The following is a 72,089-nucleotide window of genomic DNA, read 5'->3' as shown; positions in this document are numbered from 1 at the left end:
CAGATGCCCATAGAGGACCACCTGGGTAATGGCAAATCATGCGGCACAATTAGCGTATATCACAGATTTGGAATTGTAAAATGTTAAATATTGTGATGGAGCTTCATCTTGTCTTTTCTACATACTGACGTAAATATTTAGGTGTTTAAATGTGTTGTGTCAAATAACAGAAAAAAATGCATTTGGATTTCATGTTGACATCTTCACAGATTTTTTTTTTTAGCTTAATATTCTGGACAGCTGCATGATATTTTTGGATATCCTTAATAACTAGTGTGGATTATGCTTAGTGTTAACCCTCTGGGGTCGACCTGAATACACGGCTACTCCATACTAACCAGGTCCAGTTGAGCTCGAACAAGATGGGTGCCTCTAGAAGAGCAAGGAGTCAGTGAATGGTTTGAGTATGACAATGAGCTGAATTGTCACCCATCTATATATATAGTATATATACATTTACTGTATATACATATATACTGTATAAACTGCATATTACTGTTCTGTATATATTATGCAGGAGATAGTGGAAGCTGCTGTCTGAATGTGTGAACAGGATGTGATATATTTATATCATATAAAGTCATATTTTTTAGTGGCTTGTGAGAAACGTGACCTCTGAACTCTGCATATCTCAGTGTGAATGTGCTGGTCTCTATGTAGAGGATGGAAGGACAGTCATTTAAGTACTGCATGCAATAACCAAGCCAGTTAATGATTACATATTTGTTTACAATACAACATACTTAGCCTTGGATGAATTTTACTGCACTGAAAACATTTCTGAGGAATAAATGGGGAACATTTACAGATGCTTTGATAATTATTATGGCTTAATTGGATCAAGGTTGACATTTTGAATAATATTTTTCATTCAGCCTAATTTAAAAAAGGTATTTTGCCAAGTTTCCATGCATATTTTTTTATCTATTCATTTTTTTTATAATTAAGAGTTGATATTATTTTGCTGGGAAAACAGTCAATTCCCACAAAAAAAAAAAAGCCACTTCGAAGGATATACTGAACCTACAATTAGTCTTAGCCCTAATTTCCTCATTTATTTTGTGCTTTGAAGCTCATTCTTGACCTCGGTAACAGTATGTGTGACAAAATAACCCCACTTACCTTTTTCTGAGCTCTCAACCACTTGCGTCTTAAAAAGGTCAAATGGAGTTGGTTCAGGGGTCATTTAGTGACCTGAGAATGGAACTACACAAGGTAACAAGTGGTCATACACTGAATGGGGGTGAGATTGAGACTGTAACCCCTGTGTGAGGGATGTTCTTGATGTGAATGGACTCCTTGACTCTTCCCCAATTGTCCACTGTCTCCTGGTGGATGACTTTGACCCCCTGCCAGTTGATGCTGTGACCTTGTCTGGCTGAAGCTGTCTTCCCTCTGAGGTTCATTCATTATCAAGGGTCCTCAAAGGCTGAAATCAAGTGCAGCCAAAACATTTTTATACTCATTAGATCATATATCATACTCATTAGACTTCTGTGCTTAATATAGCTTTTAGGAGCACCTCTACATTATATCTATCTAGCTATTATATTTTATGGGCTACCACAGTTGTTCAGTCAGAGGATTCAATCCTAGCTCTAATTTATCCTTAATATGTCTCCCTGAGGTGACACAGCCACAGCCCATTGATTTCATTGTGCTTGGTAACTTATAATTGCTATGAGGAAAATACCCAGCTCTCCGTCTCCTTAAACCTTTTGGATTTTAGCAGATAATCAATTGTATGAAATTCCCTGGTTAACACTGTACAGTGGAGCTGCTCTTGCTGCTGAGAGAGATGACATAACATAATCATGGTCTTCATTCCTTTGACTGGCTCCAAGTTCCACTCTTTACAGTTTCTGCTGCTTGTTTTGAAGCCTTTAAATGAACTGGATGGCCCAGACCTTTTAGGTCAGCTCATTTAAAACTCTTTAGTGATTCCACAGAAAGCTCAAGCTTTTGAGGCTGCATGACTGTGGAAGAGCCCTCACTAAAATCTCGTTTTATTTGTAAGCATTATTATGCCAGTAGCCATGGCTGTGAATGTATTCATGCTTGTGTTGCGCGTGTACGATGAGTTGTTTTGCAATTCTGGAGTATCAGTTGTATTTAGTTTATTATTTTTTTTACATCATTATGATTGCCCATGACTGTTTTTGACTTTGCTTTATTGAAAACATTGACTTTATTTGGACTTAGCCATCACAGCTATTCTTTTGTTTTCAGCTAGGTGACATAAATAATATGTGGTGTTTTTATGAGTTTCCATATGTTTTCATGCATATTTAATAATTCTAGCCTAATTTCAAACATCCTAGTCTCCCTAAAGAAATTCAGTCCTGAAGTTAATTGAGTCAACATTTAAATCACTTTATAATGGAGAAATACTCCTGACAGTTATTACTTCGGAGAGCAGCAAGAATGTCACAGACAGGACACATGCAACGCTCATACACACACACACACTATCATACAAAACTGTCAAGAGGCACCGCTTAACAAAATGTACTTCCAATGTGCATGCTAATCTCAACCACGCTCGCCCAAGGTAATCCTGCACCTAATATTCCAGACTGATATCAGAAAGTCGGTGGACACTTCGGTTAATTTAGTCACTACGGGCTCAATGTACTCAGCTCAAAAAACAAGATTTTGATTTTTCAGGAATGGTTTGGGTCCACTTGTCCCATTAGAGAGAAGGGTCACTGCAAATCAATACAAAGTTGATCACCTTTATCATATTATGAAACATTTCTATCCTGATGGGAGTGGTCTCGTCAAGGACGATAATGCCCCCGTCCATAGGTCACGAGGGGTCAGTGAATGATTAGATGAGTATGAAAATGATGTGGATCATATACTATGGCTTTCGCAGTTGCCAGATCTCACCCCAATTCAACACCTGTGGGTGATTTTGGAGCGATGTGTTAGACAGCGATGTGTTAGACAGCGCTGTTTGCCACCGTCATCATCTACACAGTGGTGTCCACTTTCCCATTCAACTGAATTAAATACCTAACCAATCTGTAAATAGATTTTCTTGTGTTTTGTTTTTCAATGCTCTTATTGCCGTTATTTTGGCGTTTAAGAGAACAATTATATGGCTTGTTTTCTGAACCGGTGCCCAAATGGGACATGGGAGCGAGACAAGACAAAATCAAAACAGTGTATGGATGGACCACGTATGGTCAGAGTGTGAAACTGAGGACAAAACTGTTGTTCAACCGCTGTTCCATAAGCTGTCAGCTGGTCTCAGTTCTTTTTCTGTTTGCATCTCTCCTTCTCTCTATTCTCACATATACAGTATCTTAATACAGCCAAAATCTCAATACAGCCTTTCTTATTAAATGTTTTTCTGTTTTTGAAATTGTGACCAGTCTGACTCTCTGTCACGCGAGCAGTAGCCCTGCTGTTCAGCCCAGCAGTGAATTCCTCTGCGCCAATCAACAAGTGATTCTACTCCCATGAATTTATAACATAGAGCATTTCATATGTTCCTGGATGAGCGGGGCACTGCTTCTTTTGCAACAATAAAGTTAAAAAGGACCATCGACCTGTGTTCTGATCTGCCACGAGGGGCTTCTGTCCTACCTTTGTGTGTCTGCTCGTCTGTCTCGCTCTCTGTTTAGAAACTTTTATTTACTTATTAATCGAAGGTGTTGGAACGGTGTTCTGGATTGCTCCGGCCAACTTCAACCCTTGCTTGTGACTCTCTTCTAAGAGGCCAAGTTTTGTCCAAAAAGTTGCTAGATTTGTCTCAAACTGCTTTTTTGAAGAAAAAAAAAAAAATCTAAATCGCTAACTTAGCAACAGTGTAGGCTGTAAACATCTCCCTAATAGAAACTGTTTTGAAAGAGCGATGGCCAATGGGGAAACTCCCAAGTCAGTCACGTGGCATTTGGCTGACCAGTGGTGCAATTATGATCAGTCAGTCAGTCAGTCAGTCAGTCACAGACATTCACAATTGTAGGGCTGGCCTCATTTTATAGAATAATATGTATTGACCTCCCTCTACATCTGCCAACAACCAATCAGTATTGGAGAGCATGGCAGGTGGCACATCTTCATAGCAAGTGTCAGGATACAGCAACAGTTAAATTACATGCCAAGTGTATTTCACACTTTGCAGTATTATAGTATTATTTTCACAGGTTTAAAGTTATTTTCAATTAGTTCTTAAGTTGTAGGATATGTGGTGAAGCTGCTGCCAGTACCTCAGGAAGTAGCTGGGGAGCCATCTGTAAGGTTTAAACATTGGAATGTGTTAATTAGCACATTAGGAATTGTCATCGTTTGTCTGTTGAATATTCATCTGTATCTACAGATCTGTTGAGCACTGGGAAAGTAGTATTATTTGCTCTGTTCAGGGTGAAGTAAGTCCTGCTTAGTGTTATATTTTGGAAAGATGAATTTGCCCATGGCATTGCTGCAGAGTTATTGTGGCAGGAATCCACTCCCTTAGACAATCCATCAGCTGCTGCCTCATCCAGTGGGAAAAGGGAGAAAGGTTGATATTAAAAGTTGTTTGTCTGTAATGTACTCAGTAATTTGTCATTCTGTGGGATCCTGAAGATGAACGCTTCCTGTACAAGAAATAACTGCAGATTGAAATAAAAAATAGGCAGTAAGAAATGCAGTACTGAGATGTGATGCTAATGAAGCTAAAAAGTATATTCAGTTGCTTGATTAACAGCCTTTTGGCGGCAGCGCTGGTAAATTTGAATTATGTCATGTCTCACCTAATTGAAACTTCACGGAACCTTTTGTTTGTTTCTTCTTTCCAAGGCAAATAACAAATATAAAAAATAAACTCATTATGTGGTCAATGCAATGCTCCACTGAACCTGGGGAAAAAAAAAAAAAAAAATCACAGGAAATTAATTTACACTCATCCAATATATCGAGCCACACTCCCATCCCTTGCAGATATGCCACTGGGGTGGTCAAGGTGCACTGGCTCAAGATCATTATCAGGCTGCACCTCCACTGCGGGGGACCTTGTTTTTTTTTTTTTTTTCCCAAATGTTGGCAATGTTATGTAGCACACTGTGTTACACTGTGGTGTCACACGCTCTGTCAGGTACAACTCTCAGACCATGAAGACACATAAACTTTCCCTTCCGTTAACCCATTATCAGACAAGAACCATTACAGATAATCTGAACATCGTAAATGCGTGAAGGGCGCAAAATTAGATATGAATTTGTATCAGAAACTGACTAATAGGTCTACTCAGGTATGTACAGTGAGTACTCACAGCCTCAGTCACTTTACTGTATCTTAAGTTGAGTGCTGTCCACTGGCCCAATAATAGCTGTTAATGCTGCACAAACAAATCAAACCACTAGTCTCCTGTTAAAGCTATTACATATCAAAATAATGAAGGTAACATTACCTGCAACTGAGTAAAAGCCCTGTTTGATGGTCTGTATTCCAAAGTAGCCAGGAAACACAATGAAAGCACACACATTTATTATAGCACTTTTCCCTTCCTGCATCACCATTTGCAAAAACCGCACATCACAAAGCACAGAAAGCATACCTGTAAGACCATTAATGCAATGTGTGTTGCTGCATATTTGTGGCTCTAGTAAGTTATGGAGATAAATGAGACTGTCATGGCTAAGATGGTATCTTTCCAGCAAAAAATCTGAAGATGCCAAAGGATTTTTTTTTTTTTTGCCTTTCTTGCAGGGTGCACTCTCCTCTAAATGCTCTTCTGACAATTATTACACAGACATCGATTGGTAACTCTCTTAAGAAATGATTGGCCATGGTGGATAAGAATTTTGTTTGGAGAGAGCTTTAAAAGGCTCAGAATCATCCAGCCAACTGTGAATAAGCCTCCATTTTTTAAAGGTTTGGGATCATTGACTCAGCTTCAACAGCTCCAGATAAATTTTTAAACCATCTTCAAAAAACAAAAAGAAAGATAATCAAGAATTATGTCCTATTCCCAACATTTGAATCTGAATAACTCCATGTCATCCATGTACCTATTGTCAACACCTCAATTTCCCAAAGATGGTTTTATGATCAGCTGACATGCCAGATATCACTGCTTCACCTCAACAAGGTAAACTGCTTCTCCTATAATGTGCATTACCAGATGCCTTTGCTCTGTCTAGTCAGCGTGTGTTGCTAGCTTGTGGTTGATGTTTTTACTAATTTGGGCTCTCAAGTCATGCTGTTATCTCAGGTACTGCTTTTATATTGGTGTTGTTTGTGAGTTAATTACTTGTTGTGACTAAACTCTTTTTTTTCCCCTGGTTATTGGTTGGTAGGTGATATCCTGATGCTTTTAAACTGTTTATTTACCTTTGTTATCAATTTGAAGGACTTGTGTTTGAGTGTTATGGGAAAAATTGTTTTTTGCTCATTGTTGTTTTTATCAAGATCTGTTCCTCAGTTCCCCTCGGCCCCTGTCTCCCGCCCCTGCTCACTTCTCCCTGGCTTTGTTTGTCCCTTCATCTCCTCAGACCTCCCAGCAGATGTGCCCGGACTTGTATTCCTGTCTTCACACCCACCTGTTCACCTGTTTCTCATCTCCAATCTCCTGTGTTCGCCTGCCCACTCACACATCTGCTCCAAATTACCTCATCACCCCAGCCACAGTTTAAACCTGCCACTGTCATCAGCGCATTGTTGGATTATCTATTTACGTGCCAGAGGTCTACCTACCTACCTGGCTGCTTGTCTACCCGTCTGCCCGTGCACTTTATTTCATCTATCAACGCAACTTCACTTTATCATCTTTGAGTCTGCATTTGAGTGTTCCCTGCCTGTGCTGTTATCAGTGACCATGACACTTTTGGTTGTTGTATTCTATTGACTATTGGATAGGTGACTATATTCTATTGCTTAGTTTTGTTTGCAGCCCATTCACACAATCATTTCCCCATATTATTGGCTTCAAGGTAAAATCAGAATGTTTCATATAGAAGTAGTAACATGTACATTTTCTCCGCTAAACATTAGAAAACTATTTCAACTCAAAGCAAAGTGCTTATGTGGCAGCTTGCTTTACTGTTACATACTACTATAATAATTCCATTTAAAGCGTTGAGCTCCTGTTTTCTATCTATTCTATTTTATTTGATAAGGACAAAGCAATTTAACATAGTTTCAATACAGAGCACGCTGATGTGTTTTATAGCTATTGCAACTTTTTCATCTCTTGTCCCTAGTTGGGCTTTTATATACACAGTATAACTAAAATATACAGCTTTCATTCTAGTAAAGTCACACTTACTTTTTGGTCATTGTATTTCCATATTTATAGTATATTAAGAGTACAATTAGCTAAAAAATGGCTACAGCTCTGGTTTGTTTCTAGCCACTCATACAGAAATGTAACAGACCGCACACATGTCTCTATATCAAGTGTGATGTTGCCATATATGTTAGGATTAGACTTAGTGTTACCCATAAGGGGATGTATTATTATCACATATATACATCCTCTGGATATATGAAGATATAGGTTAATAACACTTATCAAATACCCATAGTAAAACTTGTATATGTAGGCCTACATATATTAAAAACATCTATATGATGAATTTTTATATGATATGGTATGTCCTCAGAAAATGGTCTCAGAATTTTGGACCCTACTGTATATAATGTCAACACATATTGACAGGCTTTGGGATGGATATATATATTACATAACATATGTTTACAATATAAGCATACATACATAGACACACGTTTGTATGAGCTAGATATATATGTTAATAAATGAAATTGTTCCAATTTCTAAAAGGTTTTATACATAATTTCTACATATAAGTTTTTATTTTATTTGTACATATATTTCATTTATTGATATTCAATATATGTGTAGCCCACTCACTCAATTCTAATTTTTTAGACAGGATTTTGTAGTACACACCTTTAAACCCTATACACCTTTATTTTTTTGTTTTTTTTTAAATGCATGTGAGATAAATTGGTGAGAGCTACAAATAAATATAAGTTTAGGATATGTGTACAGATACGACTTCAGGTGTATGACTTCAACTAGGGCGCAAAGAGGCCCAGTTAGCTTATTAAAGAGCTGTACTGTTAGTGTGAGCTTTAGCTCCCATGCATCACATTTTAACCAAAATATGCCCCTTATTTTTAACCACAAATCATATTAACATCACATGAATTACATGACTGTTAAACATAAATAAATGTCAAACCCAACGATTAAATGCAAAAATAGAACAATATTTATTTAAAACCCCAAATGAAATCACATGAGATAAAATAAAATTGATAGCCTTTTTTTAATTTAATTTAATTATTTATTTATCTATTTGTTATTTTAGTCTCTGGTACCACATGGGTTGGTGCACTGTAGGAGCTCATTTGTAAACCTAGAGTAGAGAATTGTCTGTACTCACTGTCCCATGGAAACACAGAGAGCTGGTAGTAACAGTCCATTTAAACCACCGGTCCAGCAGTGAGCTGAGCGATGAGGAAAACCAGTCCTGGGGCTATGTCCAAGTACAAGAAGCCATTTTCCATTGCAGTGGCAAGTCCTGAGCACATCTACTGCAGCAGCATTGGTGTCAGTGTCCAAAGCACACTATGATAAAATTCACAACCCCTAATAAACATGTTGTCTTCTAACCATAAAGCTGCATATTTTTTTTTTTTTACAGTTTTCAGTAACCATACTCACCAGGGCTGCACAATTAATTGCTTTTGCGATAATGTCGCGATATGATAAAATGCGATGTTCTAACCGCAAAGGCTGCGATTACACTCTGGTCATGTGACACGCTAGCAAGAGTAGAGCAGTCGGCTGAAAGAGGGAGTAACAACTTGGCAGTCTACACTTTGACCTTTTGTATAATGGCATCAGGCTCGACCAAACCTGGCACTGCGGAAACTATAGTGTCTAAGAGGAGCAGTACGTCGGTTGTGTAGTGTGTCAAGTAAGCCAAATACCATCCGACAAGGATCACTAACTGTAATGTATGAAAGCATAACTCCATATGAATGTAATGACCAAGCCTGGGCTCACAGCTTTGATAAATACACTGGATAAGCGGTATAGCATGCCCTCTCGCACATATTTTAGCCAGTTTGCCGTTCTGGAGCTATATAAGGAATGTAAGCTGAGATCTGGGATCTCCATGAAGATAACCATGTCTGCATAATGACGGACAATTTCAAGTTAAACAAACCAGTCAATATCCTACTGTGATTGAAGTAGTTAAATAAAAATATGTCATTCATATCAATTCATCTAATTTCATCCACATATAGGCCTGGCCTACAGGAAAGAACAGTTTATGTTTAATCTATCTAATATTGTGTTAGTCATAATATAGAAGGATTTATTGCTTGAGTTAGTTGAATAATACAGAAGAAAAGGAACTTAAACAGCGCACATCTCTATTGACTATTGTCCTCCTGTGTCTCTGTGAACCTGTCTGCCCTCACTCTAAGTTCAGTCCTGCCCTCTTAAGGTTACAATACTCATCTGAACTTTTCACTGATTGGCTGATCAAACATGCTACCACCTATCCCACAAAGAAACAGAAAATGTACCTGAACCTGACCTCCTCAAAACATGAGATGTTCGAACACCTTATCAAAAATAAAATATTTTACATTTTAAGTGCCAAAATTGAACCCAGATTAGCAATATCTGAGCCAGCATTACCAGTTCTACAGTATAAGGACTGCACTGAATTTACATATCAAAATTATACAATATGAAAACTAAATTAGAAGGGCACTACATATGCACTGCGCATATATTCCATTTGCGTGTGAGCAGCCCTTAAACCTTGTGGTGTCAGATTTTTTTAATTGTAATTAATTTGATTTTTTTGGGGAAAGTGTTCCAGAGTTGACAGAAAGCTCATTGTCTAAATTTAGATCTACGCTGTGGTATTTTGTCATTCATCATGCCCCTAGTTACTCTGTTACTGTACTGTCCAGTGGATATATCTCAGTAGAGGCTCTGGGGCTACACTGTTGATACATTAGAAGACTAATTTGATTAAAACATAAATCAGTGAAGCTCCCTAAGCTATGTAGATCTTGCCTTTTCAGGAAGTGACAGTGATGCCACTGGACAGGCTTTTTCTCCATTACATTTTGTCCACTCAGTGGTGTATTCTGTTTCTACTCACAGCTACAAACATGACCAAACTCATAAGCTCCACATCCAAATGCTGATGGTCATCTGCAGCTTATCAGTGCTGCATATCATTCCATAAAAAGATGGAGCAGATTTCTGCTCCAATGCATGAATTTCAGATTTTAATATCCGTGAGTTGATAATTATCTGCTGCAAAGCTGACATGTCTTAGCCTGGTGCTTCTTGTCAGGCGGATTATTCAGTTTAGATTTACGCATTGTGATGGTATAGATAGGATACCCTCTGCAAAAGCTGGAGATGCTTTGTTGTCGAGTGGAGGCTACTGTTGTCTTGTGCAGTTTCAGGAATGAAGTTTATTGTCACTCCCCAACACTGCTTGGTGAATGGGGGGTGACAAGGTGAAAATCACCGACCATCAATATACTCTACATTACTAATTTCTTCCAAGAGTCCTGGTATGTTCATATTGGAGTTGCTGTTAAAGGATCGATATGGAAGTGTTTGCTATTGCTACATAGCCAGCGTTAGCATTAACAGCTGTTTACTTACCAGTCTCGAAGAAACCCCTGCGAGTTCAGCATCAAACTTCTTCTCCTTTACTCACCAAGAGCTGTCTCCAGCGGTGGAAAGCAACAACAATGTTAATTCTTTTCTCTATCACTTAGTTTCCTCTACTGAAAGCATGCTAACCGGTTGGGCCAAGCCTGTATCAACCAGTCCCGTCTCTTAACAATAACGACTCAGTGTAGCCTCCAATCTGCCCTGAATATGTAGCACCGCTCTGAGGACATATTGTAACCTCTGAAGACAAAACTATGGCTGAAGTTCCTGTCAAGCGACAATCACCATCACCTGCTCCCAGCAAGAAACCTGGTGCGGTGCAAAAGAAAACTTACCAAAAATCTCTTTCAACGAAATTGAGGGAGCGGGTATTGCTTTTTGTTATCATGGCTGAAAAAGTCAACAGTTGCTGGGCTGGAATGTGTGCTTTGATTTTAAATGCAGAGGAGTGAGGCATACCTTGCAGGCTGCATTCCCAGGATCGATGGAGAATGGGCAAAAAGCAAACATTTCCTTGGTTTCCATGGCAGTGTTTGCTCATCCTGATTGAAGATTTAATAAAATAAAACGAGGTGGAAACAGGAGAAAAGCATCAGACGAGCAGTTGGCATTGATGGTATCAGGCATGATCTCATTGAGAACCTTGCAGCTCTCCATTCAGGAGCAGATGGCTGAAGCAGATGATCTGTTGAACACTACTTCTGGTGTGGGTTGCAGCAGCAGTGATTTGACTGTTTTGAAAAAAGCAGTGCTTACATAAAGAGTCCGCCATTCGTTCGACAGTAGGAGTTCGGTGTTTTACCTTCTAAGTCACTTCACCTAAGCAGCCGCTGACTAATTTACTCCAAAAAGCCTTAATCAAAGTTGAAAGCCACCCGGTGAGCTGTGCTTCAAGTTGGAGATTATATGAGGTCATGAGTGATTAGGAGTCATTCTTACGCATTGCTGAATGGCTCCTGAATGAAACTTCACATCAGAGTGTCAAATCCAATTAACAAGCCTTAAATAAAAGAATGATTCGTCAGTGAATCAATCGCCGCGAGGTTAGGCAAAGTTATTAGTGGCACATTTCTTTGAAGTGAGAACAGGAAGGAGGGGGAGGAGGGGGAGGAACATGAGATTCAAACAGGTTGTTTGCTCTTTTCTTTTATGCCTTTACCAATCAGAAAAATCTCCTAATGGATTAACACTATACATCAAGGCACAAAAGGGGAGCTGAATATGTTTGCATTTCCTGTCTACTGAAAGTTTCTTCTGTATACTGTCTTCTGTTTTGGTACGGGTTTGAAATTTTCCTCAGCTGCATTTATTGTGTGCTTCGGTGTAATGTGCAACAAAATCTCACCATCTCTCAAGTCACCATGAAGCAATGAAATTCTCTCTTATCAAATCTTTGTCTGAATTTGAGCTTTTCTCAACTCTCTATATTGTAATCCACTGTCTTGCTCGGCCTGCATGTGCGTATCTCTGCTTCAAAGGTTTTCAGAGACTTTAAACTGGCCTTTTATCATCCAGTCTGAGATGGCAGATAGAGACGATGTTTGAAAGTTATGATGTTTACAATGTCATGGGAGCGGCTTGATAAATCTTACATCAGTGTGTTTTGCTTATAGTTTAACATCTTCTTCCTGGGGCCTTTCTGTGGAAGTGTTATAGAGTGCCAACTGTTTGGACGTGGGTCAACAGGGAGCCTAAGCTGCATGAATTATGCATGGTGTCTGCTCTCAGGCATACAGCCCTGTCTGTGCTGCCACTGGACATGCAGCACCAGAGACGCAGACTGAGTTATGGAGATCATAGAGAGCAGCAGTGGATGAGACAGACACAGAGGGAGACAGAAAAATACAGCAGATACAGAGCTCAGAGATGTACTATATGCATGACAGGATATTTAAAGGATCAGTTCAAATTACAAAAAATATTTTCATGTACAACCACTAAGGCTGCAACTAATGATTATTTTCATTTTTGATGAATCAAATCAATCATTTTTTCATATTTTTTTCATTTAACATTCATTTTATAAAGTGGACCCTCACAGTCACCCAGAGCCCAAGATGATGTCGTATTGTTTTTTTTTTTTAGGTTTTTTTGCAACCAACAGTTCAGAACTCAAACTGGAACCAGTAACTGAATGAAGTTTTTACTTGATAAACAACTTCGATGATTAAGTCATGCTGATTTGTTGATTTATGTTGATTAAGGCGCCGAGTGGTCGGCCAAGATAATCACAGTGTCCTTGGTTTATCCAGCTGGGGATCTTTTCTGCAGAGATACAACAATTATGTTGTTTGATGTTTGATGGTCAGAAAAATAATCTTAAGTAATTTTTCAAGCTGGAATGCCATAAATGTTTGATATAATTGCAAATGAAATATCTTTGAGTATTAGACAAAACAACCTGGAAATGTGACCTTGGACTTGGAGTTATAGTTTTCTCATGTGTTAAATTATTAACAGAAATTAACAGATTCATTGATAATGGAAATAATTGTTAGTTGCAGCTCTACTTTGGTGCATGGAACTGTCTCCTGTTTGGCAAATGAGGGTAAAACTGAAACTATATGCATGGACCGAGACCACTGGGGACAAAAGGAAAAATCTCCGTCTATTACTTTGGTGAAGCAACCCTTTAGACAGGTGGGGAGGAAGCAGGGAATAGAGATGGCGACGAGTGACCAAAAAACGTCACAAATAATGGGAAGAAACCAAAAGTGAGTGAAATCTGGGCACCCGACAGAGAGGAAGGCAGGCAGGATGAGCAAGGGAGAGATGTAGTAGCAGAGGGAGATAGGTAGAGAGTATGTATATGTGAAAATACCACAGGGAGCATCGGGCAGATTGGCCATCTGGACCTCTGAGCTGACAGCTTGACATGTTCCAAGTGCAGTGAATGTGCAGCAAATTCACTAAGCAGGGCCCCCTCTTGAGATATGCAACACATTACACAAGAAGCGTAATTAGAGGGCTGGTGGGGCCCGCAGTGAACGTCACCGCGAACAGAACGGTCGAACAGAGATCAATGTTCTGCTCTCTAAATTAATGAGGCTAATGTTGATGTGACAGCCTCGTCGCTGCAGATCTGCGGGGAGCAGGACAGGATTTCAACGGGTATGAATGGAGACATGAGCAGGGTACAAGCTTATTCAATTAGAGTGGCCAGCACTAACACAATCAGGAAATGCTTTGTACACATGCATACACACATACAGCCTGAACACAAAAAATGATTAATGATTATTTTAATTTGACCAATTCATATTGCTCAACAATAAAGTCATTATTTTCATTATAAAACATACTGTTGAAAGTGAACAAAGAATACAGCTGCTTACTAAATATCAACAAATTGAAGGGGGGAAAGCAGAAATTTACAATAGAAAATTACCATTTTCTGGCGTAGAAAGATTATGTTTGCAGGTTGAAACAAACAATTCACAACTAAATGCGTCTCAAATATAATTAAAAACTTATAATGGATGAAACACAAGCACACGCAGAATCACACACAGCAACATCTGCTATCTCTTCTCGAGAGGAGAGAGAGAAAGAGAGAGAGACGGGCTGATTATTTTAAGGAAAGTGAAGCATGTGTTAAACAGAAGTCACAAAATGTAAAGCAGTGCTCAGAGTTATCTTTCAGACAAGTGCTTCCTAACCAAGACTGTCGTTGCAACATTGGTTCACAAAGACGTACACATTACACACATGGGGAAAAAAAAGCAGATTCGGTTTACAGAGCACTGCTGGATGTGAGAGGAGTTGAGGCTTCTTTTGATTTTTCGTGGATTTCTTTTAAAGGTGCTATATGTAACATTCAGGAAACCCCTTGTTAATAATGATAATAATGGTGGCCATTAAGTGAACTAGAGTTAGCATAGGTACAGTGAGCATTCAGGGAATCAACCAAAACAGTGACGTGACATAGCCTATATGAGAGTGAATATAACCATAGTTTGACTATAAATTAGCTATACTTTAGACTGTATTTGACTTTCCAGCGCTGACATGGTGCTAAAACAAAGTGTGGGGGCAGGTCTGGCTATGCGAGACCATAGTTTGGCTAACGCTACTGTACAGAATGGGTCTGGCAGTGGGTTGAGGCAATGACAATACTAAACCATCAGGGGTGATAGGAGTGGTACGAGTAACCTTAGACTGGAAAAATGTCAAATACATTTCGTTTTGTGCTGGGAGCCGGTTGTTTGTTGACGTTAGCGGACTTCAGTTCTAAGCTAACGTTAGCTAGTGTTGCACACTGTTGGTGCTGTAGGGCAGTGGTTCTCAAAGAGGGGTCTGTGGACCCCGAGGGGTCCTTGAGGCATTTCCTGGGGGTCCCCAGGACAGAGGGGAATCATTTATTTCCACTGTAATTCCATGGATTTCAAAAACTTTCTGTGATAAAATATCTAAAAGCAAAAATCTTATCAGAGTGGGGTCCATGGTGTAATTTGTGTCAGTTCAGGGGTCCTTGATGTGAAAAGGTTTGAGAACCAGTGCTGTAGGAGAGCGAATACATCTTGGGTCTCATTTTTTAGGTTCACCATACTCCGTTCACACATTGGCAATAAAAAAAGTGATTAACACATGTAAATTACACCACATTCTTACATATAGTACCTTTAAGGGGACAAATCCTGAATAGTTTATAGCCCATGGTTGGGAGAGCCAAACGCCAAAAAAAAATGCTTCATTTGGCTCTTTGGTATTTGGTGTTGATAATGGCAGGAACACATATTCATAAAGTACAACATTAACAACATTACAATTGCAGAAAAGTACATTTTAGCCTTGATAGGAGCTTTTTTCTTTTTTCCCTCTTTTGCTTTTGATTGCCTCTCCTGTCCTCCAAATCAAACTAGATCGCCACTGTTTGATTGCAATTAGAAACAACTTAGAAATTTTTTTTAAAAAGAGCAAACAAACAAACAAACAAACAAACCAAAAAAAAAAAAAAAAACTCACCAAAAGTCATTGGCTGGGGGATAGTTTGCTTTTCCTCTGGCAACTTTTCCCACGCTTCAAACAATCTTCCAGCTGCTGACTTGATTTCCACCTCACTCCTCTTTACTGACAGGTGCACAGAAAATCAGTGACTCATCTCATAATTTTTCCGCTCCAGTGAGGCACATTTACATCATCCTTTGATTAGTCTATCTTAAAAAAAAAAAGAAAAAAATACTGAAAGATGAAAACATGATGCTTCATATGGAATCAAAGTATGCAAACCCACTTTAAATTATACACAGCTGTGTTAGCAGAGTGGTCAGAGCTACCTCTTCAGTGCATTTTCAATAATGATGCATTGCTCAGTTTACACTTTTTTAAAGCCTCTTGGATTTTGTACAGTCGTTTGCCTGTGTTTTTTAAAACAATGCCACGTTGTCCTCATGGAGACAATAAGCTATTGCAGTCTATACAGTAAGCTCACGTGTTGGTTAGAACCATCCATCAGTGCTCATGAGTCTTCTTCCAGTGCTCTGCTGTTCACCATAGGACTGCATTTCCACAATGATCGACGTCAGTGTTTGTGTAGTGAAAGCGTGAAGAAATGCAACAAAGCTGATGACCAGTGACCACAGGTCAAAAAAAAAAAAAAAAAAAAAACATGTTATAAAATCTTAAGAAAAAGAAAAAGACAGTATTATCTCCTCTTTGCCCTGGTCCATGGCTGTCCTTGTTAGCGTGGAGGACCATTTGAAATGTATTCTTGAATGTGAGTAATGGGAGTAGGATCCTGATGGGTTCTCTTCACGTGTCCCTCTCCTGTGTATCCCTGTTTCACTGTGGTTTGCTGCAACCATCCAAAGCAGTTACCTTTGTTGGTGGGGGGGTTAATGGATGGTAGGCACATCTCCAAGCCAGGCACCAGGTAGGGGGCGTGGACACGTATACTCATTCTGCAAGGAAAGAAGAAAAAAACCAAAAAAAAAAAAAAACAAAGACAATAAAGTTAAAGGCATTTAACGGCTGCTCTGTGCCAGTTACAGAGGTGGTGGTTACAATGTAAAGTTAATTACAGTGCCCAGTGATTTGATAACAGTACAATGGGGCTGTGACAGTGCCAGTAAAGCAAATTAGGGTAAGCAATTAAGCAGATGATGAAATCTCATGTGCTTCTAGATAGCTCAGAAGGCAGAGGTGGATTCACTTCCCTAGTGTCTCCCAAAGATTAAATGAACACACAGAACTCTCCTAAGTGTTCATTATGAAAATGTTAATTAACGATGAAATAATCAAATAAAAATGTTCAATTGAACCTGCCTACCTGCACATTTTCGTCGTTTTTATGTTGTGTATTATCTGCTACCATTGAAATTTCAATTACTGAACAACATGTCAGGGATTATATGGAATTATTATGGCATATTGTATTGTATACGAATTTGCAGATATTTAATATAAAAAAAGCCTCTTCTTCATTCACATAATAGGCTTATTGAAAAACTGGGGATAGGTAGAGGCACTAAGGTGCAAATACTGAAAAAGGATGCAGAAGCAAATACAAGCCATAATATTACACTATTCAATAAATTTTCAATAAAGCCAAAATACAGTAGAGTGACTGGACATTTGCTTACTTCTTGAATGTATCCCTAATGCCTATACAGTTATACTTTTATACAGAGTAAAAAATACATCTAGGGGGAACAAACAGGCTCTGTCCTGTTGCATAGCATATTTCCATCACGAGAATAGTAAATTAGAAATCATGACAAGTGAATAATTCAAGACCTTTAAATGTCAGCGCTTTCCCACAGGTCAACTCCAGCTTGTTGAGATGTTGTTGCAAATTAGTAAGAGTTTTTGACATTCCCCTCCTCATTTAAGAACCAAAAAGCCTTGAATTGATCTGCACACTGAAAGAGAGGCAGAGGCACAGTCATGCCACAATATCAGGTTTGCCTCGCAGCGTTCGCGCCGTTGAAAACCTCTACTTTATGACTTAACCTTTAAAGAGAGGCTATTTTGCGACTTGGCTACAGGTAAATCCGCGATGCCTTAATAACACAAATGCTGTGGAGTTTTTGCCAGGCTAAGCAACTTCTAAAGCTTTCAGAATCTCGCTCGAAAATTACCCCGGCTCAACTTTTTTCTGCTGCACAGGCTGAGATTGTTGTCAGTGCGAGGCAGATCTCTGTAACACGGGGCTCAGACGAGTATGCCCTGAGCAGAACTTTGATTTAAATGTTATCAAACAGGCTGACAAGTCTTCACTCATCGCTTTATCTACCTCTCAGGTGGATGTGAGCGAGGAAGTGAAGACAGCTGCACAAATTGTCATACCTTAGACAATTTCAGCACAGCACAAAAAAAAAAGAAAGAAAAAAAAAACAGAAAACAACTGGCAGCAGAATCTCAGGCTTTGCTCTAAACACATGCACTTTAATGTCGGCTCTGATGCGAGCAACGCCAGAGACACGGAGGTGGAGGCATACAGCCCGTCTGAACAGGCAGACACGTGCTGAAACAGAATCAGGTGGAGGGCGGGAAAAAAAAAAAAGCTAAGATAAATGATGAAATTAGTCGATCATCTAACCACCTAATTTTTGTAATTACGCAGATTACACAGTGTATATTACAGACATGTTTCACCCCATTGCAACTAGTAATGGAGCGTGCGCCGGCACTGACGGTGTTGGTTATCTGGTAATAACTAAGGAATTAAGCGATAGCACGGCAACTTGTATGGATTTCTTCATATATATTTTGTACTCTATTTCATTTGGTCTCAATCTCTGACATGTTAGAAGTTATTCAACATTCTGCTGGTTACAAGTCATTTATTTATTTATTTATTTTCTTGGTTCTTCACAGGCCCGGCTTTAGACTGCTTTGACTGGGGTGACATTAAGAGATATTGACTGGTCACTAAATGCCAGACTTCAAGATTCATTACTGGGGCGCTTTATGAATGTTTTTTAGGACTGTAAGCAATAACATGCACTGTTGTATTTATCTAAAACTAAAGCCAACTTTATTTATATCTATTCTTACATGGACTGGTATATTAAAAATAATAATAATCTGCCTAAAGCCAGTATATTTTTGTAGTCTACTCATGTATTTTCTATTCGAATGGGATGCTACAATGTAATAAATGTCAGTTTTAGATTTTAAAACTGGGGGTGCACTGCACTGCACTACACTGGTTCGGGGATCGGCATCGAAATGTTAACGAAGTTTTTACATGATCAGACCAACAAATCAGATTTATATAATCTTTGATTATTTGAATGTGGCATGTTTATGATTGGTCAAATCAACAAGGATAAAATAAAATACTTATTTTTTTAATTTTGGGATGAAGCAGGACGATTTGGTGGGGCTGTCGGAGAATTTGGTGGGGCATTGACCCCCCCACCCCCCGTGCCCATGCCTAGAGCCGGGCCCGGTTCATCAGCTTAAAATATTCGCTTTCACACTGTTGAACCTGAATCTATCCAGCGTGAGCTCAAATTAAGCGACACGGCAGCAGTTTGAAAGTCACTGCACATCATCTCTTCCATCTGAATTCGAGAGATGTTCTCAACACACACACCTCGGTGAGTGACTGCAGGAGTGCACTGCTTGTAAGACAGCGGTCACAGGGCCGGCTGTTGTTCTCACAACAAGAGGAAATGGTTAACCAATCGTTTCACTTCATTCTTTGTTTCTCTTTGTTTTTGTTTCTTCTGTAGTTTTGCTGCTGTCGTGATGCATTATGTCGTTGTTTTAGCGCAGCTCAAATATTTGCCTCACAGATATCTGAGCTGCTGTTTGCAGGAACTCATTATACTTCTCCAACATGATTTTCTTCAAGTGCTCAGCTAAATGAGGAGCATTGTAATTCACTCTGCTGCTCACATCTCTCCAAACACTTGCATTGCAAACAGCCATTAGTCGTTTGATGGCTTTCAGCCATAAGTTAGAGACTTTTTTTTTTTTTTGTTTGTTTGTTTTTTTTTTTGTTTTTTGTTTTTTTTTACATCACTTTGCATTAAAGGACTGGATAGCTAAAGATGTGTTTGTCAACACACCCCACCCCACCGATCCTCATCACTTCTGCTTCTGGCGTGCAAGACCGAGCGCTCGCTCCTTGATGGTGACAAGCTGTTACTCTGCAGTGAGGAGGAAGAACCTCTGCACTCTCTCAGCACTGGAATTTTCCAGTTGTATAAAGGGGAGTAAAAATCCTCTGCTGCTGTTCCTCCAGTATTGTTTTCTGGGGGCGACAGTAGTGGCCTTTCACAACAAAAGCAATATTGCAGCAATATGCTGCTGCCACTTCCATGAAAAAAAAATACAAAACTCTAACAGCAAGGCCAAGGTGATGTCCTCGAGTTATGATGCGCCGACAATGACCCAGGATGAACTTGGAGAACATTCTGGTCAGGGGTCCCTCCTTCCCACCGATACAGGATGGCGGCGTGAGGAGGAAGTGGAGCTGCTGGTTATTAATTCTGCTCAAGATCACAGAGAAAACCTCTGTCGCTGCCTCAGAGCACAGCACATTCCAAAGGCATATGAAATGCCAGAGCTAATGTGATGTCCAGTGACAAGCCAATAGCTGTCAAGACACATCTTAAAGATCTGAGTCTGATTTATAATTTTGGAGAGGAAAAACGGATTCATTTACCTTCAGGACAAACACCAACTGTCCCTTGTAGATCTCATAACCACATAATAATCTACCCGCGGGAAGTGTTGCGTTTGCACACGCTCTATAGCAAGAAAAAAAAAAAAAAAAAAGGGCATTTCTGTCACGTCCTTCCCCACACTTGATTTTTTCAGTTATTGGAAAAAGCTCAAGTGGAAAGAACGCTCGCAGTGGTTCTGGACAACTTTCTCGTGACGCTCAGAGATGACTTGGCTGATGTAGCCTCCTCCCTGGTTAGTCCCCTAACGCGCTGTCACAGGAGCAGCAGCTCAAGTGGTGAAATCCTGGGATGGCTTGGCTCATGAGTCGAGGACTGTCCCCTGAAGTGTTGTGCATCACTTTGGAAAACATAAAGTACGCCCTTGAAAGTTCATGATACTGTACGAAGACTGTATCAGTACATGGAGGGCCCTCATATTACCGATACACCAGCTGTGGATGTTATTGGTCAGTACGGCCACTGGTCTAACCTGGTAATGGTTTAAGGTTAAAAAGGGATCTGTGTATAAATCTTTGGCAGCACACACAAGTGTTTGTACACAAGACTGGAAACACAGGTGCAATTCTGGAAACAGTGATGCAGGGGAATGTGAATCTCTTCTACTGCAGATCCTCAGCTGTTTGTCCGTTTTTTGTAAAAGAAAAATGGCCAAATAAAGGTCCTGCCCTTATTCTCAGTATTAGGTTTATAGTGTGAAACCATTGATTCTGATAAATGGTGTCAGATAGCACGGCAGGGGAAACAGTGACACAGGTCTCCATCCAAATGTAGCACAAATTTGAACCGAATTTCCCCGAAATCCCTTAAGAAGTGCAAATGAATGAATGGATGTATTTTCATTCATTACTGTTATAAAAAAAATTAGAGGATGCAAATGTCAAGATAAACAGCTGGCAGCATTAATTCTACGGTCGAGTGCCATTTAACCACTGCAGACAAAGAGAGTCTGATGTTTAAGTCACATGCATCATGTGTGTCATGATTTACTCATCAGGTCTGTTTCTATCACTGAGCACTTAGTCACATTTTTTTACTTTTATGGAAGTTTTCTACCCAAGTGAAGCATAACATTTTTTTTAAATATTGCATGTGTTTTTATTTTATTTTATTTTATTTATTTAAACATAAAAAATAAGTGGATGGGAACACACTTAGTAAGACTTTGGTGTAATCTGACCTGTGATATGGCAGTTAAAAGCCTGGGAGATATAATCTTTAGTACAAGTAGTAGCCTCTGTGAATTATCTGTGAAAACTGAAGTTTATACATATGATAGACCCACACAAGTGAGTCCATGCTTTCACTGCTTTGATATCATTGCTAACACAACACTAACGATCTTAATTGAAAGGCAAACAGTTATACGTACGTGCTGCTCCCCTGCTCTGTAGCCAATCCAAAGGAAAACTACTTCTAAGACAAAGTTCTAGTCTTTTCAAGAACACAGGTTACATGCCCAGAGCTGTCCCTACTATCATCCACCCCCCTCTAATGCCTTTATGTGTTTTTAATTAGGACACTAATTAGCAGGATGCAAACACGATGTAATTAGTTTGCTCTCAGTCAGGACAGCTGGAAGTAACGCAGACATATGCCAGCCACTCTCAAAGGGATGGCAAGCCTCTTACTCCACTCAGGGCTCCAATTACCCTGTTCTGACTCCCCACCCCGTCCGTGTGAAGTAGCATGTTCCCTCATTTCCCTAAAGACCAGGAAAAGCGAGGCAGACAATGGGAACTAGACAGAATGTGTCAAGTAGATTCTTTCTGAAAAGGAAAAAAGTTAATGAGAACAGCGGAAAAACCGTCTGCACCGCAACTTTGGTGGTTGGAAATTATTACCATAACAAGGTCTGTGTGTATGAGCACGGCTGCTCGTTCGTATGTATGTACTGTATGTGCATACGTGTGTGTGTTGTGTGTGTGAACATGCATGTCTGTGTTAGATTCACACACTCATGTCAAACGAAATCATGACAGACATGGATCAGCTCTAATCTCCACGTACGATGCAGACAAAGGACAGATTAAAGCATCGGGCTTATTTCTGCTTAAAGGAAAACAACACTCATGAAAGGAAACTCTTCCTGGGGTGCTGATGCCTGTATAAGCTCTTGATCTCTGCAACACAGATACTTTCTCTTAAGCTCTCTCCCTCTCTCTCTCTTGCGCACACACACACACACACACACGCGCAAACACACAAACAGATGATTAATCATGAGCAAGTGATATTTCCTAGTTAAAGCATTGATTTATTTTTGTTTGATGTGTCAGTGGCTGGTGAAAGAATGTAAAAGCACGACAAAGACGTTCTACAAACATCCACCGAAGTTGGTGCAAAGTAATTGGGATCGTCTCTTTGATAACAAGGCAGTGCTCACTGGGAAATATGTGGGAAAATAATGGACTTTCTACCAATGGTCTGACAAAAAGCCATTCATTAAGTCATTTTGTTTTCAGCAAGGTCACAGAACTAACACGACATATTATTGATGCAATGCATGCATCGTGGGAAAATTCTGTTATCTTTATCGTCCTTGTGTGTGTGTGTGTAGGCCTATAGTTTCTTTGTTTTTAATGTGACCTGTGACTCTCAGTGGTTATTTCCACAAACATGTCACGTCTAATATAAATATAAATGTAGAGATCAATATACAGTATAGTGCACATAATGTTGTTATTGTTTTGTAATGCATCCCCATCTCTTTTTAATTATGTGTGTGTGTGTGAACAGATTAATATTCCTGCTGAGAGCATGAATGCATGAAAATATGAAGCAAATGCAATAATTTGTCTCCAGCCATGCTTCATGACTTTAAGAGAAAATACAAAATGCATTGATGGAATGATTTGCAATGATGGGAATTCGTCAGATACCAATGCATGAAAAAAGATAAAATATCACAATACAACTTTACAGTCTGCATGTAATCAAACAGAGGCTGAACACCATTCACTAGTATTTCATTCTATCACATCCAGATCCGGGTTGGACAATATCCAAGTACATTTACTTGAGTACTGTAGCTAAGTATATGAAGTATCTGTACTTTACTTGAGTATTATATTTTAAAAAAACGTATCACTTTTACTCCATCGCACTTAGTCAGTGGAATGAATTTTCTTTTATTTTGAAAATGTGATGGACCGTACACTGTGTTCATCACAGGAGAAAAAAACAATCAGCCAACTCCTACACTGTCAGTCATGTTGTGTTGCTGCGTGTTTGAACAGCTCAGTTTGAACGATGGCTACGTTAGATAAGATTCTTCGGCAGAGCACCGCGGCCTTATCTTAAGTCCATGTCTGAAGTTTTAGAAATAAAGACAGATTCCTTTAGTTTTATGTGTTTGCTGTGTTACCAGGACCAAACTTCATTACTGCCTGAATACGAAAACGACAATAGCTCTTTTTGTTGATTAATTTCTGTTTTTATGGCCATTACTATATAAGCGTATCCTACAAGCTCTTTATTCTGCAGGTCAGTCAGTCAGTGAGTTGACATTTGTTGACACAAAAAGGCCATTTTGAATTCTGACATATTTTTAAAAGCACTCCAGTTCTTTAACTCAAGTAAAAATCTGACTGAACAACTTTCACTTTAGAGTAATATTTGACCAGGAGCATCTATACTTTGACTCAAGTAGTGAAGCTGTGTTTTATCCACCTCTGATCCACATTGATTTGCATGTTACATTAATGACCTCATCACCTAATTCAAACTGTAAGAACAGCTGCAGCAGAAACAGCCAGCGTCCACTGAACTGTAGCAAATGCTACTTTAAAAAATGTTCGTATTTCTTTTTACCTCAGATTACTTTTTATTTCTAATTGCCAGTTGGAGGATGTCAGTGTGTTGGGTAGCTACAGTATATGTTTAACTAAACCTAAATGTGTTTATCCTCCTACACTATCCTTTCCTCTAAACACACAAATGTATTTCAATAGAAGCGAGGATACACTGACCCACATCTAAGTGGGCCAGTGAGAGTAGGCCGCTCTAAAAGAACATCATTTGAAGTTAAACAGAGAGCGATTTTGTGCACGTATGCATTAAGCATGAGGCACACACCACGGTCTAAAGGTAGAGCTCAAAGATCTCCCAGAGGAAATCCAATCCACCGAGCTGTGGTTAGGAGCATACTGAGCATGTCCCTAATGAAATGTCTCAGTGTGTGCACATATTTATGTAACTGCATGCAAGTGCATGCTTATCTGTGCGTGAGAGATGTGATTTATCATGATTGTGATTGATGCAGGTGATAGATGGCCACATTAGGGACAGCAGGGTCTCCCCACACCCTCCCTGTCTCTCTCTGTATATATCATGTGCTGAGCAATAAATTCTATTCCACATTTCTGGAACAAAAAAAAAAAAAAACATAAATAAATTAAGGAAGCAAGAATTTCTTACCCTTGTTGGATACATGTATCATTTAAGGGATAATACCACATTCTGCTTGTGTAATGGTGTAATTGTCACAGTGTCATCTATTACTCATGTTCTAACACTAACTGACTCACACTAGCCAACAAACTGCCATGTCATTAAATTAAACATCTTTTATGATCTAGTGTTTCTTTATTGTAGATAATCTTTGATAATGTTCTTTTGTTATGAACATCATCAAAACAAAAGTTCCCGTGCCTTCGAATTTCTGCTCCAGCGTTGCTAGGCAACATGTAGGCTAGCTAAACATCAGTGGGATGATATCAGCTTGAGTATATGACTATGCCCGGATTAATTAATTAATTTTTTGTAGTCTTAACCAATTTTGAAATAGTTTTCATCAGACAGTTTCAGTGATGATCTCCTCCGAAATCATGAATGCACTCAAAACTTCAGGAATACAGTGTCATACAGTGTCGCACCACAGACAATAAGAGGATCTGTCCAACTGAGATATGATATAGATCACCTTAACTGTCCCTCTCTTCAACCCCTCACTCCCTCTTTTCCATTATGCTCTCTGTCTCTCTCTCACTCTCTCTTTCTCTCTCAAACTTGAGAATTCTCTCCATCTGTTCATTACATCAGCCTCAGCAGTGTCGTACACATTTCGCTTTAACTTCTCCCCTACAGCTGTCCCTCAAACCTGTAGGACACCTGTTTCAATTACAAATATATTACTTATTTAGTAAATAAGTGAATACTAATAAGGTTTACATTTCTTGGTTGATTCATGGTCAGCTTCAGCTGCAACTCCATCATTAAGTTTGCTATGGCAGTGGTTCTCAAAGTGGGGTCAAGGAACCCTCAGGGATCCTTGAGCAGAGCAAAAACACTTTCTGTAATAAAACATCTAAAAGCAAAGATCTTATCAGAGTTTGAGTTTGAGAACCACTGCGCTATAGTATATTTCAACTGGACAGATAGTTGTTCCCATAAATGTGGCTATTGTGACTCTACGGGTCATGCTAACCCTTCACTCACCACCTCTGTTGTAGAGATTTGGGCAAAGACTCGTGCAGAACAATGAACATCAGGGTAAGCTGCAGGAGCCTTGTACAGCTTTCCAAATAAACATGACTCACACATGACTCATTTCAGATGCTTGTCCGTGAGTCTGATGTGAAAGTAAACACAAGAAGTAGCCACATACTGACTGATTAAGGATGTACTGGGTCTTTCTCTCTGAAATACTCTTCCATATTTATCTGCATCTGTTTGTTGGCTGGACTGGCCACGGTCCAGAGCTACATGGTCCATGTTCTTTGAGGCAGTTTGTTTTTCCGTTTTAAACCAAAAACCATGCATATATTTACACATTCAGAGAATGCCTACACTATTCTATTGGCTTTTATTTTGAAATATGTACCTTTACTTCCGTTCCATTTGACTACCGTTCTTCATTCTTTAATTAATCCAGGAAAAATGAAAAAAAGGACGATGCAAACACCAGAATTGGACAGTTTCTTCAAATTTTATGTTCTTGTTTTTTGTTTTTTAATTCTGACAACAAAAACTGCAAAACTGCTCTGTTTTTCTTCTTTTTTTGGTTTTGGGGTTTAAAAACCAAAAACCAATCTGCCGGAATGTACCCTAATTCTACATCCCCAAATGTTCCCGAGTGAGTGATGAGGTTACACCATTGGTCAACCAAGTGTTGGACGTTTTCCATTGGCCATTGCTCTTTAAGAAAGATAGTGGGTGTGTACAGTGGTTTTCATTTTCGGACCCCTTCAGCAACTTTCTATTAAAAAAAAAGCACCTTACGACAAATCTAGCAACTTTGTGGACAAACCTTAGCTACTTTCCGTTGAAGAGAGTCGCCAGTGCTGCCCCGCGAGCGAGAGGAACACCTCTCTCTGTGTCCGCTCTGTTCAGTGAGTGGCAGAGAGGCGGAGCAGCAGTTTGTTACCCAGACGTAGGCTGTGCTCTGTGTGAGAGACAAAATGAGACAGACATTCTGGCCGTTATAAAATCAGGATTTTAGCAGCAGCAGAGCAGCAGCTTGGAAATGGCTCGGAGGTGACTGCATGTTGTCTTAATGGGCCGTGTTTCAGTGTCTACTTCATACTTGGAAAACTTGTAAATGAGAACAGCTTTATTGGGAATTCAGCTGTATTAAATGACTGTATATGTGAGCGCAGAGAGGCGGAGAGAAGCAAACATAAAGGGCAGAAACTGGGTGACACTTGGCAGAATGCAAATATGACGCATGACGCCATGAATCCGCTAATTAGTAAATTAGTAAATTAGCAATTAGCTAATTAGCATATTACATCATCTAGCAACATTTAATGACTTGTCAAGCAGACTTTCCACCTAGCTTATTGCAGTGGTGGATTATCTCGTGTACGACTGTGAGGAAGATCTCCGGTCATGGTAGAACATATTTATTTGAACTGGAGTGCAGAGGCGAGAAACTAAATCAAATGGAAGAGGAAAGACAAACAATGGAGGCAAAGGCAGAAGCAACAATGCGATGTGTGTGACTCACCAACAATAAACACCTTCAGCATTTCCCATCACCCACTATGACCCATCAGGTGTCTACCCTGCTGTGGAAAACATCCTATAACGAGGAAACATCACCAACTGGTCTGGAAAACTACTGTAGAGCCTTACAGAGAGAATTGGACCCTGTGTTGCACACCCTCCACTCTGCTGGACCTGCACACCGGACGGGTGCAGAACCGCAGCTGGTAGGATTATGAATGATCCTCAGTACTCTAGCAATAGACTGTTCCAGCCTTTATGTCCAGGTAAATACCTCTGTGACCACAAGTCCAACACGGAGAGACTCCGAAAAATGTTCCTCCCTCAGACCGTTAGGATGGTGAACTCTGTCCTCCATATATCCTCGGCCTCGTCTAGCACCTTGTCCTCTGTGAATCCACTGCATCGCCTCACATATTGACACTCAGGCCTGTATAAAGTTTTATTGTAAAGCTTTCTTTAGAGTCTTGAGCTCTGTGAATGTAACATTTTTACCCATATTTAAATGTTTTGCACCTTGTATTTTATAAATTATACTATATATTTTTTATATTTCTTTTTTTCACTATAGTCTCTTCTTAGCTTTAAGAACATACCAGATTGCTTTTGCCTCCTCATTTTGTTTGTGTATGTGACTACTAAACCTGAATCCTTGAATTCAGAAGTTGATAGAAATAAATTAATAATGTGGCTTTGACTGTGTGTGTTTTGCTAATCTAGTGAATTAAATTAAACCTGGAAAATCAAGGTTCTTGATTTTGATTCAAAAGAAATCATCTAAATCTGATAAAGATAATAATATCCTGGTTTTAATGCAACCAGACATACTACAGCAAAATCTCGGACAGTTCGCAGCTTCCCATCTTCTCTTTGCATATAGCACAACAGCCCTGCTGTGAAGCGTACTAGTGTAAGACTGACACTATGTTTCAATCCAAATCCTCTCTCTTCAGCCGCATTTCTGCCGGTGCCCTGCTGGAAATCGAGCGTCACAGGGGTTCTGCTTTGGTCATGTCTGCTTTACCCGCAGATCCTCTTCTCTCGGCTCAGGACATCCCCCTCAGCTCTTCTCTGTAACTAATACTCCGTTTCTACGGCTGCGTTTCTGTACTTTGTTTGAATAAAAACAAGTTTTTCCATCCTCGAGGCCATCCTGCTTGTATCTGGGAATAGTGGGTCGTAACTAAATAAGAGGTAAAAAAAGCATCAATACGCTGTGTTTACTCCTAGCTGCAAATGTGCCACAGACCTGAAGTCATGTTTTTCTCATTTTCTGTTATTGACTTTTATTTTTCCGCGAGAAAAATTAAATGGAGAAGTGTTAGACAGACTGTAATGACTTGCTGTATGAAATAACCCAATAATAACTAATCAGAGGGAAGAAAAAGTCGCCGTAAATTAGTATTGTGTATTATTTCTGTGGTCAGAGACGGTTCAATTAATCAACATTTTATAAGCATGAATAACTCATTACCAAAGCCACATGCTGGACCCAAGAGTCTGGTCTTTGATTTCATGTAATATAGTGCAAAACTATGCTGCAGCATGTCAGTCTTGCAGAAATATTTGTACCCAGGGATTTTAGAAAGTGTCACTCTATCTTTACTTCCAAAGACTGACTGAGTAAACATCTTTATACGCATATCAAAATCTGTACTTGGTGACTCAGTGCAAATCAATTCAGGCCTGTCCTGATGCAACACAATGCATTCTAATATGATTAAGTATGATAGAATAGTTGTAAACACTTTTATTATTCCATTATTTCTACTGGACAGTATTTTGGCTGCAGGAGGGCATTGTTGGCGTCAGTAAGAGAGAAAGATGTAAATTAAAATGGACTCCTTCATATTGTAATAATCATGATAAAAACCTTTTTAGATGATTCATTACATTCTGTTTGGACAGATATCAGCACAATCTTATTTTACTAGAAGTAAAATAGAAACCAGACGACTCAAATTAAGCCTGCCTTGCTCATTCATAACGTTGTGCTGTGTGTTTCATATAGTGTATATGCAGCGTCTTCAGTAACTGATTCTGACCATGCGGAGCTCTTGAAAATAGTCTATACTGAAAGATTTTGATGGCAGAGTTACAGCTGGCTGTAGGTGAAGTGAACCATTCACAAAAAAGATGCTTCAAAGAAATCACAGGCAGTTAGGAGCCACTTTTAAAATGAAATGCTATAAATATCATCAATCTCAAGTCCTTGTCCAGGAGTTGTCTGCTCATTTAATGGTGATTTGACCTGATTGTGGTGAACTGAAAACTGAACGTATGTAATTCCTCATTATATCTTCATGTGGTGTAAAATTAGACCAAATCCATTTACATGCAATCATCCTAACCGTTTTATTCCTTTAGTACATGTCCACTTCACTGATTTGACATCTTTGTGGACAACGTTCGACTTTGTATTACGAAGAAGGTGGAGGGGTTTTCCTATTCACTTCAACATGTTCAGAAATCTTTGACACTCAGCATCTGGCAACCACTACAAAAATTAAGTTTGATTTATTATTCAACAATGGAAAAGACTGCTTACTTTATTAGCTTCACAACAGCCTCTTCCAAATGACATGAAGTGTAAAATTAGGTAATCAGGCAAACAACTGCTTTTAAGTCGATTACGCAGAACAATTAGTCGATTGGAAGAAAAATAAACCAATTTGTTAGATAAATGAATAATTGTTTTAGTAATTCTCTCTGTCTTAGTTATTCTCACTCATAAATTATAAATGAAATGCATTCATGTAATGCTTTGCTACCTTAGCAGACAAACCACTTTACATCTAATTCACCCATTCACACAAACACTCACACACTGATGACAGCAGAGTTGCCATGCAAGGCACTGGCCTACCAACTGTGAGCAACTTGGGGATTGCCAACCCGGAGATTAAAGATCCCATATTTGACACCTTTCCAGTGTTTCATTAGAAGTTTTGATATCCATAATAAGATACAGTTGTGGTTAAACCCTCTGGAGTCTCAGGCCTGTCAGACACTTTTGAGGTAGTTGGACAATGTCCTGACATTTTTATATATCACACCTATCTACGTAAAAACATTGATGCCAAAGTGCCACATGTGCTTATATTCACCACAAACTCAGCCCCAATAATCGGAGAGCAGTAAGAATGTCAATGTTCTTTTTTTTTGATTAAATCAACTATAAACGTACACTTTTCAAAAACTGATTTTCTGAGATATTTTAAAAAGACACATAATAAACATTTCTGGCCAAGACTTTCCAGGTCTGAACCTCGTAAATATACATTATGTGTACACATAGATTTAGTATTTCAGCAATGTCATGTGGTTTGATTACTAAGGAGTAAGAACCTGGACTGACACTATTTTTTTCAAAGTCAGTGGCTACACGATGAATATTGATGAAGTGGGTGTCAACAAACTGTTAATAGTGTCCCTCCTCACTGTCAAAGGCAATGGCCCATCAGCCTGCAATGTCATCGTGGCGCTCGCTGCTATATCTGCCTGGACAGAAAGTGCAATCACATTAAATTACTGGATTAATATGAAATTTGAACATCTGGCACAAGAATTTCCTTCGGGATGAATTTCTATCTTCTATCTTATTTTCATCGATTCATTTTCAGTCCTCATCAGGATGCCAAGCTTCAAAAACAGTTTCTGTCTGGACATCAGCTGCTTTGCACTTCCAAGGGGTTTTTATTTGTTTTAGATACAGGTCTTGCATCCAGCTGTAGTCTTCACCCTGCAGTCGCCAGCAAACTCAGTTGCAGGAAGTGAAACATGGAACAGAAATATGATGCGATATGATGTGTTGTGCGTGTGCAGAGTTGACGGGGGTGAAATAATTCACTCCCTCGTCAGAAACATCCTCAGCGGGATCGAGTCAGAGCTCAAAAAGGCAATGATCTTCCTTGCTGTCCTCACTGAGGAGTTGTTGTAGACATCTTGTCAATAGGAGTCAAATTTTCACACGGCCTCTTGGCTCGTAATGACACAATGATGACTGCTGAATTATCCTGTCATTATCATATGAATAGCATCATTTGCAAATGAGTGGGCCATCAAGAGTTGCTGTCTGACTCTGAGATTGAAATATGTATGTTGTTCTTTTTATTCCCCTCACATATTTCTACAAAATAAATTCAGTGTCTAACTTTACATTTTAAAGTAGACGGCTTAAGGTTTCGGGGGATGTTTTCATTATGTTTTCGGGTTTTCCGTCCATCCGTAAGTCTATCCCATTCTCGTGAAGCGATATCTCAGTGATGCCATGCCATGATTTCTGACCCCAGGGGGGTTAAGTACCAAAATCCAACTCAATATTGTGTTCTTCTTTGGGCAGTTTTGTTGGTTACCAAACAGCTTCAGGTGCATTACCACCACCTCTGGACTGGAGTAGAGTCGAGAGAAATTAAAGACTGACTGCGTTGCCTTGATAAGATTTGCAATCTGGTCAACAGAAACTCATAGATGTGGCTCAGTGAAAATTAAAGTGTATTAAATCTCATCTGATTTTAGCTCCAGTATGAGATAATTGAAATGACCAGCGTTCAGACCTGGTATTAACATCTGTCCCAGGTGATCCAATCACAAGTGGGCAGCTCTAAGTTCAGGTGTGAACGCATCCAAGATGCATTGAGGACGCATTTGGGATCCGATCACTCAGACCACATTCGGAAATGGTCTTGGCCACATGTGGCCACATTCTTTTAGCAGTGTGAATGCAACCTGCATCCTGGGCCACACTGAAGGACCGCCTACTCAACTGATGTCCTCTGACACAGTCTAATTAGTCCCGCCAAAGCTTCATAATGAACCAACAATATTTCGCTTTTTCAAATGGATAAAACCCGAGACAAGCAATGCATACCTGTTTATTTGCATATAAAGTGGGAAGGTGAGATCTGATCACAAGTGGTCACATGTGGGGATGCATTTCGCAGTCAGATGAGAACTGACAAATTTAGATAATGATAGATTAATGCCAGTTCTGAACAGGGCCATGAAATCACATTTGTGTCCATTCCCACGATTATTTCAGCTCCAGATAACAACCTGTATCTACTCATCTCATTCATGTAATCCGTCCACCCTGGAACAACAATTTTCTCACTCTAGTGTGTACAGGGCATTTGCATTTGAATACAATGGTGCAGATTACATGAAATCACAGGAGACCAGGCTCAGCACAAATGGTGCCTCATTCAGTTATATTTTTTGGCACTTGTTGAGAGAGGGGAAAAGAGTTACTCACACACTTTCCCGCCCCCCAAATCTGAAATGGCTTTGACCTTTTCATCACAAGAGCTGCTTGTCAAAAGATTTCTATTGCTCTGATAAGGATAAGGGTCAGATTGTATTAATTATTTCATGAAATCTTTCCCTATTTCATGACATATAATTTTTTATCTCAGTGCTGCAAAAAAGATATGTCATTTTTCATTTTTTTGTGTAGGTCTGAGGGCTGAAATGTTCATGATCTCTCATTAGTTTCCTGACATCATAAAATTCACATTATACCAAAGATGATGTCTCTAACAATGAAGAGACATGCTATGGAAATTCAAATATATCAGGACTCTGGCTGGGCTCTCTTATTTAATCCAACAAAACTGCACACAGTCTGGTCTTTAGACTACTTGGCCTCTAGTTTCTAGTATCCAGGCCAAAAGGATAAGCATGTTTAATTAAGTTTTATTTTTCCAATTTTGTTTAGCTTAATTAATTCATTAGCTTAATTTCCAACAGTACCCTGCCATGCTGAAACAATGCCAGTAAGAAATATGTGTTTTTCCATGTTAAATGTCTTTGGACACCAGTGGAAACTACAAGGCATGGTTATTGTCTTTCCATCCGTTGTTAAAAGTTCTTCATTCAGATCCTGATCATATGTTCCAAATCATCTCTGACTTCCAGACATAATAGGACTTGATCCCGAAGAACTGCCAGATGGCTCCAGGAGGCATCTTTCTCATTTCCCTCCCTTTCCCACTGGAGTGGCTGTTGACACTTGCCAGAGGGTGCAGTAGTGCAATTAGCACCCCTACTGCAACTACTAGTGACAGTGTCATACTAAATAGCAGGCGTAATTTGACATTTAACAGAAACTGAAATGCAAATCATATCATGATCCTGAATGCGATACCTTGAACTTTTCAAGCGCCCAGGTATGAAACACACGAGGATGTTAACCAATCCGCATTTACTACAATGGAAAAGCTTAAAAACTGGAAATAACTTGTATCTGATGAGTAGACCTGTTAACCAGGAGACGTAGGCTACCCATATTACATACAATAATGACAATAAAAATGGTCACAACTTTACTCTTCAGCATTAAAGGTCCCATATTTTATACTTTCCCATGGTTTTATTTGAAGTGTTGATCCATAAGAAGATTTGCAGTTTTAAGAACAAAAAACCATCTCAGTGTAGTTTACATCTCCTCTCTCAGGCTTCTCCTTGAGCTCTAGTAACAACAAGTCGGTGAACCAATCAGAAGACAGACTTTGAGAGGCTGAGAATAACAATATATAATTGCAGATTTCAGGTAAACACTGAGAGAAACCAAATCCTGCAAGGTTGGATGTTGGGTCCAGGTGGGCGGGGCTTGGGGCATGGCTGAGAGAGGTGACTGTTTTGTTGTGACATCCCAAAGTTACAGAAGTCCTGACAACTCGTTTTAAGGCTCAGTTTCTGAATACAGGCTGTGTGTATTTCTCTGTGAACTGAGCGCTTTGATACTTTCACAGTATTAATATAGAACCTACACCTGCTTTATAATCGAAACAGACTTGGAAATCTCACTTTATACAATATGGGACCTTTAAATAAAAAAACGCAGCTCAACGTTTGTACATAAACTGAACAAAACTTCATGTCAAAACATGTTAAGCTTGGTTTTTAGTAATAATAGTATTTCTATATTCATATTCCATCACTACATTGTCTTTCTTCCAACAGTAAATCCCCCAATTTACAACCCAAGACAGGCCATTGAAAGCAAATCTACATGTGTTTGCTTTTTAAGTGGAGGGCTCCTGTGTGGTGTTGTGTAGTGGGTAACCTCTTAAAGTGTTTCTCACATCATTAGTTTTTACAAGACCCAATTAAGGGAGAATTGAAGGGGAATCATTATATGACTTAATTAATCGTATGTTTAATCGATAGCTCATGCAAAATGGCTGATAAATTGGCAAAAATCTGGCCACATTTGTGGCGCTATATAAATGTGTTATAGCCAATGACTGTATCTTTAAAAAAAAAAAAAGTGTCACAATACTTGTGATTTCAAGTCGATTTTTACATACAGGTGATACAGTGTATAGTATTATAATATATGAGCCAAAACATTATGACCACCCCTGTCTAATGTGCTGTTGATCTGTCACATACTGGCAAAAAAATCACGGACTCTCCACTTATTGTCTGATATATCCCAGACCTTGACATGTTATTTGCGACATCTGTGACTGGTCACAATGTTTTGGCTCATCAGTGTTTGATTGAATTGTGGATATTTTTCAATTGTTTAGTCTATGAAATATAAAGTACAAGGTAACGTCTTCTTGTTGCTTGTTTAGTCTGTTCAACAGTCCAAAGACATTCGGTCTGCAACGATATCAAACTGAGAAAAGCAGCAACCAGTGAACGTTTGGATTTATTCACTTATTTGTTGTTCACCCTTAAGTCTGAAGTCAATGGTGCAGTGCTTCACTGTTATTTTAAGGGCGCATTATAAGATAGTAGCACGCGCCTACATGGGTGGGTGCACAACTCACTGAACTATACGCACACACACACACAGACACACATACACAACACAACACAACGCAACGCAACACAGGTGCCCCGCTGATACTGAAATGGGGCGGAAGAGACAGTATGTATGGTTTCCTGGCCTACTTGCTTTTCGTTGTAGTAAATAAAACTTTCAGCCATAATTCTATTTTCCCCAGGGAATGTGAGAAATGGGGGGAGGGGACAGTCAATAAGGGGGGGGAGAGACAGGGAGAACGCTGCAAGCCATAAACAGCTGTTTCTGCACGCCTCCCCCTCCGACAGAGATCGGCTTCCTCTGCAGAGAGGCGATCTTTCGTACTACAAGGCAAATCCCCCGTTATAATAGCAATCTGCAAAGCTCCAAGCACACATGGCTTTTTAAGAGAATGGGAGATTGCACTCTGATTGGTTTATTGCATATTGGGCCTAAAACACCCAACACCTCCATGCTTAATTAAAAAAACAACCCTTTTGAACCATGCACCTGGTGCTGTGGCCATTTTTCCCACTGTTAAACTAGCAAAAGTGCATATCGACACGCCCTAAATGCACTTGCCCCATGCACTTTATACAATGTGCATAGATCCTTACAATATAGAGCCCAATGTGTTGATGTTAGTAGTTATCTGTTTGAGTGGGTTACTTCCCCGTATGCATCCCATCTGAACTTACACGCAGTCTTACACAACTTACAAGACTGCGTGCAACAACTTGCACAGCTTGACACAATATCACCACATGACTTTTGTGGCAGTTTTATTTCTGTTGCTTCCACTTCCATTTTAATGAAATGGTCCTCATTCGCTACACTGCCTGCCTTTTCCCAACCAGGGACACAGCAACCAATGAGCAACTACCAGTGGCGTGCTGACCAGTTTAAACTAAGAATAGACATCAAGTACAATGATACTACAGAGGAGGCAATATCTCTCCTCATGTCTTTTTTGTGCATGTTCTTTTGTGCATGTGCTTGGTGGATAACGCTGGGGTCTGACGAATGACTAGCTATAGCTAGCTACAGTCAAACGTACTTGTCAAAACGCCCTTGACTCAGCCGCCACTGTTCAGACATTATTTATGCATTACACATTATTATACGCGTGCATGTGAAAACTGTACAATAGTCGATATTTTTTTCTTCCAAAGCGTAAAGTGTACGTAGAGAGGTGGGAGTAACAAGTAAACAAGCTAATTACACACACATTTATCATCTCAAATCAGTGTTAGTTGTCTAACTAATCACCTTGATCAACATGTGAGACAATAAAGGGTTTATTGTGGAGCAGCTTTTGATAAGGAAAGCGTTCACATATTCAATTTACTTATTTACAGTTAACCATGTAACATGTTTTAGTTGTCATATTAATATATTTTTTTAATATACTTTTGATATCTTTACTGTCCGTTCAAAGGAATCATCCAAATACTTCTTCAGCCAGGAAGGAGAAAGGTGATGTCCAGTGCAGAAAGATGCAGGCAGCACAGAATCACTTAAGAGATTTGCTACTACTACTGTCATGAGAAGGTATGTTTTAGTCTGTTTCATTTCTCTTGGCATTGTAGTAAACAGCTGAATCGCACATTAAGATGGTGGTTTGTGGGTAGGACCGGGTGGGGTGGGGCGGCAGCTGGTTCTTTGGCTTTGCTTGCCTATCCGTAAAAGTCACTGCACGCATGTGGCACATTAGGTACGTGTAAACAATTTAATCCAACGTCCAAAGTGTTGTGAAAAGGGATTTACACGTTGTTCATCAGTCTACGGACGATAATCAAAACCTTTTCCACTTACACTAAAAATAGAACCAGCGGATGGTCAAAACTTTAGCGGAAAAAACACAACTTTTCCCAACATTTTTTTCATTTCATGACAACGGCATAAAATGTAAACTTTTCAAACTAACAGGTCATATAAGTATAAGCGCAACTTTAGGCGGCATTACTGTGTTCTACTAAGAGGAGTGGCCTCTGTGGGTGGCTGCTGCATTATTCTAGCAAATGAATACCATGCCTATAGGGCACCATTAAAAAATATGTGATCTCCACAAATGTCTCTGCTCCCCTCTGAAAACCACACTTTAATAATTCAAACATTTGCAGAGAAAGAACCCGAGCCATGTGAAATTAAAATGAATGTGACAAGGGACGAAAACATACTGCAAATACAGTATACTTTCAGCACATGAAGCAACTTCCAGCAAAAGATCAAGACATGACAAGGCCATAAAGTATAGACCGTGTTGTACAATAATATGTGATTCTGATAATATTGGCAATTTGGATGAAAACTCCAGAAAAACAATACTACATATTTTGCCAGAAACAGGGTAGACAGTGTTTCAAAATTACAAGGACAAAGTCAAAAGACAAAGTCAAAAGGACAAGAGAATGTCTGTCCGATGCACCTGGTCTGATGAGAAAAAGCAAATATTTTCTAACTTGTATTGAATAGATGTGTTTTTCCTTAATAGGCCTGGAGCATAAAACAAAGACTCGTGCCAATTCAGAGTATAAACTACTGACTAAGGGCTGATATTGTCAAAGAAATCACATATAATCAGACTCTAAATTACTTTTTAAACCCTCTCTATCATGATGAAAAGAAGGAGCATTTAAGGGCTTTTATGTGTACTTCCTAACTATTTCAAGACCCATGAAGTGCTTTACGTCTCGCAGAGACGGCTTTGTCCTAGCCCTTCATAAAAAGGGTGGACGAGTTATTACTCTAAGCCTCCTACAGTCACGCTCTCTCTGCATCTGAGTGATTTCATGCCACTTCTTGCCTGATTTCACATTATCCACCAATTTGAAAATGGTGTAAATAAAAAGTAAAGCTGTGAAAAAAAGTCTGCAAAAGGCAGTATGAGGCCAAATTACAATTTCAAAAAGCCCGATCCGACTCCTCCACATGGCTTGTTTTGTCCGACCAACAGTCTCAAAACTCTTTACTTACTACTTCCTTACTTTACTTACTCCAATTTACTGAGTACCACATGACAAAGACAAAGACGAGCAGCAAATCCCTCAAATTTGGAAGCTGGATCTTGACATCACTGAAATTTAAACTGTCAAACCAGATGATCGGTATTGGTATTGGCGGCAAAAAAACAGGATTGTGGCATCCAGATGTGTCCTGGATCCCCATCTGATAAGATTTTTGCTTTTAGATGTTGTATTACAGAAAGTGTTTGAAACCCATGACATGTCATTGTTAAAAAACAATGAAAGTCTATTTAGTCATACGTTCTGTCACTGTTATACTTATGGATAGAATTACAGTGAAAATAACTTTTTGATGCGGACCTCCAGGAACCCCCTTCAAGAACCCCTGGACCCACACTTTGAGAACCGTTGATCTACTTAATGAATTGTTTTAGCTGCACACAGGAGGAGTGATGACAGCAACTGATAACCCTTTCAACATTATCCAAGTCTTATAATCAAAAGAAATTCAAACCTCCACTCATCTGTCACAGCACAACATCACAGGTTGACTGCTTTGTAAAGACCCAGCGTGAGCTTGTGTAGGCAGGTGTGTTGTTCACTTTAATTACACTTATCTGAGTAGTGCAGTCATGTCACAAAACCGCTAGTTACACTTATTCGCATTCAGTATCAGCACATTTTAGCTTGTGTGTGTATTAGTGTCAGCTTTGCAGATATCAAGACTGAGGCAGAAATGAGATGTTTGTGTGTTTTCGACAGAACAAGTGAAGGTGGGTGGGTTGATGCTACTGTTATCTGAGGATGAAGAATACAGCGGCTGCCAAAGCCCGCGGTAAAAGGAAGAGGGGGGCAGGTAAGAGATTATAAAATTCAATTTAGGGCAATAGAGGGGGTGGATCTTTTATATAAGGTGCCACTGAGCTGTTTTCCCCTTTTCAGTCTGAGACACAAACACATACGCATGCACATACACACACACTAGGAAAAAATCGGCCGTAGAATCTTCTCTCTGTGTTTTTGTTGTGATATCCAGTAAAAAAGGAAGATCCCTATTTGTCTTAGCTGCAGGGCCAAGGCAGGCTGCAGATGCTGCTAATAATACACTGCTCATTGGGGTTTTGTGTTGAGTGTGTATGACTGTATTGCTGCATATTCGATAGGGAGGAGCGCCTCGGGTAAAGAGCCACATTTACAACATTTTAGTACATGCATCACCACCCAGCACAGCCTCTGTAGGGAGGAGTTCTTCTGAGAATGACCCAGCAATCGAGGAAGAGTGCATGAAATTGCACCTCGGAGATAGTCGAGAGATTGTTCCACTGAATAAGTGGAAAAACTTCTCACCGAGGGGGTTTGCCGGCACTGTCGTCTGAGCGGCTATATTCCCACCATCCACACTTTTAAACGACCAAAAACGAAGATGTTTTATTTTTGTTTTGTCAGACAGAAAAACACTTGAGGCAACCAATGAAAAGCATAGATCTTGCCCTCATTACCCCCCCCCCACGCTGTCATTAATAGCGGTTCATTTATTGGCTGACAGGAGCAGCATGTTCTTGCTCCCACTCAAGTGTAACACACTGGGAGTTTAGAAACACCATCGACCAGTAACAGAAAGATTTCTATCAACCATTAAAAAAACCTCTTAATAATTAATTCTTTTAAAACTCCATCTTGTTTGATCACAGAAATGATGAATTCAATAATTTAAGACCAGAGAGGATTTGGTGATACACACATTAAAAGCTGCTGCTTCGTTGTCGGCAAGGAAGAATTTGGAGGAGGGGGGCAAATGACTTCACTGGAATCTGGAATATGAGACCTACTGTATATTCACTGAGATCTCTCTCCGCCTGCTTGCACTTAAGCTCTTAATGGTTCCTTAAAACTGATGAGGTAAAGGGGAGAGGGAGCGGAAAATGAAAGTGTTCTTCTAAATGGTTTTTGGAGGAATGCCTGTCAAGTGGAACGGGACTGGAGGGGAAATTAGCCAGGGGACATGCAAAGTGAGCACTGTGGCTGGCTGTGTGACATCCTTCTCTCTTCAAAGCTGTCTGGGGGGGGGGGGGGGGGGGGGGGGGGGGGGGCAATATCTCGGAGATGCAGGGAGTGCTTGAGGAAAAGACCAGAGAGAGACGGTGAACTGGCAAATCTATTTTCTCTGTCTCTCGCAAGGGACAATCACAACCTCAGTTACCCAGTGCTGATTTCTTAAGACTGTGTTTGTGATTGTTTTTGCCATGAAATTATTTCTATCTGTTCACTGGTCTGTACAAAGCTGTACATGTTGCTGTTGGATATCAACCATCTCTCATACTGATCCATGGCTGTGGACCGTGGCCTTTGTAAAAGTCAAATAAAAGCCTGAAACACATTACACAACATTAAACACAATTATTTCCAATTCTTTTTTTTTTCTCAGCAGCCCATTATCCTTATGAGGCCACACATGCAAAGTGTGACAGTATAAGGCAATGCCATCTCCTAGAAATGATGCTTGTAAACAACTAAACTGCTTTCCCAATGACATTAAATTGAGGGACTTTTTTTGATGATCGAAGCCCTTGCATTTATTAACGGTAGTGGAGTCACCAGGACATGGTTGGAGTGGAAGCGGACATATAAAGAGCCTGTCTGTCTGACTGATGTTCGCAACCAAAGGCCTGTTTGCGGTTAGGTTTAGTCAACAAAAACTATTTGGTTAAGGTTAGGGGAAGATTGTGGCTTTTGTTAAATGACTGCTCAAAATATGACTTCAGAGCATTATTTGCCTTGACCAGACTTGGCCTATTGCACTTGAGCATCAACAGCCTTTTCCCGGCGAGACATGAAATTTGCCCTCTGCTGAAACGGCAAGGTTGCCATTTTTATTTTTTTTACGGAGACATAGCTTGAGGACTCTATTCCTGACTTTAACATTGAAAACTATACAGTGTTCTAAAGAGGGCTTAATGTCCACCAGGTCAAAATGATTTTTACCAGCTCTGACAGTTGTGTGTATAAAGCCTTAAGCATTTCTATGAATGGCCATTATCAGTTGATTAATGAATCCAGGGTTACGACGACTACTCAAACCATTACTGTGTTTCTTGTGTCAGACAGGATAAGAATTACTAATAGTATTGTCAATAATTGCAGTCTTATTGATCATATTTAAATGTTTGTAAATGGGAAAACATATGGAAATGTTTTTAGATACAACAATACAGTAAGAATAAGATTACTTAAAAATCATAATAAAGCTGCTCTCATCAAGGTGGCCAGAGGCTAAAAAGTAATTCTTTAATGAAAAAAACTGAGCATTGAAAGGATCCACAAAAGCTTTGAAAACCCTTGAAGGACTTAAGATATTGCAAGGGTTCAAAGTAGTAGTAAAAGTATTAGCTAAAGACAAGATCCTTTTGTAAAGAGTGAAGTGAAATGACATTTTAGATGTTTATTTTACAGAGACATCCTTGTTATTCTGGCTTTTATAATGAGAGTCAGGTGCCGACCTACATATATATATATATATATATATATATATATATATAAAATAAAGCCAGTAGAAATGCTCCTTAAATAGCTGATATAATTAATCTGTCAAATTGAACAGGGAAAAGTTTCAACTGATTTTAAAAGTGCCTGAGTTATCCCACTCTAAAAGAAAATTGGATAAAGGAAACTATAGGACGGGTTCAATTTTATGCGTGTTCTCAAGTCATTGAGAGGATCATTCATGAACAGAATGAAGAATATATAAGGAGTCAAATTATATTGTATGAGTTATAGTAAGGACTTAGAAAAACTTGCATTGTACTGTGAACATCAGGAAGGACGTAGACTAAGGTAAGCTCTATGGCATGGTCCTGCTTAAGCTCCAAAAGTCCTTTGTTACAGTCGAGCACAGGGATCTTGTTGTATACGATTAAGAGCTACAGCAGCCTTCAAATGGATTCAGTCCTATCTGACAGGTGCGTATCAAAATTTGACATCTTTCTGGTTCAAAGCCCATAAATTGTGAGGTCCCTCAGGGGAGTATCCTGGCCATTACTCTTTTTATTGTGGCTTAGAGCTCTTCATGTGACCTCTTTCTTTATGTGGATGATGCTGTTTTGATAACTAAACTTCAGTAAAAGTAGGTCAAACAGTTATCCTCACTAAAACTACTGTTAATTATTTAGGTTGTATCTTCAATAGTCAGATCTCAGCAAAGGCCGTGTCACAAAAAGCAGAAAGGAAAGTATAACGTCAAAAATTCTGGCCTGGGATTTAGTTCAATGTCACTTTGAGTGTTGTATGTTGTATGTTGGTACAATAGTCATTTTCTAACTTTTCTAACTAGGAATGCACAGAAATATTTTTAGACAGCATTCAGCATTGAAAGCATCCACAAAAGCTTTTGAAAGCCCTTGAAGGACTTTTAGCAAGAGTTTAAAAACTGAGCCCACTCCTATTCGCAAAAAATTAAATCCTTATTGAAAGAGTTACGTCAAATGAAATTTTGATGTTTATTCTACAACAGTTGCAAGTAATCTAAATGAGGAGGTTCTGCGTCATTCTGACTTTTACAATGAAAGTCAGGTGCAGAGTTGTCACTCACTATGTGGTATTAAAAAAAAAAGTTCACTGTTCAAGATTCAGTTGAAACCTGTATTTTGACGCAGCCAAGCTCTGCAGTATGGTCCGGCTTGAGCTACAAAAGTCCTTTCACACTGTTGACTATGGGATCTTGCTATATACAGTTAAGAGCCTTAAGCAGCCTTCAAATAGATTCAGTCCTATCTTACAGGTGGGTATCAAAATTAGTGCTTTTGCTGTTTTCAACCCATAATTTGTCAGGTCTCTCAAAGAGTATCCTGGGGCCATTATTCTTTTTATTGTGGCCTAAAACCTTCCTCTTCATGTGACCTCTCGGTTTATGCAGATGATGCTGTTTTGGTAAGGTTTCATAAAAATAAAACTTCTGTGGAAAATTTGCTGAGTGGCGCGGTGGAGAAGATTGTTGATTTGCTGTCTGATGATAAACCTTCTCTTCATTTAGGGAAAACTCAGACCAATCTATTTGGGTCATGAGTCAAGCTAAGACAGTTTCAGTAAAGATAGGTCAAACGTCATACTGACGAAAACCACTGTTAATTATTGAGGTTGTATCTTGGATAGTCAGCTCTCAGCAAAGGCCGTGACACTAAAAGCACCCAGAAAGGAAAGCAGTCCTGCTTGATAGTGTGACATAAGAAATTCTGTCCTGGGTTTTAGTTCAGTGTCACATTGATTACAGTATGTTGCCACCTTCTGGTACAGCAGTTGTCCCAACTCATTAGAAACAACTGCAGACTGCCCAAAACAAGCTTATTAGGTTTATCTCCAAAAGGTTCTCCTTGAACACATCCAGATCTGACACACACAGTGGAGAGAGAAATTATCCAAATGAAGTCAGGTCTCACTTTCAAAGCGGTAAAGAACACAGCTCCTGGTTATTAACTGTCCAAGGGGTAGTTTAACTAAAGTTATCCCTTTTAGTTTAAGAGTTTCATTGGCAAAAATAAATTTTTATATATAATATTTGGTAAAGAAATAGTTGATGACCATCAGTCTCTCTGTCTTGACGATTTGTTTGTATCTTTATTCATTTATTTGCGATTACATGTGTTTTGACCTGTCTTGTCTGACTTGAATATCAGCCATTTTACCCCCCCCCCTTTAACCCTTGAGAGGACCACAATGGAAATAAGGTTTTTAGCTTCATTGTGTTTTTATCTTCATCACTTTAAATCTGTTAGTCAGGAAGTATAAAGCAGAACATCTTTAAGCTCCATTTGCTGGTAGAAAGTGAGCCATTTATGCTTAGAAAATGACAGACATGTAACACTTCCAGCAATAATATCCAAGTGTTCTTTTGAGTAACTGTGGTTGAAATACAGCCAGGTAACACTTAAGCACTACAGGACCTTGCAGGGTTTAAAATACCATGGATTATGTTTTTTTCCCCAATGCATGCACTACTTTTCTAGACGCATTTCTTTTTTCTTAATTACTAACCTAGTTAATCAGTAAAGCACGACCCACCGCGAGAATCTATAGTATATAAATAGTATTGCTTGGATAGATCTACGGTACAGCATTAGTCATTGAATAGAAAAATTGACTATTGAGTCGAGCAATAGTGGACGATAAAATGGTGTGATCTAACATGTTCATATTGAAACCATACTATACCACTGAATGTTTAATTGTCATATTTGAAAGCTAGACATGGTTCACCCACATGAATGTTTTCACTTGTGTCTCTGATTAGACCTCTTGTAATGACTGTGTGGGCGTGTGCGGACTGTGCTTGATTGACATTTTTCTGACTGAGTAATGCTGCACTTACACTGTGACAGCAGAATGGGCAAAACACACAGTTGTTACAACCCTTACTCCAGGATGGTTAAACCAGTTTCTAGCACTAGATGGTTCATGTAAAAAAGGCTCTGCGAGTTCCTGTTCAATTCGATTCTGATTCTTGGTGTCACAATTCAATTCTGAATAGAGAAGGTGGGACCATTTCCAGGCTGTTATTCCAGCGCCCTCTGTGCCAAACCACTCAGTGAAGTTCAAGTCCACTGAAATGCAAATTGAAATTAGGTCACTGTCACTGTCTGTCCCAACAGAAAGAAGCAGAGAAAAGTGCGTGGGAGTAGACGGCTTTGTGTTTCAAGTTAAAAGCAATAATGAAATGAGAGTGTTTGCGGTGATTTACTGGCTGCCACCACAGGCTAAATGTCTTCTGTCAAACCAAAGTGTTGGCCTCTGTTTTTAAAGGCAAATCCATCGTTATCCAGAACTTTGTTTGGACACAGATCCGTTGACAGACTCTGGACTGCCTAATCAGAGTTGGCTCCGACACTTGCCTTCTTTGAAGATTAACTCCACCACTATTGATGATTTGAATCAATCACAGTATTGCCATCACCCCTATTTTTAAGCCACTGTTAATTATGTGAGTTACAATCACAACTCTGGCTCTGGTGTTTTGAAAATTGCACCCTTCTAAATCACAATTTCAATACTAAAACAATTAATAATTCCAACCTACCAAATATAAACAATATAGCTGATTGGATTAGCATTGGATTAGCCAGAGCTGATGGCTTTGTGGTTATTTCGGGAGCAGTTTGTTCATACTTCTGTTCTTTTCTCCAAGTGGGAAGATATTGTAGCTGTCAGAAATTCCCAATAACCCCTCTTCTCAAGAAAGCCAGAACTGTATTTCCCATTCAACTGCTCATATTTATATTCTGCACAGTTGTGAGTGCAGCATTAGTGAATGGATTTAGGTGATCTCAGCAAACATAGCTGCATCCAACTTCAACCTGAGCGGAAGTCTAATCAGCCAGAGTAAAAATGATAACACTCGCCTGGGTTTGCAGGAGCTTTTGAGTTCCCAGCGTCTAAACCTATAAAAAAAACCAAAGTGAAAGAGACAGAGAACTGTTCAACCCTTTTTTCCAGCCGGGCTCGGACACCATTCTGTGCCGCTCTCGACAATACCTCACAGAACCCCTAGCTACAGCAGGGTAAAATTGTGTGCTGGCGTTCGTTCTTCCACATTGCCGTCCACAGGGACCGGTGGCTTTGTGCGGAGACATAATGAAAGGCACGGCCAGCTGTGCCGACCAGCAAGATGGCACTTTCAAAGTAAGCCAGTCTGATGCCAGATTTTCAATTATTAAACACCTGAAATAAGCTACAGTCTAGAGCCCCCCCCCCCCCCCGAAACAAAAAAAAAAACTGTAGACACCCATCAGTGATGCTGAAAAGGAGAGATTGTTTTTGGCATAATGAGATTTGGATTATAGTTATGTAGCTAGAGACAATACTTGCTGATGCTGATTGCTACAGAAATATTTGCAGTGCCGTGAGAAAACCACAACAGCACTTTCGTTGTGCAGCAAACTGCAGTTAAGCTGTGTATTGGTGCCAGATGTTTGACTAACACAGCAGACAGCATAAACCTGGGTCTCACAGCCTTTTCTCAGCCTGTCTTCAGGTTCAAAAATAAATTGGCGTGCCATCATGTGAATTTGTTGATGACATATTATATTTAGCACAGCGCATGGCAGCAGCTTCAAGTTTATTATACATTAATGACAGGTTTGGAACAAATCTTATTTATTTATGTTTCTTTTTTTTTTTTTTTTTTCAAAGACATCAATCATATCATTCTTATGTTTTGGACCCATTCTAGAAAGCAGCTAGTTTGGATGCCACAGATGACTTTGAAATGTAGATAATCACAATATAAATTTTCTGCCATGGTTTTGTTTTTTACCCACGTCCCAGAGGGATTGCAGAGAAGAAGGCAGATAAGTCTTTGAATTCAGAGACGCACTAAATTAACCTCCTACGTTCTTTTCTACAGTGACAGTGACACTGCCATAACCTCTGCCTCCTGTCAATGCCGCGCCGATGCCATGACAGTCACCGTATTAGGGGTCAAAGTTAAATTAAGCTGAACTTTGGCTGCAAAACTGCAAAAATCAAGACAATGAAAATAATGGCCTTGCTCAACTTGCAGTTTAAGGGTCTCTGATGAGCCCCACATATCAAGCAAGCAAACAATAACAGTGATTTTTGCTCTCTGTTTGCATGCACAATGCACAAGCCCCAGCTTTGCTCATTCTGAGGAGGCTGCAGCTCTCTGGCGAGTGGCTCTCAGAACAGGGCAGATGTCAGTGAACATGCTCATGAACCTGGTTCTGTGATTTAAAAAAAAAAAAAAAAGAAAGACGATCATTCTTTTATGAGTTTTTGGATGACAATGGAGTTTCACAGCATAGGCGTTTAGATCAAGCTGCACCTCATCTCGAAGCATAAAGTTTTCCTCTGCAAACTTTTCATTAAAAAAAAATTTTAAAAAAAATCTAAACTTCTTCGCCTTCTCATGAGTTGAAATTGAAACAAGAAATAAGTTAAGTGGAACTGCTGAATTGCTGAGAGGAGGCAAAACTTTCTGCATGAAGAGCAGCCTAATTGGCTTTAAATTTAACACTGGTTTTGCCCCTTAACCACCACTGGACTGTACCTTTTGAAGTGCTCATTCACTTGAACAGAGCACCTAGAAAACAGTGACTGATTGCTTAATTAGCTGCTACCTTACGAAATCATATGCATACAAATTGTGAGCACAAATTGCAGTTTCATGAATGGGAATGCCTCACTGAGGCACTTTCTACAGGCAATTTCTTTCAGTTGTGCATCGTGAAACCTCAGAATACTGCTCTTTGCCACTACCTTTTCAGATTGCTTATACATTACCCTTATAATCACAATCTCCACAAACCCTACAGTCCCATTACAGAGGTAAATGGTGGGGCTTATCATTTAAGTAGACTAGGTGTCAAGCTTTCTGTCTGATAACAGAACATGAAGAAGGATGTGACAAAATATTGCAGTAACTGCATGTTAGAAGCTTGAGAACATGTTTTACCATTAGATGTGAAAAGGTAAAAGCTGGAAGTGCTCCTTTGTCAATATCAGAGACTTCTGACTCAGAGAACAGACTTGACTTGGTTGACTTGCTTTAAATTTATCTGACCTTCACTTAATGCTGCAATACTGACAGGACCCATCAAATAAAATATCTGCTGCGCTGCACATAATCAGTTATCCCTGTTGAATACTTTTATCTTTAATGCCTTTTTTTGGTGAAGTAAAAACTTCAGTGAGATACAGTAGGACTGGGTGATATGACTTCAAATAAATATCAGGATTATTTCAAACTTTTACCTCGATTGCGATTAATGAACGATTACTTTGGCACTTATAGTTGTCTCACTCCTCATGGCTGCGTTAGGTGATCTAGATATTCGGCGTCTCACCTGTTTTTCACACGTAGCAACGCGTGGTTCAAAGCAAAAATAGACAGGGAAAAGTCCTGCTGATAGCAATATTGACAACACACAAGTAATATTACGTAAAACTGACACCTTTCACTATGGTTTGAATGTCTAGGCCAGTGGTTCTCAACCTTTTCCGACTAATGGCCCACTCAAAAGATCTCAAACGCGTTGGCGGCACCACATCCGACCCCATAACAATACAGAGGCTTAATAATACATTTTCAGAGCACTTTTTATTCTAATGATAACAACCGAACATTCAGGACTGAACTGAAAGATCATTTAGTTTTAAAACACTCAGAAACATTATTTTTTGGTGGCCCCACGGAATTGGGAGCACTGGTCTTGGCTGTATCTGAATCTGTCCTAGACATGAAAATATATAAATATTTTTTAAATCGTTGTTTTACCATTTTAGCAACTACTTGTGGAGACAGTGGATGCCACATGAACTACATAGTCATAACAGAAACCCTATGCAGACTATAATTATATTATGTCAATAACAAGTGAAGGGCAGTATTTTATCGGTGCGTGTGCTCTCTCTCTCTCTCTGTGTGTGTGTGTGTGTGTGTGTCTTGCTCTGAACAAGGGTAAAAAAGGTTAATCAGGTTTATAATGAAAAGAAATCCAACATTTGAGTATGGACGGCCTTATCCAAGGCAAACTCAATGTACAGAGATAGAGCTGGCAGCAGAAACGCAGCCTGTCTGGACACAAACACACACACACACACACACACGTGCAAGCTGCAGCATGTTAGCAATGCAGCCGCCGCGCACACGCAAAACCGTGCAGCGTGTTCAGAGCGCCAGAGGATCGGTGTCATCCATATCACCAGCTTCGCTTTAAATGAACGCAGACTAATGTTAGTTGGATGGGGCGGCGGCACGTGACTGAACACGAGGTAGTATTTTTTTAAGGGGACAGTTCATGAATGTATGCGCTGTGGAAAGTATTGACCAAATGAACCAACATGAGAGTGAGAGCTTCTAATTGTCCGTTTTGATACTTGCGTTAATTGCCCGGGCAGTAATTTGTCTGGAAGATTCATTTCAAATGTTCATGTAAGTAGTAAATCTTTTTCTAATTGCCATTTGTATAATATACTGTAACTTCACAATAGTGAGATAATGAAGGCTTTGAACGCTATGTTCAGAACGTAGATTTTGAGTCTCTATGAAAAGGAGTCAAAGCAACTGTTATTTCATGCAATAAGAAGATAAATTGCTATTTGAGGTGGTATAAGATCCTTTGGTGTCAGATATTTTGCCGTCTTTTTATTTGACATCTTTTTAAACAACATATTTAGCAAGCAGTGTTTTAATTACCTTTCTAGACCCATTGCTGAAGCTGTCATAATTATGCATTATTTATACAATTATGACCCATGATTCTGAGTTTTCACGCCACGAGAGATCCACATTTAAGCCAAATCATAAGATTTTTGGGTTGGTCTGTAAGATTAACATTAAATCTCCCCACACAGCTGAGGAGGTGCGCACTGTTCCAGACAAAACTCAGTTTAACACCGAAGGGCGGTTACAGTCTACATCACAAACCTTAGTGTCCTATAATTGATGTTCAGCCTTGTAATGAACAAGTTCTTTGTTTAATTAGACATTTTAAACACTGCAATTCAAGCAAAGCTTCTGATCCATACCAGTGCACCTCATCAACACTTGCTGTGGATGTTGCACAAACTGATAATGTTGTGTCTTACAACAAGCGTAATAGAGTTATGGCAGTCTGAAAGTTAGCACTGATAAAATAAAATGAATATTCCCAGCAAAATAAATTCTGCGTATAATGTAGCAGTGCACACATCCATCCTCCCCTCCCCCAAAACACACATACAAACACAAACGCCACACATATTCCTTCAACATGTGTGAGCCATGCCATGCTGCTGTGGAGTGGTGTCTGTGAAATAGTTAGACGGTGTCCAATTAGTCACGGTCCCCCTTAGTGGATTCACCATGAGCAACGATTTTGAAAAGGTGTAAGAATTTAGATAACAAATAATACCGAGATGAATAGTGTGTTGCAGAGCAGCAATTAAAGCCACACTCTATTAATCTCAGAGAACACAAAAGTCAGTATTGCATTATAGTCATATTGCGATCCTCTGAACCCCGAGGTGTAGATTGCTTCCACTGGATCAGATTAGCTGTCTTCGAGTTTCCACTTTTAGGTTCAATTTAAGAATAAAAACCTGAATAATTGGAGACATCTAACATTTGAAGTCAAGCGTGTTATGAACAAAAAATCAAGGGGTGCTTAGCTGGGATTCAACAGTGTCTTTTTAGAGGGAATACTTGATAAAAGATTTACCTCTGTGTTGAGCCTTTGTATTTTGATTTTGAGTTTTTATTTTTAGGCTGATGCGATGGATCATACCTCACACTCCCTGGAGCCAGAAATTGTGCAAGTGCAGGAACCAGTGCCATTGCCTAGAACCTCCAATGCTTCCGGTGTGGCAGCAGGGTTGTAGCTCATGTAATACTCTTGGAGCTGGGAGCTCAGGTTCTGCTCTGGCTCTGGACTCTTTTTGCGACGCTTCCGCCCCACCATGGATCGCTGCTGCAGCAACCTGGTTGCACCCGGGTAGCGCCGCCACAACACATAGATAATTGTCAAGATTAGGGACATGGTGAAGAAGAGTGCCACACTGCCCACCACCACCTTATGCAGAGTCATGTGCTCCACCTCTGGGGGTGGTGTGTGAGTGGGTCGAGTGCGAGCGACTGAGTCTCTAGGGTTTTTGCTCATATGCCCCGGAAAAGTAGGATGAGGGATAGGTTGAGGTCTGAACGGTGGGGGGGGACCAAAGGTGCTGCTTGGTGGCATGGGTGGAGAGCTGCTAGTCGGGGCAAAGGTTGGTTCAGCAGTGGCTTCAGAAATGAGCTCTGACGTTGGTGAGGGTGTTTCAGTCAGAACGTAATCAGTCTCCTCACAAATACCGTGGTTCCTCGTGGCCTCCATGATTTTTTCTCCCTGGAGATACTTTGGGCTGCTGCATATCATAGTGGTGTCTTTACTTCCCCGAAAATTTCTCAACCAAGCCACAAGGGGGCATATGCCAGTCCCACAATCCCACATGTTCCCAGCAAGGCTGATGGAGGTCAGCGAGATCCATGCCGACACCGCCTCCTGAGACACGTTAGACAGTTTGTTGGATTCCAGGTTGAGGACTTGAAGGTTGGGCAAGCAGTGAAACACAGCTGGGTCCAGGGTCTGGATTTCATTTCCTGAAAGATCAAGTTTCTGCAGCGTATACCAAGTCCAGGGAAGGCCCTGGTTTACCACCCGAATGCGGTTCCACTGCAGATACAGTGATCTCAGGTTGGCTAAGCGCGGAAACAGAAAAAAGTTGATCCGTGAGAACTGGTTGTGCTCCAGGTGCAATTCCATCAGCTTCTGTAGGCCCAAAAAGGTGGTGCGGGTGAGAGCCTTGATTCGATTGTAGCCCAAATCAAGAAACTCCAAACTTCGGCACTCGAGGAACGCTCGAATCGGGATGTTGGAGAGACCGTTTGAGCGTAGGTGTAGGTTTTGCAGCTTGCGTAAGCCATGGAATTGACCTGGCTGCAGGATTTCCAGTTTGTTGTAGGACAAGTCCAGACTGCGAAGATTAGGAATCCCGTGGAATGTAGAATTGTGCAGGGATTTGATCCTGTTGGAGCTCAGTATCAGCTCTTTAAGCCTGCGGACCCCCTGGAATGCTCGACTGTCAACAGCTGAAATCTGATTGTGGTCCAAGTATATCCAGAGAAGCTGGCTGAGGTGGGCGAATTGATATGGTAGCAGGGTGTGCAGTTCATTGTAGCGCAGGGAGAGGCCCTGGCAGCCAATTGAGATGTTTTCTGGTACATCTATGAAGCCAGATGAATCACAATGGACAGTTTTCCCCTCACATCTGCAGCTATTGGGGCAGGTGCGCTCGCCAAAGCTGAACAGCAGGGGAGCCCGCAAGAGGAGGAGGAGAGGAAAGAGGAGGTGTGTCAGTCGTCCATCACACAGCAGTGGACCTGTAAGAGAATATGAGACAGGAATTTACTAAAGATTAAATCACATTTTGAGGAAGTATTTGCAAATAAACCATGGACAAAACAAAAATTCAGCATCGCAAAACTGATTCACAACTTGTGAGAAATCATTTAAAGTCTTGCCAGAAGAGCTGAATCAATTGAATAATAATAAAAATAAATAAATAGATGAAGGTTATGTAAAAGAGAACAATCTTCTGGAAAACATCATGAATGCAGTTGCAGTTGCAGTTGAAAAAGGCCTAAATATGAAATCCGCTACATTAAAAGATACAGATCTCATAGATAAAGTTCTTTCTTCCTCCTATACTCGGGTGAAGAATTACATGTCAGCATCCTCCCACCAGTGACAATGTGAGTCCCTCTCCTCTTATCATCAGTAATAACACAGTGGGGACATATATGTTTTTGGAAAATTACTAATGCTGGTAATGGTACTGACTCTTAAATTAGCTATAGCAAGAATCACAATCTATGCTTCCCATGTCATCTTTTCATTTGTCTGTATATAATCACAGGTCACAACACTGGGTTTTGCAAAAGTGCATAAGTTCACTATACACTGTTGCTGTCCTCAAACATATTAGTATTCTGAACACAGACTTCTCAAAGATAATGAACATCTGGACAAATATTCCACACATCTGTTCTGGGTGAAGATTCCAATAGATTCGCTGCTTAATTGTGAAACAACTAAGAACTCCGAGGAGTTGAGAAGGTTCAGGGGATCATGTGAAAGTACTGTTTTCTCAGGTGAAGCTCAAGCCCCCCACATTCAGCTTTGAAGTTTTGACACTATGTGCAAGATCCCTTTCACCCCTATTGTTGGTTTGAAAAGGGAAATCAGATGCATCAGATAAATTTGCATAAACATATACTGTACAGTTCCACCCTCACGAAATACTTGAAGGCTTTTATACTGTAATGATTAGCCTATTAACCTGACTACTGAACAACTGCAGCTTGCCTCTAACAAATCCACATAGAGCAATTTAGAACTAAAACTTCAATGTCTATGAATATAAATATCATGTTATCTCAATCAGTGACAACCTTAACCTTTACAATCCCTGTAAATGCAACGACTGACAAGTTTAAGGTTCTGCCTTAAGGGTGTTTCAGGGACTCATGGCCCCTCTTCACATACATAGCCCCTCTTCACATACATAGCCCTTAAATTTATGGGCAAAGCAGCAGGACCAGGATTCTACCCATTCAGGCAAGGCAGTCATGTTTTTTTTTTTTTTTTTTTTTTTTTTTTTTTTTTTAAAGCAGAGTGAGTCACCTAATGTAAAAACACCCTTAAATTAAAGCTGACAGTCAGCCTTATAACCTTACAATCTAGTTTGATTTCAAATTTTACACCATGCAGTACAGATCTAACACTTTGAAAGATGTGTCGGTGACCTAATGGATTTTGACTGCACAATATGTCAAGGGACACACCCTTGACCCAGGGCTCTCTACCAGTCTCACTCTGAGCAACGCTCAGACTACCGATATTCATTTCTCACGTCTATGCTGCTCTCGAATGTACTTTAGCCGCCCCTCGGGCATCTGTCTGCTCTTGTGCAGCTGCTTTGCTGCTAACAGCCACAGATTTGACAATTAACAGTGAAGTGCTAGCCTACAATGGCACAGAGGGAGGGGGAGGGTGTTAATTTTGTTCGGACCGGCTGAAATAGCAGTGCTTGTGAGTGGGAAGTGAGTAGAGGCAGGGACGACAGGCAGCATTGTGGAGATGTGAAGAGCAGTATTTGCAACAGAAATCTAATTAGGATTTTTATATTACAGGGAAATGTAAGGTCGAGTCTTTTCTAATAATAAATGCTGCAACATGCATGGAGTTTTTTTAATCGTGGGGTGGGACAACGTCTTTTGTTTAATTGCGGAGATTATAATTGTGTGGTTGTGTGTCTGTGTATGTGCGTGGGTGTGTGAAAGAGAGAGATTTATTACATTGTAAGATGTTTTCTGTATATTTATGTAATCATTAGATGGTGGTTGAATTATCTGTGTCCTCTTAGTTAATAAGTCAATGTTTTGTATTTACTACAGCACGTTTAATGTTTTTAAAGTGCTGTTATTGCACAAGCTTCAGGCTGCAAGTGTATATGAACAAAGCACCTTCACCTATCTCTCCTCTCACATATGGGCTGTCAATACCACACACTGACAGAACAAAGAAATCAGATACAGAAATGGATAATTAAATATAAGATATGAAAAACTGACCTGACGTTAGCTGCCCAGAGGGAGCTGACTATGACACACACATTTGTACTACTGCACTTGTGAGCAGGTTCACTGACACAGTGCATCCCCAACCTCTACTGCATACATATCCCCAAAACCCTTATCTTAACCTACAGTAAAAATAATTCTAGCCTCAGCCATTAAAACAACTCCAAACCCCCAAACAGCCCCTCTGAAGAGGTCAGTTGTGGACAAAATGTCCCCGCTTCCCATAAATGTCCTCACTCTCAATGTCTAAAATTGAAATTAGCCCTCACAAGACCAGTACAAGGGAACACAAACGCACACACACACACACACACACACACACTCCAAATGTTCTGATTTGGTTTGACTTTGGACAAGGTTTATAAAATGACAGCAAGTGAATGACATGAATACAAACTGAAATGCATCATATTACTGGTGCGATGTGTTACATGATACATGAATTTTGGAGACGTCTATATTTATAGAACAGTTTGGAAACACAGATGTTATTCAAGATATATAGACAGAGAGAGACTATAATTATGGTGGATGTGTAAATTTCAAAATCAAATGCATCATAATCTTCATATACAGTATGCATTCTCATTGACTGGTCCTCAGACAGCTGAAAGTAAACAGTATATTAAGTGCTCTTTGATGACAACTGTAAAGATTCATATATAGCTTTAATATATGGCATCATTTCTTTGTGCTCACCTGCTGTGGCATATAGTATGCAGAGCACATTAGTATGCACCATTATTCCACAACTCGGAGGGTGCCACACAACACTGTGACAATTTCATGCTAAAATGGGTAGCAACCATGCAGCGTAGCACATGATCTGCATTAATCACAAGCTATATTCATTATTAATTACTCCATACCGCTGTACAGGCAGGTTTGTATTAAGTCTTGAAACAGCCAAACAAGCACAAAAAATACACTTTGACCTGTCGCAATTGACATTTTACAGTTGATGAAGAACAAAAGAAAAGAACAATAAGGAAGAGTTCCTGGCTCCTGTGTAACATTAGAGGTTCTGTAAACGATATTTTAAACAATACTATAACAGCAAAAAACAATTTTCTATGTTAAGATAGTGTAGTCATGGCATCCTGAACAGAGAATGAAGTCACACCCCCTCTGTGTGTGTTGTAATCTGGGTTTCTCTGTTTTTTGTTTTGGTATCCGTGCCTGCAGCATGTGCATGTGAGTCCCTCTCTATGTTTAGAAAGACACAGGGACCACCCACAGGTGAGATGGCACAGTGTTCAGGTGAAAGCTGATTTCCTCCATTGAAGAAACCATGTTTTTTGGCTCAGAGACTGGACTGGCCATGGGAATTACTGGCTAAAATCCTGGTTGCCAGTGACCTGTCAAACCATCTATCCAAGTTTTTACCAGCTCTGTCAGTGTCATTTGTGTGGGAGGTCCCCGTGGATGAGTCCAAGACTGAATTTATTCCCCTGTCTGACTGTGGAGCCAATACTGGTCTGGCCCTTTACAGAGATGGAGAACCCTACGAGCTGCTAAAGGGCACCGTCTTGACTCAGAACTGTCTTTTCTTCTCCTCTATGTGTAAGTAACATGATGGCTACTTAATGTTACATGTCTGTTTTCATTAGTGACTGGCTACAGTAGGCATGATTCAATAGGTTATAGTCGATAACAGCTAACTTGCTGTTACCTGTATTATGAATTTGTTCTGCAAATATTGCTATTGCTATCAAGCCTAGCGCCATCATTGCTGTGAAGCAATGCTATCACAGCAATGTTAGTGAGGGCTAACAGTTGTGACTGGATAGTTTTTTTTGGCTCTCATGTACACAGGCTAACTCAGTCTTGCTTCTTATTGTGTGTTAAGTGGTCGCCCTCCCTTACATAAAACCGTGCTGGGAACAAGGGAAAGGGGAGCATTTGTTTTGGTCTGAGATGTTGGTGGTCTAGTGCAACATGTAGTGGCAGTCACAGTTGTTTACAGAACATTTAATTAGCATCTGTGCACTAGTGCATACCATATTGCACAAAACTTAGCGGATCTGCCCTGGTGACAGGTTCCATGTGACTACTAGAAAGGACTTCAAGACCAAAGAGCTCTGCTGAGGCTGCACAACAAAATGTCAAAACATGATTCATGTGCACCTGTTGTCAAAATAATCACATGGGATAAATCCATGTGATTTTCTTTAAGTGTAGAAGTTCAGTAGTAGCTAAAATGGCAACCATACTAAAGGGTACTGAAATTTAGTCACTGTTGGTAATTCTGAGATTTTCTTCTAACAACCACAAGGACATTCAAATGTTGTGCTAAACTTTATGTTTAATGCAAAGTTAAAAGTCTGGAAGTCAAAAGAGACATAATGCAAAATCTTGCTAGATTTTCATGAATATGCCAGAGTGCAATCAAAAAGTAGAGCAGCTTGAGGAAGTTAGGCGAAGAGGAGGTAAATCAGGTCTAATGATGGTGGGTATATGACAATGAGTTAAGATACACGCGATATGAAAATGTGCGCTATAAATAAACCCCCTGAGTCCTCAAAGCAATAGATTCACCACCACTTCCATCACCTCCATTAGGTACTCCCTGATCTGGCCAAGTATCCATAGCACCATACACACTCATCAGTTTTCCTTAAATGATAATCTCATTGGAGCATTTAGAAGGGTCTGTTGTGAACCCGCTGGGAAAGCAAACTACATCTCAGATCATGCTCTAAAACACAGAAAGAACGATCCTGGCATATTTGATGTGGCAGAAAACTCTAGGCTGTACAATGTGATAGAAAGCCACAGAATTCAGCCACTGGCTCTCCACATGACAGCTTCGTTAATTAGCATGCATTGGTTCAAGCCTGGATTTCTGCATAGACAGAGGAGTAATAGAAATCCACTGGACATGTGTACACTGGGTTCCCATGGGAGGTTTTACAGCTCAGAATGAAGAGAGACTTTCACTTTAGTACGGATTGATTATTCAATCATTAAATGTGGTGTTATGTGCAGGCACCACTTAGGTTTACCTCTGCTTTCATGCATCAGAGGTTGCACAAACAGGTACACTGTGTAAAAATACCCCCCTTTTTGTCAGTCACAACTAGGGGTGGGCGATATGACGATATTAGATCGTGAAGGATTACAACGTGAAGACGATCTTTCAAACTGCAGAGATCGTGGGATCGTCTAGGGCACATTCTATAAATTGCAGTTCTATGCTGATGCACTGACGCACCAGACGTATTGACGTCGTCAACCTGACCGACCAATCATAGCGAATTACGGACAGTGACGCGCTTTCCTACCCGCCTCCTTGTTTGTGTGTGTAGCGGTAGCACATGGTTGAAAGCCAAACGTAGTTGGTTGCTAAAAAAAATTCCACCTCCATTATATGGAATTGGTTTGGATTTTCTGCAACTGATCAATAAGCTATTTAGTGTTTTGATAAATAAATCCTGTTTAAATGACTGTCAGTAATGTCTTTGATTGATATTTTACTTTCTGTTACTACTTTTGCAAGAGTGCACTTTATTAGAATGTTGTTGTTGTTTACCTTAAACTTTACGTTGTTTGCACATGCAGGCAAAACTGCGACTATTTGAAATAAAATCTGTTAAGAAAGGTTCTTTGGTCTAAATTGTCTGTTTTTCTTTTTCCAATTTAAGATCGTGATAAAATCGAAATCGTGATTTTATTTTTAAAAAATCATGATATGATATTTTTGCCATATCGCCCACCCCTAGTCACAACTATTATGAGTAACCAATGGGTAATAGAAATAAAAAGATGTATGTCTTGGTATCATCATTAATTGAAAACTGGCAAAATTAGGAGTAGACAGAAAAGGTTATTTGAAGAAAAGATATTAATTTCTAAACCTAAAATATCAGCAAAATACTGCAATCTCAGTTCACGCAGGCACTGCTATCAAATCTGTTCCCCCTCAGAAGAGATTTGATCTCATGTGGTAAGCCCCACACATCTGTTTACCTGGCTCTCTCTTCTTAGTAGAGCATGACCAATCAGAGCTGCAGGGCTTTGAAGATTTCATATCTTGTAGTAGTTAAATCTTGGAGATTTGAACAACTTGTAGTACATCGACATAGAAGTAAACTTGAGTGTAATTATCACAAAGGTAAATCTGTTCCGAAGAAACTTTCAAATCTAAAATACAGTATGTTTTTCTCATTTGTTATACACTTAAGTATGACTGGCAGTTGGGTTTGTTTTCTACAGAGGGCTGTAAGTTTTACAATCATGTTACAGAGATTTATTTTTGTCATAGAACTTTGTGGAAGGAGTCTAGGGGTGGGTGGTCTGACGATCCCACTTTGGTATATGATCTACTTTTCAGCTGAATCATATACTGATGGCTTTATTTAGATATTTGATTTCAAAGGATCAATCCCTGCTAACCAGCCCGTTGTTAACTGTTAAACAGCTAGCCCGCTAACCGCAGCTGGTGACAGCAGCACATGTACCAGTTCTCCACCTGAGCAGGACAAGAACCACCATCACCAGCTGCAGTTCGAGACAGCGGAGTTACAGTCCATCCATGGGCCGAGGGAATCATGAAGCAGGACGAGCCAGGGCAGTGACCGAACTTTCTAATTACAACACTTATGTATAGTCTCGTCATAAACAAATAGTAGCACTGCCCAAATGAATACTCCATAAGAACTAAGCAAAAAGTGTGATTGGTTGTCGGGGCGAGTGGACAAACATCCCAAAGAAACATCAAAGCGGTGGAAAGATATGAATCACAACTTCCAGTCAGGACTTTCACAATAAAATCAGAGCAGAAACAGGATGCAGTGAGTCAGATCGTGGATTGAGATTCTACCAAAAGAGATTGTCATATAAGTTTTTGGCCAGATCGACCACCTCTAAGTAACTAACTTTCTGCAAGATATCTAACTATGTCACTCAGGCAACAAAGGTTTCCTGAAATCGTCTAAAAACTGCATCCCCGGTAAGACCGTGGCTAAATATCCATCTAGAATGTTGGTAACTTGATTTAAATTGAATATGTAATTAAACTTATGCAAATAGATTTTATAATTACAGTATATAATTCTAGAATGAATCCTATACATTTTTTTATTAGTATTTTCATTTTTTAAACTTCAGTAGTATTCAGACCCAACCAATGCTGACTCAAATGACGTCACTTAAGACAATTTCTCAGGTCACACATAGCTCCCTCTCCAGCCATAGAAAGCTTTATGCAACCTATTTCACATTGCAGTCGTAGCCTACTCCCCAGGATTTCTTGGGGTTTGGATTCAAACGCAGCCAATACAGGGGAATGAGGTGCAAACATGTTTATTAACTGAAGAACTTACAAAATGGGTGAACCAACAGAACAAGAAAACGAAGCACGAGGGCACACAAGGAACAACAACCGGAGACACGGGATACCACAGCCGACAGAACAGGCAACATGAACGGACCGAGGACAAACCAGACATGAACAGACGAACCGACACAGACAAAGGGGAGCACAAAGACTATATAGACACAAGGGAGTCAAGGGTGATTGAACACAGGTGAAACACATTAGGGCGGGGCAGACAATCACCACACAGAGAAACAGGACCAAGACAGGAATTAAAAACATTTAGACACACAAGGAAACCAACTACAAAATAAAATAGGAAGTGATGAAAGTCCAAACAAACTCTAACAAAAAGTGTCTGCCATGGCAAACCATGACAGATTTGAGTTATAATTTGTGTTAGCAAAGCCCAATGCAATGCACTCATAGGTGTAATTTACACTGGGGATATGTCCTCACCACCGTTTATCCTGCAAAAATAGCTTGCACCAAGAAATTAGAATTATAATTTTGCAATGCAATGTGAATATATAAGAAACAAATGAGTCCCCCTTACCCTAATGATTCATGACCCAAAGATCAGTAACTTTAACAAATCCTTCACACAGTTTCTTCATGTACAAGTTTCCATTTTCTCTCTGTGAACATGACAAACAGCCATAACAGCAGTGTTGTGTGTGAATGTGTTCAATGAACGGCGTTAATTGAAAACATTCATATTTTTAGTGAGCACTGAACTGAACGAAATCAGTTTACGTCGATTTTAAGGCACGTCACATGGCGTCTCCATGGACACGGCCCAGCTTAGCTGGTGCTAGCGTTACAGACGGTACAGACACATCTACCACTGCTGAAGCCAGTTTGAGCATTTGAAGCAGTTTTATGAGCAACAAGTGAAGCCTCAGACGGATTATATTTATATACAGATTTTAAATGTAACTCATGCCTGTAATTCTTCAGTGGTGTACAATAATTCATTTAGTTTGGGAGTGGCAATGATTTGGTGATGGATGGGTAGAAGGAGGTTCTATTGAAAAAGAATATCGGCCTTTATTTATTTAAAAAAAACAGAACAAATGAACATGAACTAGTTCATTTTTGGTACTGTGAACTTAGTTCAAAATTAAAAAAAAAATTAACTATTATTCATCTGTATGAACTGAACGTTGAACTAGTTCTATTTAAGTATGAACTGGCACAACACTGCATAACAGCATAAGGTTTCATGTGATAATTAAAAGGTTTAGATTGGTTGAACTTGACTTACGAACTCCTGTGAACTCTGTGGCTGTAACCTTAAAAAAGTATGCAGCATCGAAACAAGTTTAACTTAACATCTAAAGGTGAGGTTGATTTGTTATCTTTAGTTTAGCTAACATTAACGTTATTCCTTCAGTTGTTTCCATTTTGTCATATTTTAGAGCAGTGATTTTGGACTTTGCTATCGCTGGGCTGACTAACGTGCTGGTGCGTAGGTAGATGTGATATTGGCATTGTTTGATTGACATGGTGTTGCAGCTGTTGATGTGATTTATATGCATGAGTGTTACTTTTGTGAGTATTTTTGTTTTGTCAACCCTTTTGTCAGGCCTTTTGATGCATCATTATGCAATGTTTCCCCTGCTGTAATTATCATCTCTGACCAAACCAATCCCCCCATTATATTGCTTAAAATGGCGCTGTTTAAAAATCTTTTTTTTTTTTCATCTGAGCCCTCATGTCCTCTCCACTTTTCAACACAAAGATATGCCATTGATTGAACTTGTGGAACAGCACTGTTAGAGAAGGACATGGTATGTGGTTATGCCTCGAAGCAAACTGGAGCACATTGATTTTATTGTGCGCTACGAATAACACTTCAACAATTTGCATTTGATAAAGACGCAATTGCAGCCAATAAATATCAATTAAAGAACAGGCTCTGTGCTCCAGCATCCCCCCAGGCTCCACTTCTCACCGACTGGGAGAAGATTGCTGAAAGTTACACTCACACTAAACGCCAACTAAAACGAGCTTGCATTGCAAATGTAGTAAACAGCACAAGTTAAATTATTATATAATTCCTAAAATACATCTTTTCCCCAATTACCTCATCTAAGGTCAGATTCCAATGGCAACCTCCCTGAAATCCCATAAAAGTGAGACTGCTCCCCCCCATCCCCCCCCCCCCCCGAGGACAGAGTGGATTCTGGCAGGCCCAGCAGAGTCAGCTGTCGTCTTCCTTGGCGGTGCGACAAGTTGATATTTCATTTGAATGCATGGTGCTCTGAGCACTGATGCAAAGGCTATTACCCAGAGTGCCCAAGTGGGTTGGCCAACAGTGCTAAGGCCGCACGCTGGGGCACTTCAAAGAAATGAAAAGTGCGCAAGAAAACAAAATATATCTACTATTTCTTATTAAATGGTCTACTGTACCACACGTTACACACATTAAATGGAAAGGGGTGTGTTTCTTTTGCAGCAGCTTTTCAAGGTTATTGACTGGCAGGAAAGTAAAATCAACTTTTTTGATATGCACTCATTCTATACATGTATATAGCTTTTGTTACCCATTCATTTCCACTTCTTTCCACTGAATAACAATGTCCTCAATGTGCATTCTGGTGATCTAATAAACTTGAATATATATTTACACCGTATTAAAACCAGTTACCTGTTTATTGTTGTGGCTGATCAGTGTATATGGAAAGTATAATCTTCAGAGATGAGGTATGATTCAGGGAAAGACTCATCGCCACAGACCTAAGAGGCTTTAGTCTGAAGATAAATAACAGTATTATATATGATATTATGTATTTTTATAGACCTTAAAGCTTCAGATATGCACTTTATTTCCTCCAACCCCCACCTCCTGCTCTCCCTCCCCGCTTTGACTGTCTCCTCCCTGACATGGAAGCCAAGGGTTTTAAAGTGCGTGATGTGTGACTGAGCTTAGGCAAGCAGAATCGTATGGCACGGCAGCATGTGTGATATATTACATTATTGAGTGTGTTCACTCAGATTTAAGGCACATAAAATTAAAAATATTTTCAGGGCACAGTAATATGTGACATATTACCAGTCACAGGGCCCCATCATGCAACGGTGATTAATTGGACACACTGGTATTACGATATTGAAATGAAGTACCTTTTACACACTTAAAACCCATTATTTTACACCCATTAATTTGAAAATTGGAGTCAGCTATAATTTTAACTCACTGCAAAAGCATGTAAGAGAGAAAGAGGGCAGTAAAAAAAAACCAAAAAAAAACCCCGGCTGATTTATGATAAAAGCTTATTTTACTACTACTGGAACTGCACACACATGTGGAGATAGGAGGAGCAGCCAGTCCTAAATACGCACTATACTGTACAACAGTTACAAGATATATGGAAAATAGAGCTCAACCGCTTAATATCACACCATTAATGGCAAAATACAGCTTAAATGGGGCAGTATCCATTAAAAAGTGGAATGAAATGAGCAGTCAATTTTGTTAGCTCCAGTTATTCTGTCTGGATTTGTGAGGGATGTAGTAACTGAGGTCCAGCGAGCCCATGACCTACTCAAGCATAGCAGTGAAAGAGGGGAATGAAGATGGACAGCTCGCTCACGCTTTGACTGCGGGCCACTTTATTAGGAAAAAGGAGAAGGGCCTGAGTTAGAGCTAATGACATGATTAGGTATATAGATTCCAGATCAATGGGATTAGCGACATATAGAACTCTTATTTATCCACAAGAGGAACTGCCTGTAACATACATCAGTGCAGCAGCGCAGGCCGCCATGTCTATTGATTGAAGTGTCTATCACTCTCACTGAGAATTCTTGATTCCGATTGGCTGGCGGGTGTAGTCTTTTAGCAGCCGCTCAGTGTAACCAAACACCTTTGATGCACTTTGAATTAATGCTCCAGTTTTAAATTGTAGGTAAAGAGAGCAGCGGCGGCTTGGCTCGGCAGAAGAGCTTTGAGCTATGGGTTATTGTGTGAAACTAATAAAATGAAATAGATAAATCGCTTCTCTGTGAAAACAAATTTAATTTCAATTGTGCTTGGCATTTGGGTTCAAATCGGCTAAGTGTAGGAGGAAGAAAAGAGAAGCCTGTTATAATTAGCTATGTTAGCTACAGTAAAGCTAACAGCCTGTGGGGTCTGACGGACTGCTGCAGGGAAAAGCATAGAGACAGAGAGAGAGAGAGAGAGAGAGAGAGAGAGAGAGAGAGAGAGGAAATATAACCAACATGAAATAAAGAAAATTGGAGAAGCCACCGGTGATATTGTGACAGGGAAATAGAGGGAGCAATAGAAAGCGAACAATTCTGAATGTGTGTGTGACAGACAGAGGGTGGGAGAGAGAAACGCAGCCTGTGTGTGTGTGTGTGTGTATGTGTGTGTGTGTGTGGAGGTAAGAGAGTGCTACAACATTATCTTTGCTGGAAGGACAGCTTTAATAATAGGAGCAGGATTGGGCACTACTCTGCATTCTTGGAAATTGAGTGTGTTTAAGACGTTAAAGCAAAAAAATAAATAAATAAATAATTCCCATTTCAGAATTTATCAGGGTTTTCAAAATCTGAGACCAACCACGTGAAACGTACTCATTGATTTGTGGATGTAGATGTTGCCTAGCAATTTCAGCAGCAGGGATTTGCCTGGACACAGGAACTATATTTCAAGAACTGTAATGCAGAAGAGTCAGATTAAATAAGTTTAATTTGAGCATATGTGGCATTTTCTTGGAAAAGGCCCTGGTATAAGGAGGAAAATACCTTCCAAGTTAATCGATGACAAGGAGGCTGAGGGTAGTATCACTTTAGAAATTCAAAACATTTCTGATAATAAGTCAAGTCAAACAAATAGTTTCTTTTCATAATTAATTAATATGCTGATTTTTTAAAATAAATCTTCACTCTATTTTGTTCTCTCTCTAAATTGCTTGTTTTTTCTGACCAACAGTTCAAAACATAGAAATAAAAACATTCAATTCCTCCTGATATAGAACAGAGAAAAGCAACAAATCCACAAATCTGATTATCTGGAACCAGATCATGTTTAGTATTTTTGCTTAATAACTAAATAATTCTTCCGTTTTTTGTTTTTTACATTGACTATATGCTATCTGTTATTTGTCTGCACTGTAAGTGTTTTGGCGTTTCTAGAGACAATTTAGATCTCTACTATAAGTGATGTCTCACAAGCTTTTATAGTGAAGCTTCACAACAAATCTTGACAGATCTCAAATGCAAACAGTTGTCTCATAGAAACCACAACCTTTTACAGCCAATTTGTAGAAACCACATCCTCTATTTGTTGAGGGCGTGAAATATAATCTGCTTGGAGAAAAACCTTTAAAAAAAAAAAAGGTTAATTGGTTATTTTTGAATGTCAGCGTCTTTACACCAGCAGGTTTTGTGTGGCCATGAAAGCCACCCCCTGTGGAAAAAGGCAGGCCTTAATGAGAAGTGCTGGATGGAAGTCCGCTCGGAAAAGTGACTTTTTAGAAGAGCTTCAGCCAAGCCGTGCTGGTCTGGTGCCTACAGCTGTCTCTCAGCAACTGCCCTGCTGGATATTGGAGGGAATTTGGGGCTTATAAATATCCAGCACGCACCCATTTAAAGCATGTCTGTTTGAAACATGTATACATTTTAGGATACGCAAACCGCAAAAAGTACATATGCACTGTTAGAAAACTGAAAATAATAGCCCTAAATCTGAGCTGTCTGTGCATTGTTTTACATTCGTATTAAAACTTGAATTATCTGTTTTGATCTGACATGATGTTCATGCCTGATGGGGATCCATGAAATATAGAAATAAGCATTACATTTATGAAACAGTGTAGAGATTTTATTTTGGTCTTGGTATCTGCTGTTTTATCCAGTTACTGTAGCTACTCCTTATCTTTCCTAGACACTGGCAGAGGCTTAATTCCCCAGCTATAAAGATACACAAAACTTACTGATTTCCTCCCCCTATTATGATTAAAGCACAATAGAAACTATTTAATCTGATGACATTTAGGAAGTGCAGTGTGGTCAAAGTGAGGTTGTTTTATTTTTAACAATCAACGTCGATCGATTATTCGGCCCAGTGAACTGAATGAGGCAGATAGTTTGATTCTCTAATAGCTGCAGCCAATAAATCGGCCGCAGCACCAGAGTCTTCAGCCTTCACTCCCACAGCGCTCCACATCTGGACTCAGCCTGTCAAGGAGTGACAGCTGAAAGTCTTCACAGGCCCATAAAATCACAAATACCGGGAACTTTACTGACTCCGGCTTTCCTGTGGACCCACAGGCAAACACACACACACACACACACAGACAGAAGTTATTGGCTTCTGTGCAGGGAGGCAGAGAGCTGCGTTGATCGATATGAGTGCTGATGTCAAAAGATCAGCACAAACCGAGACGTTTAAGCTGGCCACTGTGAGGCGAGCCTGCTGTAAAGGCTGAGGAGTTGACATCATGGATGATGTGTGTGTGTGTGTGTGTGTGTGTGTGTGTGTGTGTGTGTGTGTGTGGTGTGTGTGTGTGTGTGTGTGTGTGTGTGCGCGTGAGTGCGGTATGCTGGTAATCAGTAAAGGTAAGAAGCAGCGTAGGTTATGTCCACCCATTTAGGATTGTAAAAAGCAATATATACTTTTAGCACTTTAGGCCTGTGATTAATTAGTCCATATGTGCAGCAGAGTGAATTTAATTATTTCTGTTTAATACACTTTAAGTGGCTCGTTTTACATTGACAAATCAACTATAGTATATTAGTTAACTGGTTATGTCTTTGGAGACCCTGGATGTATGAATATGGAGGAAAATATCATAAATGGGGGAAAATAAAATACCTATTTCATAAATTCCACTTGCAGCAACAGCAATAAGACTTCAGAATAAAAGCACCGTCTCCATACATGGTAATTGAATATAAGACATAAATTTTGCACACGTTTTGCACAAATTATACCCAGATGTTCCTCCTGATGTGGATGTCATTTGCTAGAAGCCCTGAAGACCTAACTTCTAAATTCAGCTCTTTATTATGAGCAATGGGCTCATACATCAACTCACATTTTTCTGCTATTTCCCATAGGACATTTCTGCATTAGTATTTCTGTCTAACCTCTCTTTCACTATGCTGGAAAAAGGTGATGTTGCGTTTTTATGCACCAATCAGAATTTAGCGATACTTGAATCAAAATACATATGATGGCAGCTGAGGGATCTAATGTAATAAACCCATGCCCACACAATCCAGTCTGATTAAGCAGAAGAGTATCAAACTCTTAACAATGCTGTTTTATGAACGTTGATTGATTGATTGTCAATATTTAATGTTAAAGAGAAATACTACTACTATATAAAACCACTTTGTAAGGAGCTTAAAAATAACACGTTTCCATTTTCCTGACAAGGGACCTCTTGTGACAGTTGTCATGGTAGTAGTTATGTAGTATTATATCACTTTGACAAAGTTTGCATCTTGTCTCCATCTTGTAACCATGACGACCACTATCCTTCCCCAATCTCAGCAAAGTAATTTTAGTTGCCTAAACTTAAAGGTCACATATTTTACACTTTTACAGTGTTTTGTTTGAAGTGCCAAATCAAAAACCATTTCAGTGTAGTTTTACAACTCCTCTCGTCTTTCTGGAGCTCTAGCAACAACAGGCCAGCGAGCCAATCAGAAGAAAGGAGGCTCTGAACCTTTTTTTCTGATTGGCTGACTGTTTTGATAGAATGTGATAGAATAAATAGAATAAAAATATAGCAGATTTCAGGTAAACACTCAGAGAAACCAAATCCTGCAAGGCTGGATGGTAGGTCCAGGTGGGCGGGGCTTGGGGCGTAGCTGAGAGCGGTGACTGCTTTGTTGTAACATCACAAAGTCACAGAGGTCCTGATGGCTCATTTTAAGGTTCTGTTTCTGAATACAGGCTGTGTACATGTCTCTGTCGATTATAAAGCAGGTCAAGGTTCTATATTAATACTGTTAAAGTATCAAAGCGTTCAGTTCACAAAAACATGGAAATCTCACTGTATACAATATGGGACCTTTAACAATGCAAGTGGCAGATATATATGAAAGATCAGTCAAGGTTGCTTTTGAAGGCACTGACAAAGGATCATATTTGTCATTTAGGCTGCAAGACTTGTATGCAAATAAAGCTAAAGTCATAAAAAAGCCAACATAATTCAAATGTATAAAACCATGACAACCAGATGCCCAGTGACATACCAAATACAAGACACATTATCATGTGCCACTTGGTTGATGGTCTTTTTTTTTTTTGTGCATGTGTGTAAGCTCAGCTCCCAGTGCTTACTGCCAGACTACTGTTCTCACTTTTGTATCGCTGCCCATATTTCACTGCATGAGTTGAATGTGCAGGACACATTGTTTGGGGAGGTCTTTCACAGTAATCTCAGAATTTCAAGGAAAACACTAAACGGAAAGAGAACAGAATTACAAACTTGGAAGAAGCATCATTCACGATGGTCCAACACAACAGGCTCAAAATGAATGACTACACAGAGGTACGGTGAAAGAGTTCAATGCATTATGTTGTGTCTTATGACTGCTTGATTTGACGCGTGTATGTATTGGTGAAGTGAATATTACTAAACTGCCACAAAAAAGTGCCTGATGGGGACTTTCAGTCAGACTCATGATGTGGAAACATGTTTCACACTGACAGAATAATCCTTGGTGATGGCTTCAGCTATTTTAAAGTCAGCTACAGCTGCAGCACTAATGTTCAAGGTTTCATACTGTTTCTTTTTCACAGGCTCATGGCTTTAGAAGCATGAATATACATTTCACAGGTCAGGCCACAAATAGGTGATTAAAATTCAGCAGTCGGGCTTGTAAGTCAAAAGTGTGTCCCTCCTTTTCCTGTTATATTCATTTTTTTGTAATGTTGGCAAGACTTTTGTTAATCATTTAAATGCCAAACATTCCTCTGCTGTGTGGTTCTGAAACGTGAGGATTTGCTGCTTTTCTCAGTTTTACGGCACAGTGAATGGAAAACTCTGGTGTTGTGAAGGAATCTGAAGGAATTTGTGATGGGAATGTTTCAACCTTAGACTGAGTTACTAATGGATTTGTCAAAAATAATTTATCAGTACTGAACTATTATTGTTAGTTGCAAAAAGAGATGCTACTCTCAACATTACTCACTGCAGTTGTTACTCTCAGACGCTGCCAACACTGACCGTGCCCATCTGTGTGAGTAACTAGTTAAATCAAATCATTCAGGGAGAAAAACTAACAAACTTTTTCTTTCCCGTTCAATATGCCCACACATGAGGAACAGGAGGCAATGGATGGGGTGGATCCAGTGAGAGAGCTTCACTCAGAAGTGTTGATATTCTAACAAATGCAAACACTTAGTTTGGCTTATAGTAATTGTGGTGACATAATTAAAACTGTAATAGTATGTGCTCATTAGCAGCACTAAGCTCCTCATTAGAGAAAATGCCACAATTCTGAACAGATGTGTGGGCAGCATGCATCCCTCCAGCCTGTGTCAGCCTTTCACTACGTTTGGGAATAAAGAAAAAAAAAAAGTAAAAAATAAAACGAAACGGCAGCACAGATTCAACAAGTGAGAGGTCAAGACAAACAAACTGGATCACAAGGGCACAGTTTGCAGAGCAGTTCAAATGTCTGTCTCTCTCTCTCTCCCTCTCTCGCTCTCTCTGTCTCTCTCTCTCTCCCTCTCTCTTTCTCTGTGTGCAACCTAGCCTCCTGTCAAACATACCCTGCGTTTTGTGCGTGTGTGTGCGCGCGTGCATGGGTGGTGCAAGTGCCCGCGCGTGAATAATAGCCCTCCACTGCGATTTTCAGCAACAGAAGTTGCACTGAAAGAAATTGCATGAAACATCGTGAGACCGCTTCAGAGTGACAGCATCATTTCAGCGCGCAGGCTGTTCAGTAACAATTCTGAACACCCACAAAAAAAAAAAAAAAAGAAGAAAAGAAGAGAAGTGTGGGTTTGTGAGGCTGATCGGTGAATTTAGCTTTGGAGCACTCTCAGTCAGTAAAATGGAGGAGGTGATAGGCAGTGTGGGATGAGATTGTAGGTGCCCAAAGCTGTCAGGGAGAAGCGGGGAGGTAGAAGAAATTGGACGGAGTCAAAACATGTCAGAGGTTTGAAGGGAAAGAAGACAGGAGGAAGCTGGGGAGGAGGAGGAGGAGGAGGAGGAGGAGGAGGAGGAGGAGGCCGAAGGAGGAGGGGGTGCGGTGGGGGGGCCACAGAAAACAGACACATCTCATCACTAGGTTTCGGACATTTAAGGTCAGGGTGGGATTGTGTGAATGAACTTGTCACTGCAGCTCCAACAGCAAAGACGTTATCTGACACATTATGCATTATTTAGCCTCTGCTTTGCATTGTGCACCAGCAGACACACACACACACACACACACACACACGCATCCATGTCGGTCGACATCACTTACACATTGTAAAGGTGAGGACATTAATGTCTCTCTCCTCCCTCCTTGATGTCCAGGGGCATGAACACTCCCGCCTGCAGTATTTGTTATTCAAATTCATGAACAGAGAGGGAACACCTCTCAGTGCTGATGATGCTTTAAACTACAAATAATACAGAGTCTGTCTGAGGAAAATCTTAGCAGAGAAAAAAAAGGGGGGAAAAGAAAACAGCCTACTGCAGATGTCAGCTTGCTGCGCAGGAATAAGCCGCGAAAATATTTGGAGGAAATTTACTAAACATCCACACAGTCACAGATGCGCCAGAGGAGAGAAAAAAAAACAAGCCTTTCTGTTACTGTACAGACCACAAGTGCTCTCAACTACTAACAGTGATTATTCGCAGACTCCTGGAGCCTCCATCCAATCGATTCTAAATGAGACAGTCCTCCACTTACTTACCCATGTTGTCTCATCGGTCCGTTCCCTCCGTCCTCCGTAGCGCAATCCGCAGCACAGATCACGACTTCCTCCGTGTAGCCTTTTCCTTCCCCGCACCTGGAGAGCCGTGGAGCTATGCGCGCCTCTCACGCGACGGGTGACTCACCTGCCTTCATTCTAAAAAAAAAAAAAAATTAAAAATAAAATAAAATAAAATAAAAAACTGTCGCTCGATTATAAAAAGCTTTTAAAGTTTGCGCCCATGCTTCCTCGACGCAGCTCAACTTTCCAAACCTGTCTCAGAGAACTGTGCCATCAAGCCCGCAAGTTGGAAGTCAAATAAACGCCTGGCTCTACAGGGTTTTCTCACCCGAGAGGAACATAGTCAGTGTCGGAAAGGGTTGACCGCGACTAAACAGTCACGCGTTGGAAAAAGTTAAAGGTGTGGGAACGAGCTGGATTGAGCCGCGGGGATCGGTGCTGTCGCCGGCGGAGGCGAATGTCCTCTGCGCAAACATCCAGTGGAGCAGCGGAGACGCCAGGCAGCGATCACAGCCAAGCACGGGCACTGTCAGGGACCCCTGTGCAGTGCACTGGCGAGCAGGTTTCCCGTGTGCGCGCCCGGCTGCGTGGAGGAGCGTGTGCAGGCGCGCGCATGTGGGAGAAAGAAAAGGAGAGAGAGACTTTGTGTGTGTGTGTGTGTGTGTGTGTGTGTGTGTGTGTGTGCGAGAGAGAGAGAGAGAGAGAGAGAGAGCATTCAATGCAGTGTTTAGCAGCTGCAAGCAGATTTGGTCAAATCAGAGATTTGCTTTTGTTTTCTCGTTGATCTGCTTCATCCATCTTCATCACCACCAACACAAACACAGCAGTGCTGGAGCCGTCTCCCCCTTTACCATGCTTTTCTTCCATAAGTCCATTATGCAGGTGTGGTGGAGGATATGCTGAGGGCTATATGTGGTGATCATTATATCATGAGTGGGAAGCCTGCCTGATCCCACCTCATGTTGCATAATTATTGCAGATAGCAAGGCTAAATGCAAGGTTTCTATTGGAGCGGGGAGGCTGTTGGACAGGTTTCACCTCATTTTTGAAAAGCATTATATCGTAGTGAAACATTTCAAACTCTCTAATTACGGAGCACGTCACTGCCCAAACAAGAATTTCGCAATATATTTTTGATTTTATGTGATCATAAATAGCTGTGATTACGCCTTTTTGGCAATAACTAAAGTCCCACTGCAATAACATCTGTCTCTAATTTGAAACACTCAGTTGAAGTTATATCCTCAGTCCATAACACTTTCAAATGTTTGATTTAGTCCCACCTTCTCTAATCATTTCAGATTGTGATTAATTCCTGGAGTGGTGTTAGTCATCCAGTTGGTACTTATCTCAGATGATTCAGACACAAGAGATGAAGAACGATGATAAATTTAAAAAATGTTCCCATTTTAAGAAACAGCTCCGGCTTGACTTGACTTTCGATTTAGCCTTGTCACACTATGTAGTCACTTATTGAAAGTTTTATGGCAGCACGACATTGGAAGTATGAGCTTCAAAGTGATGATAAATGCAGTCTTCATTCCGGCTCTTGTTTTTTTTTTTTTTTTTTTTATTAATGGCCATAATTTGGGAGTGAGAAGTTTGACAAGCACATGTATGGTTATTAGGTTTGGGTGTCCACTTACTTTTGACCATATAGTATATTGCTCGTTATCGCTGCTTTCATTGAATTCTCTATGACAAGCCAGACAGCTTAGGCTACTTAC

The 72,089-nt window shown here is 40.0% G+C and overlaps 1 protein-coding gene across 4 annotated transcripts; it reads right to left on the bottom strand.

Annotated features, from left to right (window-relative positions):
- Positions 1 to 13,902: 13,902 nt before the first annotated feature.
- Positions 13,903 to 70,915, bottom strand: lrrtm4l1 (leucine rich repeat transmembrane neuronal 4 like 1). 4 transcript variants are annotated; one of them, XM_056404442.1, is made up of 5 exons: positions 70,615 to 70,915; positions 70,342 to 70,497; positions 50,253 to 51,883; positions 26,564 to 26,698; positions 13,903 to 16,575 (listed from the first exon to the last, which is right to left on the bottom strand). In XM_056404442.1, exons 2-5 carry the CDS (start codon positions 70,343 to 70,345, stop codon positions 16,510 to 16,512), a joined length of 1,836 nt encoding a protein of 611 aa, XP_056260417.1. In that variant the 5' UTR covers positions 70,346 to 70,497; positions 70,615 to 70,915; the 3' UTR covers positions 13,903 to 16,509. The 4 variants fall into 4 exon arrangements, 2 of the variants coding, with proteins under 2 accessions (XP_056260417.1, XP_056260418.1); XR_008830375.1 differs by lacking the exon at positions 26,564 to 26,698 and having other exon boundaries at positions 50,187 to 51,883; positions 70,342 to 70,915; XM_056404443.1 differs by lacking the exon at positions 26,564 to 26,698 and having other exon boundaries at positions 70,342 to 70,915.
- Between the last annotated feature and the right edge of the window lie 1,174 nt (positions 70,916 to 72,089).

Source organism: Seriola aureovittata, chromosome 18, assembly GCF_021018895.1.
Source record: "Seriola aureovittata isolate HTS-2021-v1 ecotype China chromosome 18, ASM2101889v1, whole genome shotgun sequence".
In the NCBI taxonomy this organism is placed as follows: Eukaryota; Metazoa; Chordata; class Actinopteri; order Carangiformes; family Carangidae; genus Seriola; species Seriola aureovittata.
This window is presented reverse-complemented; position numbering and strand designations above follow the sequence as displayed.

Coding starts and splice junctions, on each gene's coding strand:
- lrrtm4l1 (XM_056404442.1), bottom strand. Junction 26,699..50,252: donor CTGGCTCCAGGGAGTGTGAG/GTATGATCCATC, acceptor TCTCTCACACAG/AGCACAGCCTACGTCTGGGT. Junction 16,576..26,563: donor TTCAACGGAAAGTAGCTAAG/GTTTGTCCACAA, acceptor CTTTCCTTGCAG/AATGAGTATACGTGTCCACG.